This window comes from Pongo pygmaeus, chromosome 23 (assembly GCF_028885625.2).
Source record: "Pongo pygmaeus isolate AG05252 chromosome 23, NHGRI_mPonPyg2-v2.0_pri, whole genome shotgun sequence".
In the NCBI taxonomy this organism is placed as follows: Eukaryota; Metazoa; Chordata; class Mammalia; order Primates; family Hominidae; genus Pongo; species Pongo pygmaeus.
Window position 1 is genome coordinate 18,741,786 of NC_085931.1, and position 72,089 is coordinate 18,813,874.

Sequence of the window (72,089 nt, forward strand, 5' to 3'; positions counted from 1 at the left end):
TAAGATCTGGCTTTCTCCTTGACCTTTGGACATCTCATCTGTGTCATCTGCCTTATTCACTCCCCCCTCTTTGGATGTTTGGCTACTATCTCCTGTCTCCTCACACTCTGGGGCTTTTTCTTTTTCTCAATGTAGGTGATCAGGTTTAGCTTAGAGAACAGCCAAGGACTCTGTATTAGAAAATGTAATATGACTTATGCTGTGATTTTCCAATTACTACTTAGTACTGTGTTCAGTGGAAAAAAAAAGAACATTATAAAAGAGTCTAAAAATGTAATAACAAATACTATTTCCTCACAGAAACGTTATGATATTTAAAAACTTTTCTAAATTTGTGGGTCCTTAGCTCCACGACCCAGAGCTGCTGAATCAAAACTTGGTGGTGGTTGGCTGGGCATGGTGACTCACACCGCTGATCCCAGCACTTTGAGAGGCCAAGGCAGGCATATCACTTAAGTCCGGGAGTTTGAGGCCAGCCTGGGCAACATGGCGAGACCTAGTCTACGGGTTGAGGGTGGTGAGGAGGGGGACAGGTGATGGTAATGGGAGGTGGTAATGCGATTATAAGGTGTGGACAATCATATTTTGTACCTCTAAATTTGTGGAGTTACCACTAATCTAAAATTAAGGATACATATCAGCTGAAGAAAGAAAAACATTTATGTCGAGATGAAACCTCCTCGTGGGGGTCCGCAGCTGCAATACCGCCAGGAGGCAGCATCCCACCTCTTCTGCCTGGCTGCAGCCTCACCAGGAGCCCGGCTCCAGCTGGGGCGCTGTGGCAGATACTAGACCCCAAAGGCACAGGCTAGGGTTTCCTGCCCTCCGGGGTGTCTTCCCAATCCCCGGACCCCAGGCAATTCAATTCATTCCTCAAGTGCCACTGCAACTGTCCAAGCTGGGGCAGCAGGTCCCACAGTCGCCAGACAAGACCTCCACTCCAGAACATGTGGGCTGCTTTCCCCGGGGGAAGGACATTGTTTTCGCCAGCCACGAATAAATCCGTCCCTGTGCACCCTGTTTCCCATTGCCACTGACTTCGTGTAAACTCAAGTCCTGAGGACACAAGAGAGACCCAGGCCTGGCCCCGTGGACACGCTTGGTGCCATGGCTTCCACCTGATGGACGGGTGCACTCTACAAATCTCAGGGACCACCACACCTAGGAGACAGAAGGACCCTATGAAACGCACCCCCAAAGCAGCCAACCAATCCAAGAAAAAAAAAAAACCAAACACGTCTCAGGGCTCCGTTGGTTTTCCAACTTGGGCGGTCCTGACCCCCTGTTCTAGCCTGGCCCAAGCTCCCTCCACCTCACCCTGGCCTGCTCAAAGTTGCCCTGTCTACCTGAGCAGAGCCTCCTTTTCCAAGGCTCTGTCTCTCTTGCTCTACAACTCCCTCACCGTCTCCCTTTCTCTATTTCCCCCTCCACCTCTCGCTCTTCTGTCACCTTCTGTCTCTCTCCTCTTCCACCTTTCTCTCTCTCCCTACATTTCTATCTCTCCATCCCAGTCTCTGTAGCTCTCTTTCAAGCTGTGTCTCTGTCTTTGCCTGTATGTACTTGTGTGTGTGTCCGTGTGTGTGCTTGTGTGCCTGTGTGCGTGCACGCATGTGTATCTGTGTGTGTGTTGGGGTGGGTTTGCTCGTGGTGTTGGTGTGGTGTGTCTGGATGTCCGTCAGCCCCTCTTTCCCGGGATCAGGCTGCCGGGGATCTAGTGCCAGCGTGGGGCAAATCAGGGCCTACCTTTCCCATTGGCCATGGGCGGGTACTCGTCGGGACAAGCAATGATGGTGTGGGCATTGTGAGAAAAAGGGCTGGGCAGGCTGTTCGCCTCTGGGCAGCCCTGGCAGCTCTGGGTCTGTGGGGCAAGAGGGGGCCTTGCAGGAGGGGCAGCGAGGGATCCAAAACAACTTTTCCGTGGTAAGGCAGAGGACTGGAGGGGATCCCAGAACTGTGGGCCCCGGGCCCTGATGCCTCCGAGCACACCCTGTCCTGAGCCGGCGCAATGTGTTGGAAGCTCGGGAGCTCATGAGCCAGGGGAAGGCCTGGAGTGTCAGTGAAAGGGAGGCCTCCTGGTGGGCCTGGAGCCAGAGCAGGGGACTGAGGCATCACAGCCTGATGATGCATTCCTGTTTGCTGCAACATTGGCAGTCTCCAAAATAGCCTGTTTGGAAACTGCAAAGGAGAGTGAAGACACAATGCTGCTTTTCCATGCTTCGCTGGAGGTTTCTGTGTCCCCACAGAGCTCGGGAAACAAACAGTCCACATGGTCACGCTTTTGGGGGCCAGAGACAAGTGAGCAACAGGCCACCTTGCAGAGGGCAAAGGAACGTGGAATCCGGAATCATGGTTCACTCGGCTTGATTGTGACTCCTGTGTGGATGGGAGTATCTGCCTCGTGCTCTGTTGCAGGCTTAGCATGGGGATATGCCATCCGTGAACCATGTGGATGAAAAACAGACAACCATTCGAGTCTCGGCTCTGCTCTTTGGGGAATTCGCTCATTCCTTGGGAGGTAGAATTCATCTGAATCGCTCCCAGATGAATTAACCCAGGCTGAAAATCCCGAGGGCCGGTGAGGGCACCGTCGGCATACACGGCCTTTGGCCGAGCACTCAGCCTGCACTGGGCACCCAAAATTTTCCCAGAATTCGAGGTCCTGCTGGTCCTGGAGGCCGAAGACAGCTTTTCTCTTTGCCTTCCTTTCTCTGTTTCTTGCTCATTTTCTCCCTCTGTCCATCCTCCCCTCTATTCTTCCTTGTCTCCCTCTCTCCCTCCCTCTGTTCTTCTCTCCTTCCCTCTCTCCCTCCATCCATACCTCCATTTCTCCCTCCTTCCCTCCCTCCATTCTTCTCTTTTTCTTTCTCTCCCTCCCTCCATCCCTTCCAAGTTCCCTCCGTTCATCCGTCCTTTCCTCCCTCTGTCACTCCCTCTCACTTTGTCTGCATTCCTTTCCCCATCTCTGCCTGGCTTCACTCCTGCCTAGAAAGAGCAGATCCACAGTTTGAGAGATCTCGGGGTCTACATTTAGTTGCCAGGAACTCCACGTGATGCCAGGGAGTATGGCAGGGCATGGGTGCGCGAGTGATGGTGGATCGGGGAGGCAGTGGAGTTGAGCCGTGGAAAAGAGAGCAGGCCTGTCCACTGCCCCGGCCGGTGTTTCCCGGAGTGGATTTCTCCACTTACACCACTGAAGAACGCGGGGGCGGGGGGGTACAAGGCGTAGGGGGGCTGGGGAAGGGAAGAGAGCCCTGCCTGGTCTGGTCCCAAACCCTAGCCGGCTGCCCATGGACCCACGCATGGGCAGTAGACGGCCCATCTCTGAGTACCTGTGCTGGCTCTGAAATCCCTGAGATGCTCAGAAAAGAATGACAGCCCTCCTTTCTGTGGAGTCTCTTGCCGAACCTGGACTCAGGAATCCTAGACAGGTCAGCTGGAAGGGAAGACACAGGTCTCCATACCGAGCCAGAGGTTCACTGCGAAAGAAGGGCCACCCTCCTGTCCCCATCCTTTCCCAACCCTGCGTCTGAAAGCTCCTCCAACTGAGCCCAGTGTTCTTCCTGGCTGAGGAGTGGTTCCAGAAAATAGGGCTCTTCCACGTCCTTCAACTCCCCCAGTGGCTCCATTGCTAGGAAACGATGTGCCTTTTGCTGAAATTCTGGGGTCGACAGGAGTTCATATAGCAGGGTGGATGCGAGTGCAGATGTACGCTCCAGCTCCTGGAGCGGTTGGGAGGGTGTCTGGTTGGCTTACATCTGCTTCTGACACGCAGAGGCCTCCATGGGCGTGAGCTGCGGAGGTAGATGTGCCTCAGCTTCGCGTCCCCACGTGCCCTGGTGACTTGGAGACCCTGGCCCCAGCCCCAGTACGGAATCATGTGGGACGTGTGCAGTGCAAGCACACCTTGCTCCTGTGACTCAGCCTGAGCGGCTCAAGTTGTCCCACTGAGCAGGTACCTAGAAGGCCACCTTGCTGTGGGTCCTGGTCCCCCTGCCATCTGTTTGACTCAGCGTGAGCGGCCCAAGCTGTCCCATTGAGCACACACACAGAAGGCCACCGTAGTGCGGATCCTGGTCCCCCTGCCGTCTGTTTGGGTGCTGAGGTCACCCAGGTGTCTGAGGGTGGGTCAGCGCCACTTCCGAAGGAGCCAGGACAGCAAACCCAAAATCCCCGTGTTCCACGGCAGGTTGGGAGATTCTGTCTGCCTGGGAAGCCTCGCTGGGCTGCAGTAGAGGGGTGAACATTGCTGCCTGGCTAACAAAATCCCCCTGTACCCCACGCCCTGGTGGGGATGAAGGCGACCAGGGAGGGAGGGTGGCACCCTTGTGGGCTGCATTGCACAGGCCGTCTGCATGCGTGGATTCCCTGCCACCCTGGCCTGGATGCCTGAACCTTCGATTCTGACACGAAATCTGAATCCAGGACTCTAAAAGGCAGGTCTCTCTGGCCAGTTCAGGTAAGGGTTCCACTCAAAGCACGCTGGCAGGGCATCTTTTTCGTTCAGGTTACAAACGAGTCCCTTTGCTGTCCTCGTCCTCAGGCTTCCACGGGGAAAGGGCTGTCAGAAAGTGTCGGGAGAGCCATCGTGGGGGCACCTGGCCGGAATTTCATGGAGAGACAAGGGCAGAGAGTGGCCGGCAGCTCCCGTGTGCCTCAGTTGGCCTTTGTGCTGCATATAGGTCCAGTCAGGAGTCCGACCCCACCAGTGGCACTTATAAAGACCCACCAGCTTCACCCCTTCACGAATATGCATGAGTACCCAAGGGCCCTGGATAACCCGCCCTCTGAAGCCAGAGACCACAAACACAGGGCCATGTGTGGGTGATGATGAAGGTGGGGCCAGATCGGCCAGGAAAGGGTGGCTTCTGGGGCTGTCTCTCTGAGTTCTCCAGAATTCTACAGAAACTGGTAGTTTCTCTCTGGGCTCACACACGATTTCAGGGAGAAACCACCTTGGAAGGGTGGAGTGTAGAACTGAACATCCATGATAGTCTTGAGTTTTTCATGCCCTCTCTGTGGAGGCGGCAATGCCTGTGGGTGTTGCTGTTGCCGTGATAGTCTCACACACGCAGGTGTGTGGATCGCATTCATTTTCTTTTTTATTTAATTTTATTTTTTTATTTCTGCCTCTTAAAGTCAATAATAAAGTCACAAGTGTAAAATGAATGCATTTAAAAACATAAAAATACATTTCAATGACAAGAAGTATGCAATGATCATGAAAATCTACTGTACACTTTGCCAAAGTCAAAGAATGAAAGACATTATGGAAAACCCAATCTTCAAATATATCCTTAACAAAAACTCTCTCCTGCATAGTAAAAGCATCATCTAAACAGCAGTTCCAACAGAGAAAAAAAAACAAAACAGCAGGGTAGATGGGACAGACAACTTTCCCCAGGTTTTCCAGATAAAAACATTTGGTCACCAGGAATTCAAGATAACTTCAAAAGCCACATTTAATTCAGAATAAAATGAACATTTCTGACAGATGACAACAGTATGATACTGATTTTTTTCTTTCCTAGATACAAATCATATGGGGCATTTCTTAGCAGTTTAGCAATCATCTAAGAATAACTGTAGAAATAACCCCAATTCCACCATCCTAGCCACTGGTGTAATACAAATAATCTTCCATTGATACTGCCTTTCACATAACTAAAATATCCTCACTTACTTGGAACAATTTCATGCTTACACATGATCACAAACACTTGTTTTCAGATGTTTTGGAATTATTCGGGCTGAGATTTTTGAAACAATATCTTAATCTTAGCAGAGAGATAATAATCCTTTCATTATACTTTGATTGGGCTTCCTTAACCAAATCTGAGCAACTACTTTAAGAATAATCCTGGTGGTAATCCATGATACTCTCAAATTTTTCCCTTTAAGAAATATATAATCCATGTAACTCTAGCAAATATGTTACATTGCACACTTTCTTAATAAGGAATGGCTGTTTTCAGGCCTTATTAGGAAAACAAACAAGCAAACAATGGCAATTAATACCTGTTTTTTATCACTGATAAGCTACAATAAAGCTCAAATATGGACAGTTTAATTGTGTGATATTAAGTAAAAAATGAAAACCATTATAGTTTTACCAAAAGAAACACAAAAAATATGGGAAGAAGTCAAATGAGCAGGGCATGAGTCCCAAAGATTACACTATGATTCTGAACAGGATTTTCCAAACAAAAGGTATCTAGATACAATTTCTGTGAATATTTCTTGTACTAGAAAGATCCAAAGCAAGTGTAGGCTCAGCCCTACCTTGTCAAGGATAAATATTCAGGTAAACTAGAAGTTCCATCTGCTAAAGTGCATCCACTGACCAGGTCTACCACGGCCCTGCTACTTACAGACATCTAAGAAAGTGGACTCACTCATGCTCATTCACTTGTTCTGTGGCCTATCAAGAGTCACACATAATGATGATTTTGCTTTTTAAAAAAAAACAAATACTTTATACAGTGAACTATAGAAAAAACAATTCTAAATATAATTTAAAAATTCTAGAGAGTCGGCGCAGCCAAGATAGCTGAATAGGAACAGCTGCAGTCTACAGCTCCCAGTGTGACTGACACAGAAGACGGGTGATTTCTGAATTTCAATCTGAGGTACCGGGTTCATCTCACTAGAGAGTGCTAGACAGTGGGCACAGGGGAGTGAGTGCAGCGCGCCATGTGCAAGCCGAAGCAGGGCTAGGCATTGCCTCAATCAGGAAGTGCAAGGGGTCAGGGAGTTCCCTTTCCTAGTCAAAGAAAGGAGTGACAGATGGACCTGGAAAATCGGGTCACTCCCACCCTAATACTGCACTTTTCCGACGGGCTTAAAAAAGGGCAAACCAGGAGATTATATCCCGCACCTGGCTCAGAGGGTCCTACACCCACGGAGTCTCACTGATTGCTAGCACAGCAGTCTGAGATCAAACTGCAAGGCGGCAGCGAGGCTGGGGGAGGGGTGCCGCCATTGTCCAGGCTTGCCTAGGTAAACAAAGCAGCTGGGAACTTCGAACTGGGTGGAGCCCACCACAGCTCAAGGAGGCCTGCCTGCCTCTATAGGCTCCACCTATGGGGGCAGGGCACAGACAAACAAAAAGACAGCAGTAACCACTGCAGACTTAAATGTCCCTGTCTGACAGTTTGAAGAGAGGAATGGTTCTCCCAGCATGCAGCTGGAGATCTGAGAACGGGCAGACTGCCTCCTTAAGTGGGTTCCTGACCCCTGAACTCCAAGCAGCCTAAGTGGGAGGCACCCCCCAGTAGGGGCAGACTGATACCTCACACGGCCGGGTACTCCTCTGAGTCAAAACTTCCAGAGGAACGATCAGACAGCAGCATTCGTGGTTCATGAAAATCTGCTTTTCTGCAGCCACCGCTGCTGTTACAAAGGCAAACAGCGTCTGGAGTGGACCTCTAGCAAACTCCAACAGACCTGCAGCTGAGGGTCCTGTCTGTTAGAGGGAAACTAACAAACAGAAAGGACATCCACACCAAAAACCCATCTGTACATCACCATCATCAAAGACCAAAAGGAGATAAAACCACAAAGGTGGGGAAAAAACAGAGCAGAAAAACTGGAAACTCTAAAAAGCAGAGTGCCTCTCCTCCTCCAAAGGAATTCAGTTCCTCATCAACAACGGAGCAAAGCTGGAGGGAGAATGATTTTGACGAGTTGAGAGAAGTCTTCAGATGATCAAACTACTCCAAGCTACAGGAGGAAATACAAACCAAAGGCAAAGAAGTTAAAAAACTTTGAAAAAAAATTAGACGAATGTATAACTAGAATAAACAATACAGAGAAGTGCTTAAAGGAGCTGATGGAGCTGAAATCCAAGGCTTGAGAAATACGTGAAGAGTGCAAAAGTCCCAGGAGCCAATGCAATCAACTGGAAGAAAGGGTATCAGTGATGAAAGATGAAATGAATGAAATGAAGCGAGAAGGGAAGTTTAGAGAAAAAAGAATAAAAAGAAACGAACAAACCCTCCAAGAAATATGGGACTATGTGGAAAGACCAAATCTACGTCTGATTGGTGTACCTGAAAGTGACGGGGAGAATGGAACCAAGTTGGAAAACACTCTGCAGGATATTATCCAAAAGATCTTCCCCAATCTAGCAAGGCAGGCCAACATTCAGATTCAGGAAATACAGAGAACGCCACAAAGATACTCCTCGAGAAGAGCAACTCCAAGACACATAATTGTCAGATTCACCAAAGTTGAAATGAAGGAAAAAATGTTCAGGGAAGCCAGAGAGAAAGGTCGGGTTATGCACAAAGGGTAGTCCATCAGACTAACAGTGAATCTCTCAGCAGAAACTCTACAAGCCAGAAGAGAGTGGTGGCCAATATTCAACATTCTTAAAGAAAAGAATTTGGACCCAGAATGTCATATCCAGCCAAACTAAGATTCATAAGTGAAGGAGAAACAAAATACTTTACAGACAAGTAAATGCTGAGAGATTTTGTCACCACCAGACCTGCCTTAAAAGAGATCTTGAAGGAAGCACTAAACATGGAAAGGAACATCTAATACCAGCAACTGCAAAATCATGCCAAATCGTAAAGACCATCTAGGCTAGGAAGACCCTGCATCAACTAACGAGCAAAATAACCAGCTAACATCACAATGACAGGATCAAATTCACACATAACAATATTAACTTTTAATGTAAACGGACTAAATGCTCCAGTTAAAAGACACAGACTGGCAAACTGGATAAAGAGTGAAGACCCATCAGTATGCTGTATTCAGGAAACCCATCTCACGTGCAGAGACACACATAAGCTCAAAATAAAAGGATGGAGGAAGATCTACCAAGCAAATGGAAAACAAGAAAAGGCAGGGGTTGCAATCCTAGTCTCTGATAAAACAGACTTTAAACCAACAGAGATCAAAAGAGACAAAGAAGGCCATTACATAATGGTAAAGGGATCAATTCAACAAGAAGAGCTAACTATCCTAAATATATATGCACCCAATACAGGAGCACCCAGATTCATATAGCAAGTCCTGAGTTACCTACAAAGAGACTTAGACTCCCACACAATAATAATGGGAGACTTTAACACCCCACTGTCAACATTAGACAGATCAACGAGACAGAAAGTTAACAAGGATACCCAGGAATTGAAATCAGCTCTGCACCAAGTGGACCTAATAGACTTCTACAGAACTCTCCACTCCAAATCAACAGAATATACATTTTTTCAGCACCAAACCTATTCAAAAATTGACCACATAGTTGGAAGTAAAGCTCTAATCAGCAAATGTAAAAGAACAGAAATCGTAACAAACTGTGTCTCAGACCACAGTGCAATCAAACTAGGACCCAGGATGAAGAAACTCACTCAAAACTGCTCAACTACATGGAAACTGAACAACCTGCTCCTGAATAACTACTGCGTACATAACGAAATGAAGGCAGAAATAAAGATGTTCTTTGAAACCAATGACAACAAAGACACAACATACCAGAATCTCTGGGACACATTTAAAGCAGTGTAGAGGGAAATTTATAGCACTAAATGACCACAGGAGGAAGCAGAAAAGATCCAAAATTGACACCCTAACATCAGAATTAAAAGAGCTAGAAAAGCAAGAGCAAACACATTCAAAAGTTAGCAGAAGGCAAGAAATAACTAAAATCAGAGCAGAACTGAAGGAAATAGAGACACAAAAAACCCTTCAAAAAATTAATGAATCCAGGAGCTGGTTTTTTGAAAGGACCAACAAAATTGATAGACTGCTAGCAAGACTAATAAAGAAAAAAAGAGAGAAGAATCAAATAGATGCAATAAAAATGATAAAGGGGATACAATCTCCAATCCCACAGAAATACAAACTACCATCAGGGAATACTACAAAAACCTCTATGCAAATAAACTAGAAAATGTAGAAGAAATGGATAAATTCCTCGACACATACACCCTCCCAAGACTAAACCAGGAAGAAGTTGAATCTCTGAATAGACAAATAACAGGCTCTGAAATTGAGGCAATAATCAGTAGCTTACCAACCAAAAAAAGTCCAGGACCAGATGGATTCACAGCCGAATTCTACCAGGGGTACAAGGAGGAACTGGCACCATTCCTTCTGAAATTATTCCAATCAACAGGAAAAGAGGGAATCCTCCATAACTCATTTTATGAGGCCTGCATCATCCTGATACCAAAGTTGGGCAGAGACACAACAAAAAAAGAGAATTTTAGACCAATATCCTTCATTAACATTGAAGCAAAAATCCTCAATAAAATACTGGCAAACCAAATAAAGCAGCACATCAAAAAGCTTATCCACCATGATCAAGTGGGCTTCATCCCTGGGATGCAAGCCTGGTTCAATATACACAAATCAATAAATATAATCCAGCATATAAACACAATGAAAGACATAAACCACATGATTATCTCAATAGATACAGAAGAGTCCTTTGACAAAATTCAACAACCCTCCATGCTAAAAACTCTCAATAAATTAGGTATTGATGGGACATATCTCAAAATAATAAGAGCTATCTATGACAAACCCACAGCCAATATCATACTGAATGGGCAAAAACTGGAAGAATTCCCTTTGAAAACTGACACAAGACAGGGATGCCCTCTCTCACCACCCCTATTCAACATAGAGTTGGAAGTTCTGGCTAGGGCAATTAGGCAGGAGAAGGAAATAAAGGGTATTCAATTAGGAAAAGAGGAAGTCAAATTGTCCCTGTTTGCAGATGACACGATTATATATCTAGAAAACCCCACTGTCTCAGCCCAAAATCTCCTTAAGCTGATAAGAAATTTCCGCAAAGTGTCAGGATACAAAATCAATGTACAAAAATCACAAGCATTCTTATACACAAATAACAGACTAACAGAGCGAAATCATGAGTGAACTCCCATTCACAATTCCTTCAAGGAGAATAAAATATCTAGGAATCCAACTTACAAGGGACATGAAAGACCACTTCAAGGAGAACTACAATCCACTGCTCATTGAATTAAAAGAGGATAGAAACAAATGGAAGAACATTCCAAGCTCATGGGTAGGAAGAAACAATATCGTGAAAATGGCCATTCTGCCCAAGGTAATTTATAGATTCAATGCCATCCCCATCAAGCTACCAATGACTTTCTTCACAGAATTGGAAAAAACTACCTTAAAGTTCATATGGAACCAAAAAAGAGCCACATCGCCAAGTCAATCCTAAGCCAAAAGAGCAACCCTGGAGGCATCAAGCTACCTGACTTCAAACTATACTACAAGGCTACAGTAACCAAAACAGCATGGTACTGGTATCAAAAGAGAGTCATAGATCAGTGGAAGAGAACAGAACCCTCAGAAATAATGCCGCATACATACAGCTATCTGATCTTTGACAAACCTGAGAAAAGCAAGCAATGGGGAAAGGATTCCCTATTTAATAAATGGTTCTGGGAAAACTGGCTAGCCATATGTAGAAAGCTGAAACTGGATCCCTTCCTTACACCTTATACAAAAAATAATTCAATATGGATTAAAGACTTAAACATTAGACCTAAAACCATAAAAACCCCAGAAGAAAACCTAGGCATTACCATTCAGGACACAGGCATGGGCAAGGTCTTCATGTCTAAAACACCAAAAGCAATGGCAACAAAAGGCAAAATTGACAAATGGGACCTAATTAAACTAAAGAGCTTCTGTACAGCAAAATAAACTACCATCAGAGTGAGCAGGCAACCTACAAAATGGGAGAAAATTTTCGCAACCTACTAATCTGACAAAGGGCTAATATCCACAATCTACAATGAACTCAAACAAATTTACAAGAAAAAAACAAACAACCCCATCAAAAAGTGGGCGAAGGACATGAACAGACACTTCTGAAAAGAAGATATTTATGCAGCCAAAAAACACACGAAAAAAATGCTCACCATCACTGAACATCAGAGAAATGCAAATCAAAAACACAATGAGATACCATCTCACACCAGTTAGAATGGCGATCATTAAAAAGTCAGGAAACAACAGGTGCTGGAGAGGTTGTGGGGAAATAGGAACACTTTTACACTGTTGGTGGGATTGTAAACTAGTTCAACCATTTTGGAAGTCGGTGTGGTGATTCCTCAAGGATCTAGAACTAGAAATACCATTTGACCCAGCCATCCAATTACTGGGTATATACCCAAAGGACTGTAAATCATGCTGCTATAAAGACACATGCACAAGTATGTTTATTGCAGCATTATTCACAATAGCAAAGACTTGGAACCAACCCAAATGTCCAACAGTGGATTAAGAAAACGTGGCACATATACACCATGGAATACTATGCAGCCATAAAAAATGATGAGTTCATGTCCTTTTTAGGGACATGGATGAAATTGGAAATCATCATTCTCAGTAAACTATCCCAAGGACAAAAAACCGAACACTGCATGTTCTCACTCATAGGTGGGAATTGAACAATGGGAACACACGGACACAGAAAGGTGAGCATCACACTCTGGGGAATGTCGTCGGGTGGGCGGAGGGTGGAGGGTTAACTTTAGAAGATATACCTAATGCTAAATGTCGAGTGCTAAATGGGTGCAGCACACCAGCATGACACATGTATACATATGTAACTAACCTGCACATTTTGCACATGTAATCTAAAACTTAAAGTATAATAATAATAATAAAATTCTAGAGAGTTAAGATAACCTTATTTTTTAAAATACTGAAAATGTAAAGGGTCCATATAAAAAGTTGTGTTAAGTACATACTTCCTATTTTAATAATTCACTTGCTTTGCTCTTAATAACTCTATGAAAGAAGTCCATATTTTACTCATGTCTTTTGGAAAGAGATTTAAAAGCAAAAGTAGCTGTGCTGTGAAATTTCATAAAATTTGTGGGATTTATGCAAGCTGAATTATTCAGTATTTTGTATTGTTATTACAGTCATATATTGCCCAGAATATATATACAGCAACCCAGCAACAGTGATTGCAACAAAATTAAGGTAAATAGGTCTACAATCATTTGATTTCCTTATTAGATAAATGAAGTTTTCTTAGAGGAAATGCAAATTCAGATCAGGTTACATAAGTTTAACTATTATTTAAACCTTATATAAAATTAAATCTAACCCTCACAACTGCAAATCTGTAAGGAATCACTGTAAGGAATCTACAGGACTTGGCTCGTATTTTCATGTGACCCACACTTAGAAATTTCATAAATGATGAGATGCAGACCAAGGGGATTCCTCAAAGGGCTCCACCCAAAAGGAAAGGAAAGAGAGTTAAACAGAGAATTACCACTTACGTATTTGTGGGTGATCAGCTTATTCCTCAGCCTCTAGACAGTGAGGAGGATGAAAAAATGGAAGAAGATAGCAAAGAAGAGGAAGAAAAAGATCACAGTGAAGCGATGAAGCCAGAGGAGTAACCTCGAAATTTACTGAGAGAAAAAATCGTGAAACTGCCCCTCCCTGAATCTTTAAAAGCTTACTTGACATATTTTAGAGACAAATAACTTAGATCAAGAAGAAAGAATGCCTACTGATAATTCCTTTAGTCCTGAAAATGCAGCATTTGTGAGGAGTTAAAAGAATTATTTCTTTCATCAGAGCAAATTATAGTGGAAAAAATATCACTTGTTACTCTCAGTAACTTAAATTATGTATTGAGTGAATAAAAGAATCCCTTTTATAAAATCTATTTTTCTTTAAATCTTGGAAAACTGTTGTTTTAGCTCAAAGTGATTTCAAAGTGGAATGCAACAGTAGTGAAGACTTGTGTACCATAAATTCTTTTCTGATTCCTTACGAATCTCGTTCATTTTCATGTAGAAAACGAGAGCAAAACTACAGAGAAAAGAAACGCCCGGTGCATCACGGCCTGACGATGGTTTCCTGTTTCCTAAGAAATGAGGAGTCTCCACTATGACCTGTTTCCAAAGAGGAAACTGGAAAGGAGAGCGAAAACAAGATGCTGCTTTTCCACTATTCTCTTGAGGTTTCTGTGTCCCTACAGAGCTCGGGAAACATACAGTCAAAATGTTCACGCTTTCGGGGGCTAGAGACACAAGAGCAACAGGCCCCCTTGCAGAAGACAAAGGAACGTGGAACCCAAAACCATGGTTCAGTCGGCCTGAGTGGGCCGACTCCTGTGTGGGCGGGACTATCCACCTCACGCTCCGCTGCAGGCTCAACGTGGGGCTATCTCATCTGTGAACCATGTGGATGAAAAATGGACAATCATCCGAGTCTCTGCTCATTACTCTCTGGGTAATTCGCTTATTCCTTTGGAGACGAAATTCGTCTGAATCGCTCCCAGATGAGGTAACCCAGGCTGGCGATCCAGAGGGCCGGTGAGAGCCCCGCAGACCGACGGGGCTGTGAGCCGAGCACTTAGCCTGCCCTGGGCACCCAACATTTTCCCGGAGTGCAAGATCCTGCTGGTCGTGGAGGAAGAAGACCGCTTTTCTCTCTGCCTTCCCCTCTTTGTTTCTTGCTCCCACCCTCCATCCCTCTTTCCCTCCGTCCCTCCCTCAGTTCCTCCCTTACTCCCTCCCTTCCTCCTTCCCTCTCTCCCTCCTATCCCTCCAAACCTTCCAAGGTCCCTGGGTCCATCCGTTCTTTTCTCCCTCCATCGCTCCCTCCCTTTCTGTCTCCGTTCCTCTCCCCATCTTTGCCTGAGTTCCCTCTCGCGTATAAAGGGCAGCAACCCAGTTTGCGCGTGGTCTCGGGTCTGCATTTAGCTGTCAGAAACTCCACGGTGATGTCGAGAAAGCTGGCTGGGTAAGGGTAGGCGAGTGACGGTGGGGCGGGGAGACAGAGGTGGCGAGACGCGGAAAGAAGAGTAGGCTTGGCACCTGCCCTGGCCAGTGTTTCCCGGGATGGAGGTCTCCGCCCGCCCCACTGAAGAACGCGGTGGGGTCACAAGAGGGAAGGGATGAGAGCTCCGCCTGAGCTGGTTAGAAAACCTAGGCTGCTGCCTGCTAACCCGCGCATGAGCAGTAGACACTCCACCTCCCGGTACCTGGACGGGCCCTGGGATCCCCGGGATGCTCAGGAAAGAATGACAGCCCTCCTCTGAGTGGAGTCTCTCATGGGACCTGGAACTCAGAGATCCTAGGCAGGTCAGCTGGAAGGGAAGACACGCCTCTCCATACCGAGTCAGAGGTTCACCGAGAAAGAGAGGCCGCCGCCCTGCCCCCACCACGCCCCAACCTCGCGTCTTAAAGTTTCTCCAGCAGAGCCCGGTGTTCTTCCTGGCTGAGGAGTGGTTCCAGTGGAGCGGGCTCTTCCACTTCCTTCAGCTTCCCCAATGGCGCCGGATCTAGGAAAGGTTGTGCCTTTTGCTGAAACTCTGGGGTTGACAGGAGCTCATCTAACAGGCTGGAGGTGAGTGTAGATGAGCGCCCCGGCTCCTGAAGCGGTTGAGAGGTGCCTGGATGGCTTGCATCTGTGCTTGATGCGGAGGCCTCTTGGGTCAGTAGCTTCGGAGGTGGAGGTGCCCCTTCTTTGGTTTCCCACACCGCCCTGGCGACCTGGGGCTCCAGACCCACCACAGACTCCGGTGGGACATGGGTGGTGCAAACACACCTTGCCCCTGTGACTCAGCTTAAGGGGGCCCAAGCTGTCCCACTGAGCATGCGCCCAGCAGGCCGCCATGCTGCAGATCCTCATCCTCCTGGCATTTGTTGGGGTGCAGAGGCCACCAAGGTGTCTGAGGGTGGGACAGTCCTACTTCCAGAGGAGCCAGGGCAGTGAACACAAAAATTCCCACGTGCAATGGCAGGTTGAGAGATTCCTTCTGCCTGCACAGCCAGGCTGGGCTGGAGCGGGGGGACGGCCCTTGCTCCCTGGCTCACGAAAGCCCCCTGTGGGAGAGCCCCAGGCATGCAGGACGTGTGTGGTGCAGAAAGCCCCGTTCCCCATGCAGAGATGTGGGCGAACTCGATTGAGGAGTGAGGAGGATGACACCCACTGAGGGTGTTAATTAGTAACCACAGTGGCCTCAAAGAGCTCAAATGGAAGGAAGAATTGCAGTTCTCTCACTTTAAGTAAAGAGCTAGAAATGATTAAGCTTACTGAAGATGTAAAATTTTCATCGCTAGAGAGACTTCAACACTTGGCTTCAAAACTTCAAAGGATGGGCTGACTGTCTTTGAGGACCATTGCAGTTGGTGACTTTAAGTTAGAGCCAATGCTCATTGACCACTCTGAAAATCTCAGTGCTCTTAAGAATTATTCAAAATCTATTCTTTCTGTGCTCTAGAAATGGAACCTCACAGACTGAGTGACAACACAACTGTTAACAGTATGGTTTACTGAATATTTTAATCCCACTATTGAGACCTACTGCTCAGAAAAAAAAAAAGAGTCCTTTAAAGGGATTGCTGCTTGTCCTGGTGCAGTGGCTCACACCTATAATCCCTGCACTTTGGGAGGCCGAAGTGGTTGGATCGCCTGAGATCAGAAGTTGGAGACCAGCCTGGCAAAAATTATGAAACCCCATGTCTAATAAAAATACAAAAAATTAGCCGGGCATGGTGGATGTACTTGTAATTTCAGCTACTTGGGAGGCTGACACAGAAGAATGGCTTGGACCCTGGAGGCGGAAGTTGCAGTTAGCCAAGACCACGCCACTGCCCTCCATCCTGGGCAACAAGAGGGAAACTATATAAAGGAGAAAAAAAAAAAGGAAAGAAAAGAAAAAAGGAAAAAAGATTGCTGCTTATTAATAATTCTCCTTGCTACCCAGAAGCTTAGATGGAGATGTACTTGGAAATTAATGTTATGTTCATGGCTGCTAATACAATATCTATCCTTCAGCCTGTGGATCAAAGAGTGGTTTTGACTTTCAAGTGTTTTTATTAAATAATAAATGCATTTTGTAAAGGTATAGCTGTCATAGATAGTAATTTCTTTGATGAGTCTGGATAAACTGAATTGAAAACCTTTTGGAAAGGTTTCACCATTAATCCCTTCATGATATTTCAAACTCCTCCTGTGAGTCACAAATGTCCTTAATAGCAAATGCCATTAAGAACATTTGTGTTTGATGGGAGGAGGTTGAAATATCAACATAAGAGGTGTTTGGAAGAAGTTGATTCCAGCCCTCATGGATGACTTTGAGGGCTCAGGATGTCAGTGGAGGAAGTCCCCACAGATGTGGTAGAAATCGCACGACAATCAAAATTAGAATTAGGGCCTTAAGATGAGATTAAATTGCTGTAAACTCATGATGAAACTTGAACAAGTGGAGAGTTGCTTCTTATGGATGAGCAAAGAAAATATTTTCTTGAGATGGAATCTACTCCAGGTGGAGATGCTATGAACATTGTTGAAATAACAACAAAGGATTTAGAATATTCCATAAACCTAGTGGATAAAGCAGCAGCAGGGTTTGAGAGGGTTTACTCAATTTTGAAGGAAGTTCTACTGTGGATAAAATGTTATCAAACAGCATCACATGCTACAGAGAAATCTTTTGTGAAAGGAACAAACTTCATTGTTTTAAGAAATTGACACAGGTACCCAAACTTCAGCAGCCCCCATACTGATCAGTCAGCAGCCATCAACATAGAGGCAAGACCCTCACTGTAGAGAAAGGAAAGAGAGATCAGACTGTTTCTGTGTCTATATAGAAAGAAAAGACATAAGAGACTCCATTTTGAAAAAGACTTGTACTTTAAACAATTGCTTTGGTGAGATGTTGTTAATTTGTGGCTTTGCCCCAGCCGCTTTGCCCCAGCCACTTTGTCCCAGCCACTCAGACCCAACCTGGAGCTCACAAAAACATGCGTTGTATGAAATCAAGGTTTAAGGGATCTAGGGCTGTGCAGTACGTGCCTTGTTAACAAAATGTTTACAAGCAGTATACTTGGTAAAAGTCATCCCCATTCTCTAATCTTAATAAACGAGGGGCAAAATGCACTGCAGAAAGCCGCAGGGACCTCTGCCCTTGAAAGCGGGATATTGTCCAAGGTTTCTCCCCATGTGAAAGTCTGAAATATGGCCTCATGGGATGAGAAAGACGTGACTGTCCCCCAGCCCGACACCCGTTAAGGGTCTGTGCTGAGGTGGATTAGTAAAAGAGGAAAGCCTCTTGCAGTTGAGATAGAGGAAGGCCACTGTCTTCTGCCTGCCCCTGGGAACTGAATGTCTCAGTATAAAACCCAATTGTACATTTGTTCAATTCTGAGATAGGAGAAAATCCGCCCTATGATGGGAGGGCAGACATGTTTGCAGTAATGCTGCTTTGTTATTCTTTACTCCACTGAGATGTTTGGGTGGAGAGAAACATAAATCTGGCTTACGTGCACGTCCAGTCATAGTACCTTCCCTTGAACTTAATTGACATAGATTATTTTGCTCACATGTTTTTTGCTGACCTTCTCCTTATTATCACCCTGCTCTCCTACTACATTCCTTTTTGCTGAAATAATGAAAATAATAAGCAATAAAAACTTCTCCTTATTATCACCCTGCTCTCCTACTACATTCCTTTTTGCTGAAATAATGAAAATAATAAGCAATATAAACTGAGGGAACTCAGAGGCCGGTGCCTGTGCAGGTCCTTGGTATGCTGAGTGCCGGTCCCCCGGGCCTACTATTGCTTCTCTATACTTTGTCTCTGTGTCTTACTTATTTTCTCAGTCTCTCGTCCCACTTGACTAGAAATACCCACAAGTGTGGAGGAGCAGGCCACCCCTTCACTCACCAGCAAAAACATTATGACTTGGTAAGGTTCAGATATTCATTAGTATTTTTCAGCAATGAGGTATTTTAAGTTAAGGTATGTACATGGATTTTTAGACATAATGTGATTACTAATTAATTAATTAATAATTATTAAATACTCATTAGACTACAACACAGTTTATGCATAACTTTTATAAGTACTGGGAAACAAAATGTTTATGTGACTAATTTGATTGTAACATTTGCCTTATTGTGGTTGTCTGGAACCAAACCTACACTATCTCTGAGTATTCTTGAAAGTTTTTGGTTGTTCTTTGTTTTGAGAAGGGGTTTTGCTCTGTCACCCAGGCCAGAGTGCAGTGGCATGATCATAGCTCACTGCAGTCTCAAACTGCTGGGTGAAGTGATTGTTCTACCACAGCCTCCTGAGTAGCCGGGACTACAGGCATGCAGCAATATGCTTGGATTTTTTTTTTTTTTTTTTTGAGACGGAGTCTCGCTCTTTAGCCCAGGCCAGAGTGTAGTGGCTCTATCTTGGCTCACTGCAAGCTGCACTTCCCGGGTTCATACCATCCTCCTGCCTCAGCCTCCCGAGTAGCTGGGACTACAGGCGCCCACACCAGGCCCAGCTAATTTTCTGCATTTTTAGTAGAGATAGGGTTTCACCGTGTTAGCCAGGATGGTCTCGATCTCCTGACCTCGTGATCCACCCGCCTCAGCCTCCCAAAGTGCTGGGATGACAGGAATGATCCATCGCGCCCGGCCTGTCTTTTCTTTCTAGTGGCACAAGCCCCATGGAGTGTGGTGCGTCTCATCTGCGATGCTTTTGAACAGTGTAGAAAGTGTTGCTGTCTGTATTTAATTTTTTCCTACATGTATGGCCGCGATCGATCACAAGATCAATAAGCCCTTCTCCGTATTCTACTTCCCTTTCTATCAATGGAGAACTTTGATTGGATTTTTCCTGCCTACAGGCAGGAATGAGTCTGCTGTTTTGTTTTTTATACCCGAGGGGACTCAGCCTGAAGGCCTGGAGCGTGGCCACCCTCCCCCAACCCCCAACTGGTGATTGTGGTGGTGGTGGTGGTTGTTTTGTGTTCCAGCTTCTGTTCTATTGCAGTTGTTGTTGCTGCTGCTGCTGCTGGTGCTGTCATCGTTGTTTTGGTATTTTACAGACTTAGGGGGTGTACCTGCTTGTTTGTTAGATCAGCATACTACTGCCTCCGGATGTAGAAGTGGACCTCCAGTGTATCCGATACCCACGTGGCGAACGTTGTCTCTGACGGGCGATTTATTCATCCCTCGTCCCCCTGTTGTCCTCCTCCTCCCTTTTGGAGTGTCTGTTATTTCCATCTTGATGACCGTGTGCGTACCCACTGTTTACCTCCCACTTTTAAGCAGAAGGCAGTTCACTGGGTACATACTTGCTTCCAGCTCTATCCATGTTGTGGGAAAAGACGTGAAATCACTCTTTTTTGTGCCTACACCATTAGAGAATTTTAACTTTCTTGGTGATTGTTTTTCTTTTTTCTTTTCTTTTCTTTCCTCCTCCTCCCCCTTTTTTTTCATTTTTTTCAGCTGGGCTCTCCTACTTGTGTTGCTCAGTTGATCAGGTTGGTCTCCTGGCCTTGACACTTCTCCCGTCACATTCACCGCCTGGTTGTTGAAATGAGCATCTCTTGTAAAATGGAAAAGACAAAAAAAAAATAAAGAGAAAGACAAAAAGTATGGGGTGAACGTTTCTCTTGCCACCTCCCAGGGTGTACCTTGGACCCGATAGGACGGAGGGAGCTTGCCTGTGTGGGTTTTCTGTGCTAAATCCTCCCGGGGGCCTCCTTCCCTCTCCCCCTTGTCCCTGCAACTCCCCCAGCCAAGGCTCCCACCGCCGCTGTGGGATTTTCCGTGGGAGAGGTATCGGAGAGGACTGATGCACCTTCCAGATCTATATCCTGCCTGACGTCTCTGGCTCAGCATCCCCCACTGGCTACCTGGCACCTTCCAGCGAGCTCTGAGGCTGATGCGCCGTCCCCCTTCATGTCCCACCACCCTCTCCTGGCTGGCCGTTGCCTGGTGACCCCAAGGGAACTGCGATGACGTTTTCTTTTTTCTTTTTTTAAATTTTATTATTATTATACTTTAAGTTTTAGGGTACATGTGCAGAACGTACAGGTTTGTTACATATGTATACGTGTGCCATGTTGTTGTGCTGCACCCATTAACTCGTCATTTAGAATTAGGTATATCTCCTAATGCTATCCTTCCACCCTTCCCCCACCTCACAACAGTCCCCGGTGTTTGATGTTCCCCTTCCTGTGTCCATGTGTTTTCATTGTTCAATCCCCACTTATGAGTGAGAACATGCAGTGTTTGGTTTTTTGTCCTTGCGATAGTTTGCTGAGAATGATGGTTTCCAGTTTCATCCATGTCCCTACAAAGGACATGAACTCATCATTTTTTATGGCTGCATAGTATTCCATGGTGTCGAATCCTCCAGTGAAGACTTCCACCAGATACCCCGGGTGGGCCGGATGGGATGAGACTGGGCCACCCCGGACCATGCTGTTCTTGGGGGTATGTTGACATACAGGGTGGACTGGCAGCCCCAGAATTGTAAAGGATGTCCAGGTATGGAAATGTCACATAGGATGTCCTCCGTCCCGTCAGCCTGCCTTCAGCTTCCTCAGGCATGAAGACAACTTCCCATCAGAACCTCTTTTCTTTCCTTTCTCCACCACACACATGAGACGCATGAGAGGGAGAAACAGCTCAATAGATACTGCTGACCTTCATTTGTGGAATCTTCAGTCATCTACACACAGACAGGTGAATAGGCAGGTACCCAAATCAAACACCATTTCCACGTCCTCATGGTGGGATTGGTCTCTCTCTCTCTCACACACACACAATTTCCACATCTAGTTCACAAACCACACTAATTTACCCTTTTCACAGTACGCAGTCTGAGTAAAACCCACCCCACCCTCCACCGTGTGGTTGACAAAACTCCTTCTCTACAATTTATAAAAAAGATCATCTGGGCTGGGCACAGTGGCTCACGCCTGTCATTCCAGCACTTTGGGAGGCCAAGGTGGGTTGATCACTTGAGGCCGGGAATTCAAGACCAGGCTGGCCAACATAGTGAAACCCCATCTCTATGAAAAATAGAATTACCAGTTCTGGTGGCATAGGCTTGTAATCACAACTACTCAGGAGACTGAGGCAGGCGAGTTGCTTGAATTGGGGAGGCCGAGGTTGCAGTGAGCTGAGATCATGCCATGGCAATTATTGAGACAGAGCGAGACTCCCTCTCAATAATAATTATAATATTTTATAAGATTAGTTTTCCGTGGTAATACCTGCCTGTATTCGCAGCTACTCGGGAGGCTGAGATAAGGAGAAGAACACTTGAGGCCCCACAGGTCGAGGCTTCAGTCAGCTGTATCCTGGGCAGTCACCAGTCAAGGAGATATGCCCCTCCCCGTTTTCTTTTCTTTTCTTTTTCTTCTCTTTTCTTCTCTCTTCTTCTCCCTCCCTCCCTTTCTTTCTTTCTTTCTTTCTTTCTTTCTTTCTTTCTTTCTTTGTTTCTTCCTTCCTTCCTTCCTTCCTTTCCTGCCTGACTGCCTTCCTGCCTTTCTTCTTTCCTCCCTTCCTCCCTTCCTTCTTTCCTCCTGCCTCAGCCTCCCAATGTGCCGGGATTACTGGCGTGAGGCACCATGCCTGCTTGGCCTAAAGAGACACCCTTTGAAAATAAGACACAGACAGCACCTTCCAGTGATCTGATTGATTGATTGACTGATTTAGAGGCAGCATCTCACTCTGTCAACCTGGCAGTGGTGCCGTCATAACTCACTCACTGCAGTGTGGACGCTCCTGGACTCAAGCCATCCTTCCACCTCAGCCTCCAGAGTAGAGTACCTGGACCACAGGCATGTGCCACTCTGCTCAGATAATTTTTATTTATTTATTTATTTTGTTTCCCGAGACAGAGTTTCTCTCTTGTTGCCCAGACTGGAGTGCAATGGCACGATCTTGACCCACCACAACCTCTGCCTCCTGGGTTCAAGTGATTCCCCTGCATCAGCCTCCCCAGCAGCTGGGACTGCAGGCATGCGCCATCACGTCTGGCTGACTTTGTATTTTTAGTGCAGACGGGGCTTCTCCATGTTGGTCAGGCTGGTCTTGAACTCCCGACCTCAGGTGATCCGCCCTCCCTGGTCTCCCGAAGTGCTGGGATGGCAGGCATGAGCCACCGAGCCTGACTTTCATTTTTCAATGTTTTACCACAGATAGGGTTTCATCATTTTGTTGCAACCCACCTGACCCGGTGCCTCAAAGTGCTGGCGTGACAGGCGTGAGCCACTGCGCCTGGACTCTGGGGAATGATTCACGACCACGACCACTGTACTGATTCTTTCTTTCTTTTTTCTTTCTTTCTTTCTTTCTTTCTTTCTTTCTTTCTTTCTTTCTTTCTTTCTTTCTTTCTTTCTTTTCTTTCTTTCTTTCTTTCATTGATGATTTTTTTATTAGTGATTGATTGATTGATTGATTTTGAGACAGAGTCTCGCTCTGGGCGAGGTGAGGCAAGGCGAGGTGCAATGCTTTGGAAGCTGCAGCACTGCCTTCTAAAGCCCCATTCAAATGCACAAAGCCCTATTCGCTTCCTGGACTTGGAGCTGATGCCTTCCATTACCTTGGGTTTCTCTCCATTCAGAAGCTTTTACAGGCACAACCCCACACAGAGGCTGGCTACGGCTGAGGATTACGGGATGTGGTGGGGCTGGAAACTCTTTCCCCTATTGTTGCAAGCTCAGCCAAGATATCCCCCGACCCCCATCGCTTGCTCACCCTTTGAGATCCCCTCCCTCCACCACCTTGGAGGCTGACCTCTTACTTTAATTTCTGTCTTTATTCCTATCCTGCGTTTGAGGAGTGTGTGCAGGAATGAGGGTGTGTAGGGGGAGGGGGAGTGGGGTGGGGACAGAGGGGAACGTCCTAAGGGTCGATTTAGTGTCATGCCTCTTTCACCGCCACCACCGAAGATGAAAGCAACAATCAGTTAAATACCGCGTGTTCTCATCCATAAGTGGGAACTTATAGATGAGAGTTCTGCGTGGGCAGAACGAGGGACACGAGAGACGCGGGAGCCTACTTGAGGGAGGAGGGGTGGAAGGAGAGGCAGCTTCAGGAGAAACCAAAACAAAACGAAACATGAAAACTGTCGAGTACTGCGCTCAGTGTCTGGGTGATGAAATCATTTGCACACTGAATCTCCCATCAGAAATTTACCTATGTAACAATCTTGCACATGTATGCTTGAACAAGAAATGAAAGTTAGAGGAGAAAAAGAGAGAGAGGGAGAGAAGGAAAGAGAGAGAGAGAGAGAAGTGAAACGAAACACCACCTCCTTGACCTGAGTCAGGGGGTTTCCGGCCTTTTGGGGGAACATTTAGCGACAATGTAGTATTTGGGCCTGTTCTTTCTTTTTTTCTTCGTTTCTTTTTTTTTGGACTGAGTCTCTCTCGCTCTGTCACCCAGGCTGCGGTGCAGTGGCGCTGTCTTGGCTCACTGAAACCTCTGCTTTCCGGGTTCCAGTGATTCTTCTTCGGTAGCTGGGATTACAGATGCGCACCATGACAGACGGCTAATTTTTCTATTTTTAGTGGAGATGGGGTTTCTCCATGTTGGCCGCGTTGGTACTGAACTCCTGACCTGAAGTGATTTGCCCTCCTGGGCCTCCCAAAGTGCTGGGGCGACAGGCCTGAGCCGCAGGGAATTCAGCCTTTAAAAGTGCCGGCCCTGCCAACTTTCACTGCGGCCCTTACACTCAGAATGACGTGTCCTCTCTGCCATAGGTTGATTCTTTGAGTCCCCTATGCCATTGCACTGTAGCCTGGGCAGCAAGAGCGAAACTCCGTCCCCCCACCTTCCAGTGCAAAAAATAAACAAATAAATAAGTAAATAAATAAAATAACTACACGTGACTTATAAGTGCGTGTTCCCATGAGTGATTTCTAATAAATGGCACTGTACACTGAAAGCAGTGGCTCACGTCTGTCATCTGAGCACTTTGGGAGGACGAGTTGGGTGGGTCACGAGATCAGGAGTTCAAGACCAGCCTAGCCAACATGGTGAAACCCCGTCTCTACTGAAAATACGATTACAGGTGGAGCAGGCACCTGTAATCCCAGCTACTCTGGAGGTTGAGGCAGGATAATCACTTGAACCTGGCAGTCGGAGGTTGCAGTGACCCGGGATGGCGCCACTGCACTACAGCCTGGACGACGGAGTGAGATTCGGCCTCTAAATAAATAAATAGAAAGAAAGAAAGAAAAGAAAAGAAAGAAAAGAAAAGAGAAGAGAAGAAAAGAAAAAAGAAAAGAAAAGAAAACCAGAAAAGAAAGAGAAAATGAAAGAAAAGGCACTATATTGCTACTCGGCTAGGACCTTCTCTCTGTGTTTCTCTCTGTCTCTCTCTGTCTGTCTTTGTCTTTCTCTATCTGTCTCTTTCTCTGTCTGTCAGTCTCTTTCTTTCTCTCTATCTCTGTCTCTCTCTCTCTGTCTGTCTCACTGTGTCTGTCTTCTGTTTAACTCTCTTTCTCTGCCTGTCTGTCTCTCTCTGTCTCCCTCCCTGTCTGTTTCTCTCTCTCTCTGTCTCTCTCTTTCTGTCTGTTTCTCTCTGTCTCTGTCTGTCTCTGTTTCTCTCTGTCTCTCTCTGTCTGTCTCTGTTTTTCTCTGTCTGTCTCTTTCTTTTTCTGAGTCTCTCTGTCTGTCTCTCTCACTCTCTCTCTCTGTGCCTATCTTGTCTTACTGTCTTTCTCTACCCGTCTGTCTCTCTCTCTGTCTGTCCCTCTTCCTCCCTTTCTGTCTCTCTCCCTCTCTCCCTCACTTTCTGTCTGTCTGTCTCTCTTTCTGTCCGTTTCTGTTTCTCTGTCTCATCTCTGTCAGTCTCTCTTTCTGTCTGTCTCTCTCTGCCTGTCTCTCTCAATGTGTCTGTCTTCTGTCTTGCTCTCTTTCTCTGCCTGTCTGTCTCTCTCTCTGCCTGCTTTTCTGTTCTCTCTCGCTCTGTCTCTCTTTCTGTCTCTCTCTGTCTGTCTCTGTTTGTCCCTTTCTCTGTCTGTCTGTCTCTCTCTCTCTTTTTTTTTTCACATGGAGTCTCACTGTGTCGCTAAGGCTAGAGTACAGTGGCACCATCTTGGCTCACTGCAAACTCCGCCTCCCAGGTTCACGCCATTCTACTGCCTCAGCCTCCCGAGTAACTGGGACAATAGGCGCCTGCCACCAAGCCCGACTAATTTTTTGTATTTTAAGTAAAGACGGGATTTCACCAAGTTAGTCAGTATGGTCTCGATCTCCTGACCTCGTGATCCACCCGCCTCAGCCTCCCAAAGTGCTGGGATGACAGGAATGAGCCACCGCGCCCAGCCTGTCTCTCTCTTTCTTTCTTTCCTCTCTCTCTCTCTCTCTGTGTGCCTATCTTCTGTCTTACTCTCTTCTCTGCCTGTCAGTCTCTCTCTGTCTGTCTCTCTCCCTCCCTGTCTGTTTCTCTCTCTCTCACTCTCGCTCTCTCTGTCTCTCTCTCTTGCTGTTTCTCTCTGTCCGTCTCTGTCTGTCTCTTTGTCTGTCTCTCTCTTTCTTTCTCTCTGTCTCTGTCTCTCTCTCCCTCTGCCTGTCTCTCTCACTGTGTCTCTCTTCTATCTTACTCTCTTTCTCTGCCTGCCTGTCTCTCTCTCCCCCACTCTTTCTGTTTCTCTCTATATATCTCTCACTCTCTCCATCTCTCTCTGTCTGTTTCTCTCTGTCTCTGTCTTTCTCTGTCTGTCTCTGTCTCTCTCCCTCCCTGTCTGTCTGTTTCTGTCTCTTTCTCTATCTCTGTCTCTCTCTGTTTCTCTCTGTCCATCTCTGTCTTTCTCTGTCTGTCTCTTTGTCTGTCTCTCTCTTTGTCTCTGTCTCTTTCTCTCTCTCTCTGCCTGTCTCACTCACTGTGTCTGTCTTCTGTCTTACTCTCTTTCTCTGCCTGTCTGTCTGTCTCTCTCTCCCTCCCTTTCTCTCTCTCTCTCTGTCTCTCTCTTTCTGTTTCTCTCTGTCTGTCTCTGTGTGTCTGTCTGTTTCTGTCTTTCTCTGTCTCTCTCTCTGTTTCCTCTCCGTCTGTCTCTGTCTGTCTGTCTGTCTCTCTCTCTGTCTCTCTCCCTCCCCGTCTGTCTGTTTCTCTCTGTCTCTGTCTCTGTCTCTCTCTCTGTCTGTTTCTCTCTGTCTCTCTCTGTCCATCTATGTCTTTCTATGTCTGTCTCTTTCTCTGACAGTCTGTCAGACCCCCCATGACGGAGAGGGCCCTGCCCCTTCCACGAAAGTGAGAAGGACCTGCTTAGAGAGGCCGAGAGGAATCGAGACAGACAGGCCTTGCTACGCTTCACCACTCGGTGTATGATTTTGGGAGGTCGAGGCCGGGTCCCCACTTGGATGGAAGGGGCATTTTCAGACTTTTCTCTCTGTCACATGTGGCGTCCCTACTTCTCGTATTTCCCTGATAAGCTCCTCGACTCAAAAATACATGGTTAAGGCCAGGCGTGGTGGCTCATGTCTGTCATCCCAGCACTTCCGGAGGCCGAGGCGGGGGATCACTTGAGGTTGGGAGTTCGAGACCAGCCTTGCCACCATGGTAAAACCCCGTCTCTACAAGAAATACTAAACTGAGTCAGGCATGGTGGGGTATGCGCCTGTAATGCCAGCTACTCGGGAGGCTGAGGTGGGAGAATCACTTGAACCTGGGAGGCGGAGACTGCAGTGAGCCAAGATCGTGCCACTGCACTACAGCCCAGGCTGTAGAGTGAGTAGGACTCTCTCTCTAAACAAATAAATAAATAAATAAATGAATAAATAAATAAATAAATGCATTCTTTTCCATGCTGACTGACACTTGCACACATCGGTTGTCTTCGGGCATCATCTAGCGGCCACTGTTCTTGAAAGTGTAGGTGACATGGAGGGAGATCTTGCTTACTTCACTGAGCCTGGGCAACGGGTTTCTCTCTCTCCCTTCTGGAGGTCCCTCCCTCTCTCCCTGGTTGCCTAGGGAACCTCCGCCCTGGTGGGGGCCCTATTGTTCTTTGATCAGCGCTTTAGTTTTCTTTGTGTGTTGGTTTCTTTCATGCGCGTAGACTCTTCTACTTGGGTTATAGGAGGGGTCACTTTAATTTTCAAGTTGCCTCCCGGCTCCCCCCACTACCCACGTCCCTTTACCTTCATTTAGTGAGTCAGTTAGGTGGGTTCCCCCCAAACCCCCCACCCCCCGCCTCCCAACACCCTGCTTGGAAACCTTCCAGAGCCACCCTGGTGTGCCTCCGTCTTCTCTCCCCTTCCCCCACCCCTTACCGGCGATCTCATTCTTGCCAGGCTGACATTTGCAACGGTGGGCATCAGGCCTCACTCGGTGGCCACCATTTTTGAAGATGGGGGTGGCACGGTCCCACTTCCCTGGAGGGAGCTCGGGCTGATGGCATAGCCCTTGACCTGCGTGGGCAAGCGGGCGGGTCTGCTGTTGTGGGGTTTTTCCCCCCACTTCCCTCCTCAGGCCTCCCTCCCTACGAAAGCTTCACCCTGGCTGGGTCTCCATCACCTTTTATCATGATGTTTTAGTTTCTCCGCCCATCAGCCAGTAGTTTCACAATGGGAATGGCATCACAGCTCTAGTCTGGGCGTTGTTAGTATTTGCCCATAATAGAAACGTTTTCTGAAAACTAATACTTTGCTCACTTAAGATTTCCAGGGACGGTGCCTTGGCCCGTGTTTGTTGTTTTGTTTTGTTTTGTTCATGTTTTTCCTTTTTCGTATGTATTTCTTTTCAGGTGAAGTAGAAATCCCCAATTTTCAGGAAGACGTATCTTTTCCCCAAGACACGTTAGGTGCTGTTTTCTCCTGTTGTTAACTAGCACTTTTGTGAATCTCTCAACGTGTAGTGAGAGCCGGTTGATTTTTACTTCAGAACATCTTATTTTCTAGAAATCCATAAGCGAATGCTGCTGCTGCTCTTGCTGCTGCTGCTGCTGCTCTTGTTGCTGTTGTTGTTGTTTTCAAAGCACACCCCGGCCACACTTTATGGAATCAAAAGCCTTATAAAATATGTGTAATTATTTCCTGACCACGCCATTCCTCCTCCTGTCTCTGACTCTCTGTCTCTTTCTCTGTCTCTCTCTCTCTGCCTGTCTATTTTTTTCTCTCTCTCTTTGCCTGTCTCTCTCACTGTGTCTGTCTTCTGTCTTAATCCCTTTCTTTGCCTTTCTGTCTCTCTCTCTCTGCCTGTCTGTCTGTCTCTCTCTCTCCCTGTCTGTCTGTTTCTCTCTGTTCGTCTCTGTCTTTATCTCTGTCTGTCTCTTTCTTTCTCTCTGCCTCTCTGTCTCTGTGTGACTCTCTCTCTGCCTGTCTCTCTCACGGTGTTTGTCTTCTCTCTTTCTTTCTCTGCCTGCCTCTCTCTCTCTCTCTTTCTCTCTCTCTGTCTTTTTCTGTCCATCTCGCCTTTCTCTGTCTGTCTCTTTTTCTGTCTGTCTGTATCTCTCTTTCTTTCTTTGTTTCGCTGTCTCTGACTCTCTCACTGTGTCTGTCTTCTGTCTTATTCTCTTTCTCTGCCTGTCTCTCAGTATCTCTCTCTCTCTCTCCCTGTCTGTCTGTCTCTCTCTCTCCCTGTCTGTCTGTTTTTTTCTCTCTCTTTGCCTGTCTGTCTCTCTGTCTCTGTCTCTCTGTCTCTCTCTCTTTGTGTCTGTCTTCTGTCTTACTGTCTTTCTCTTCCTGTCTGTCTGTCTCTCTCTCCTTGTCTGTTTCTCTCTGTCTCTGTCTCTGTCTGTCTCTCTCTCTCTGTCTGTTTCTGTCTCTCCCTCTGTCTGTCTCTTTCTCTCTCTGTCTCGTTCCCTCTGTCTGTCTTTCTCTTTCTTTCTCTCTGTCTCTCCAACTGTCTCTGTCTCTGTGTGTGTGTGTGTCTGCTTTCTGTCTTACTCTCTTTCTCTGCCTGTCTGTCTGCCTGTCGATCTGTCTCTCTCTGTCTATCTCTCTCTCTTTCTGCCTCTGTCTCTCTTTCAGTTTCTCTCTGTCTCTTTCCATCTGTGTCTTTCTCTGTGTCTTTATCTCTCTGTCTCTCTCTGTCTTTCTCTCTTTGTGTATCTTTGTTTCTCTCTATCTGTCTCTCTGTCTCTGTCTCTGTGTCTCTCTCTCTCTCTTGCTCGCTCACTCTCTGGCTCTCTCTATCTCCCGCCCTCTCTTTCTTGGAGAAATAAGTTCAAGTACATCTAATCTAATCCATTACCACGGCCTGAATTCTTAACTTTAGACATCCCAGATGTGATCTCCGTACAAAATGCTGTACAGAACTGGAGAGTTGATTTCTGGACTTGGATACCTCATAGATAGTACATATTAATAAAGATCCAACCCTAAAATCTGGGTTTGCCTCTAGCTCGACTGTCTCAAAAAATCATACCTCTCTTCACCTAGGATGCTGGGAGGGTTTTCTCAATGTGCATCTGCTCATGTCCTTCATGACCTTTGACCAAGCCCTGTCCCTTCTGTCTGAAATATGTATCTGCAAACACTTCTCTCCATTTCCACAACTACCCACGGCCCATTGTGGAACCACTGGCTCTTTGAAAAAAAATCCCAGAAGTGGCTTTGGCTTTTTGGCTAGGAGGTCTAAACCTGCTGAGAACTTTCCTGCCCAGGATTCTGTGTGAACAAAAGTGCTTCTGATGGGAGCTGGGATCCTCAGGACCATGCTTGCTAGCTCTGGATGAGTCTCTGGAAGGACGCACGGGACTCCACAAAGCTGACCTGTCCCACCGAGGTCAAATGGATACCTCTGCATTGGCCCGAGGCCTCCAACTTACATCACTGTCACCAACCGTTACCTTCAGCATCCTTGTGAGCCTGGCCAAGGCCCCGACTCCAGGGAGACTCTTGGGAGCCTGGCCTTCATCAGCTCAAGTCCAAAGGGATGGTGACTTCCACCCACAAGGTCCCCACTGAACTGCAAAGATGTGGAGCGTAGGTCAGAGAGGGGACCAAGAGGGGAGACGTCCTGACAGGCAATGAGTTCCCTAGGCTCTGGCCACCCCACTCACGTCCCATGTACTGAGCACCCACGGGACACCACCGCTTTATCCCCTCCTCTGTCCACAGCCACCACAACGCCACCCCACAACCCAGGCACACACACTGGTGGTTACAAAACCACACGGCCTGATTAGAGCCTGACGGAGTGAGAGCTCATTTCACGAAGCGGGGGGGGTGGGTTGGGGTGGTGTGGGATGGGGGTTGGGGGTCTGTAGAGAGCCTGATTCTCCCTCGTGAGTGGCTACAGGATACAAATGAATATCACTTCTTGGGCGGAGGGGCTTCTTTAGGCCGTCACGTTTGCCTTCAACGTTTGTGGGACTGTCTCTCAAACCCTTCCTTGAGGCCACAAAATAGATTCCACCCCACCCATCAACGTTTCCCCGGCTACTGGATGTATCCTGTCAAGAGACCTGAGCCTGACACGTTGAGTTAAACACGTTTATTGGCTTTCTGTGTTTGTTTGCTTCTGAGATGGAGTCTTGTTCTGTCCCCCCATGGCTGGAGTACAGTGGCGTGATCTCAGCTCACTGCAACCTCTGTCCCCTGGGTTAGAGTGATTCTCCTGCCTCAGCACCACCACACCTGGCTCATTTATTTATTTTTAGTAGACACGCGATTTGACCCTGTTTCATTGGTTTTCACTGGAGATTCTAGATTTGAGTCACACCTCATTGTGTGCCATATAATGACTTCTTTTTTTTTAAAGCACAATATATCTGCTTTATTTGAGTGGCTTTGTATATCGTTATAATTGTGTTATAGATGAAGAAAAGGTATTAAACATGGTGCTAATGATAGTGAAAGTGAAAAGAAAAGAAAGACTACCTATTTTGTAGATAGAACAAAGTTGCTCAGTATTTAGAGTTACCTAAATACGTCAGCATTTAAACTCCTCCTACTAAAAGCTTGCCAGTCTGAATAATCCTCCTTTAAACACAATTTTGATATGGATAAGGTTTTTAAGAATGTGACTCCTGCGGAATAGCTGGACAGACAATACACATTTAAAAAAGAACAGCACAAGGATCCACCAGACTTGGGAAAAAAATCAAAAACAACACAAGCCTTATGAAGAACTGAGTTCTTAAAATATTATGGAGAACATAGCTATTGGAAGAGATGGCAATATTGGCAAGTTGATTGTTACATCGGTTAGCAATAGCTAGCACTATTTTTCTGGCAATCTTTCAGGCACTGCAACTACTACTGCAAAATGATATATAATCCATTAAACAACATAATCACAAATCAAAAAATATTTTAGTAATATAATGCTTCAGATTTAGAAGCAAATCAAGTGTTAAAACTCAACTGCTATATTAACTAACCCCAAAGATAACTGTATCTGACAAAAAAGCTTCTGCAGAGTTACTACTTCAGAATTATACTTTCTCTTGATATTTATTTTATTTTATTTTTATTTTATTTTTTTCTTGAGACAGCGTCTCACTCTGTCGCCCAGGCTGGAGTGCAATGGCATAACCTTGGCTCACTGCAACCTCCACTTCCCAGGTTCAAGCGATTATCTTTCCTCAGCCTCCTGAATAGCTGGGACTACAGACGCCTGCCACCATGCCCAGCTAATTTTTATACTTTTAATATAGGCGGGGTTTCACCATATGGTCTCGATCTCTTGACGTTGTGATCTGCCCACCTTGGCCTCCCAAAGTGCTGGGATGACAGGCATGAGCCACCATGCCTTGCCTTCTCTTGATATTTAAACTTTTAAGTCAGTCCAGAGAAATACAATAAATGTCAACCGTAAGTATGGTGTTGAGGCAGAAGTAGGACCAAACTTTTTCATATGTTATTCAGTTGATAACAATAAGACCTGGGTAGTAATTTCCTATGTGTCTACTTATACACAAATACAAAAAAGTAAAACAGAGATACTGCTAAATAAAGAATACATTAAGTTCTTAATAGTAACTCAATAAACTGGAACATTGTCAAAAAGCAACTAGTGAACTTTTTCATTGTTTTTTCTATTATCCAATAAGTGAATTATGCTATTCCTTTCCAATTTCCCAAGCACTTTTTGTCCCAATCACCATTTTTGTGTTCGAAGAAAATGTAACAAATCAAGTAACAAAACTAAACAAGCAAACAAACAAAACACAACTACAGTATCTGCAAAAGTTTTGTAGAAGACTGAAACTGTTGAGTATAAGCATCTCGTATTCTATTATCATTAGTTAACTGAAGAGTTTGTTAAAGACATACATTTCATAAAAAAAGTTAGTTTGAAGTTATTGACCAGTAGGTACCATTCGTAAGTATTAGTAACAAAATTCATGACAATAAAGAGCTATCTAACAAGAAAAATTAGTTACTACCAGCACCATCAACAAGACTTTGTCTTTACAATTCATTACCACTTACCATGCATTGTAATGTCTAGGATTGACTCTGATAGCATTTCAAAAACAAGCTAATGCTTTGTCCAATTCTTCAGTTAAGACAAACCCTCGCCCTAATAAAGTATAGGCATAAGCATAATTTGGTTCCACTTGGATAGCTCTCTGGAAGAATTTATTTGCAATATTGTGTTCCCGTTGCAGACTGAAACAGTTCCCTGCAGCACACCAGGCCTCTGGCGAATTTTTATCCATCTCTGTTAAGTCTTTTGACAGAAATGAAAGAGCGACATCTTTTTGAAGATGCCAAAGTTTTGTAGAGTAGATTTCCATGCCTTCGACTCTCTAATTCTCAATCCTTCTAACCTCTGAGAATATTCTTTCAGCTTGCATGTACTCTGAAAGTTCAAAATAGGACCTTCCAATTTGGCACAGTACCCAACCAGTATTGAAGTGGTGAGAAGGTAGATGGCTCGAAATATTTATAGCCTCTTTGCAGTGGTATGAACATAAAGCTAAATAACCTTTCCCCCTTTCACGAAGAAGGCTCATCAAGCCTTCTGCTGCTGCTTTTTGTAGATTAAAAGCCTGAATCTGAGGTGTGATTGTGGATATTTCCTCTTCTGAATTGATGGAAGAGTCCAATTTTGTAATTTCCAGGTTGTCATTTATATTAGATTGAGTTATTCCTCTTTTATTAGTTTTACTTTTTGTTTTTCTGTTTGGGATTTTAGGTGGAAACTTCATTTTTAATTTCTTCCTAATCTCCTTGGTTGTGGAACTGTCACTAGTAAAGACTCATGAACTTCTTCGATGCAGTGCATTTGGGGGAGATGTCATAGTGGGGCTCATTACCTGAGTTGTTGTAGTTATTTATGGACCAGAACTTTCTGTTAGTGAAAGAATTGGAGTGACCTCTCGGCTATTTCCACTCTGCGAGAAGACAGATTTTGCTCCAGTTTGGCCAATTCTGGCAACAGACTTTTTTGAAGGGACTCCAGTGGATGGCACATCAATTACAGAAGGTGTATTACTGTAGTTTTGTAAATAAGATCTATCTCCAGGACTTGGGGTTTCTAATGGCAAAATCCCAAAACTTGGGGTAAATGGACTAAGAGCTGCTGGTCCTGTTAATAAACTTAGACCAGTTTTTGGTTTATTTTGAACCTGTTTAGATAATATGGAAGTTCCTATTCCCAGTGGGATAGTTTCAGGTGAAATTACAGCTGAATCAATAAAAGACACTGGGGAACCTGTATTCAACGAATACTTTGAATTGGAAGATTCTAAATTGACTCTGTTTAATTCAATTGTGTCCTGGGGTATTTCCATAAGAATGGTTTCAGGCTGTCTGTGACATAAACTGTGATTAGGTACTTGTGTTGTGCAAGAGTTGGGCAGACAGTTGCTGAAGTTCTGTAAAGATGTGAATTTACATGTTTGGTCAGGATCTGGCTTTTCATCTATTTCACATAATGATTCAAAGGGATAACAGAGGAAAGGATTTAAACTAAGTCTCTTTTGGAAACATTCTTATCCTTTGGCAAGCCGATCTGTCTTGCAATATACACATCCTAACAATGGAAGGGGAAAGCAAACTGAATCACCAAACTCAGTAGCAATATCATCATGGCTTTTCTCTTTATTAAACACTCCACCAGATAAGATTTGTTCCCAGTCTGCAAGCTTACTGAGATCAACACAACATTTTGCAAGCAGGTATTTGCATTGTGGTGTAGGACAACTGTGTCTTTTCAAGAGTCTATATGCTTTATAGCCCTTTCCTGGGAGGTAAGAACAGGTCGCCATTAAAAACAAGGCTTCTTCTGAGTGTACTTCTGCATAAAGGCGTTCTGTGAGGAAAACCCCATCTCGGTAAGCATAGTGGTTTAGTGCTTGCCATATAGCAGCCTGGAAGGGTTCCTGCAGCACTGTCATCCTCGAGGCAAAGGCCCAATTTCTGCAGTGCCTCAGGAAACCCCCACCCCACCCACCCCCCCTCCCCCCTGTAGCGGCTCCGGCCTGGCCACCCTCGGCTCATTTAAATTCACCAGTTACCGGGGGATGGGGGTGGCCGACCCAGAATGACTTCTTTATCCTGCCGACTCTGGAAAGCCCGGCCCCTTGTGATCCATTGCAAAGTGAATGTCACCTCATGTTTGGGAAACAGATCCACTCCCAAATTCAGTGGAGGGATGTGGCATGTAGGACAAAGTTCTCTCTTCCTTCTGATTTGGTCTGCACAGCGGGGCCTAGGGCTGGAGTCCTCTCTGTGAGGACTGCTGACTCCCTCTACCTTGGGTTCCATTGGCCCCACCCTGGGACATGGGTCTTGGCAGATTCTGGCCCTTCCTGGCCCTTAAGTTGCTGTCAGAAACCCCATCTCGTGTTCGGATGCCCCGAATAACTGTGGCTCGTGCCTCTCTTGAAACATTGGAAATCTCTCCTCTACACATGGTCACCTAAAACCTCAGGAGCTCGGGACACACATCTGCCATCCACCTCACTGCTTTCGGGAGAGAATGCTGAGAGTCTTTTGCCAACTCTCTCTTGACTTGAGTTCTTCATGGGTGTGTGGTTAAGACGTAGTGAGACCAGATGTATCAACTCAGGCCGGGTGCTGGTGGGTCACACCTGTAACCCCAACACTTTGGCAGGCCGAGACTGTAGGATACCTTGAGGAATAGCTTAACCCTGGGGAGGTTAAGGCTGCAGTGTGTGAGCCATAATGGAGTAATTTGGATCCAGCAGTTTTCTAAACAGTCATTTTGTAGAATCTGCAAAGAGATATTTCTGAGCTCATTGAGGCCTATGGTGAAAAGGGAAATATTTTCGAATAAAAAGAAAACAGAAGCTTTCTGAGAAACTTCTTTTTGATGTGTGTATTCATCTCACAGTGTTGAAACTTTTTTATTGAGCAGTTTGGAAACAGTCTTTTTGTAAAATCTGCAAAGGGATATTTATTAGCCATTTGAGACCTAAGGTGAAAAAGAGATATCTTCACATATAAACTAGGCAGAAGCATTCTGAGAAAGTTCTTTCTGATGTGTGCATTCATCTCACAGAGTTGAACCTTTCTTTTGTTTGAGCAGTTTGGAAACAGTCTTTTTTAAAAATATGCATATGGATATTTGTGAGCCCTTCACAGCCTATGATGAAACAGGCAATACCTTGACATAAAAACTAGACAGAATCTTTCTGAGAAAATGCTTTGCAAAGTGTGCTTTCATCTCACAGAGTTTAACTTTTCTTTTGATTGAGCAGTTTCTGAACAGTCTTTTTGTAGAATCCACAAATGGATATTTGCAGCGCTTTTAGGCCTATGGTGAAAACGGAAATATTTTCACAAAAACACTAAAAAGCAGCTTTCTGAGAATCTTCTTTGTGATGCCTGGATTCATATCACAGAGCAGAACCTTTCTTTTGATTGAGCAGATTGGAAACAGTATTTTTGTACAATCTGCAAATGGATATTTCTGAGCCGTTTGATGCCTGTAGTGAAAAAGAATTATCTTCACATAAAAACTAGACAGAATCATTCCGAGAAACTTCTTCCTGATGTGTGCATTCATCTCACAGAGTTGAACCTTTCTTTTCATGGAGCAGTTTGGAAACAGTCTTTTTGTAGTATCTGCAGAGGGATAATTGTGAATGGTTTAAGGACTATGGTGAAAAAGGAAATAGCTTCACAAAAAAACTAGACAGAAGCATTCTGAGAAACTTCTTTTTTATGTGTGCATTCATCTCACACAGATGAATATTTCTTTTCATTGAGCAGTATGGAAAGAGTCTTTTGGTTCAATCTGCAAAGGGATATTTCTGAGCAGTTTGAGGCCTATGGTGAAAAAGTAATATATTCACATAAAAACTAGACAGAAGCATTCTGAGAAACTTCTTTTTTATGTGTGCATTCACCTCACAGGGTTGAAACTTTCATTTCATTGAGAAGTTCAGAAACACTCTTTTTGTAGAATCTGAAAGGGATAATTTTGAGTCCATTGAGGCCTCTGGTGAAATAGGAAATATTGTTACATAAAAACTAGACAGAAGCTTTCTGAGAAACTTCTTTGTGATGTGTGCTTTCATCTCACAGAGTTGAGCCTATCTTTTGATTTAGCAGATTGGAAACAGTCCTTTTGTTGTATCTGCAGAGGGATATTTGTGAACGGTTTGAGGCCTATGGTGAAAAAGGAAATACCTTCACATACAAAGTAGACATAAGCATTCTGGGAAACTTCTCTGTGATGTGTGCATTCAACTCACAGAGGTGAACCTTTCTTTAGATTGAGCAGTTTGGAAACAGTTCCTTTTTAGAATCTGCAAAGGGATATTTCGGAGCCCATTGAGGCCTAGGATGAAAAAGAAATATCTTCACATAAAACTGGATAGATGCATTCTGAGAAACTTCTTTGTGATGTGTCCATTCATCTCACAGAGTTGAACCTTTCTTTGGATTGGGCAGTTTGGAAACAATCTTTTGGAAGAATCTGCAAAAAATATTTGTGAGCTCTTTATTGCCTACGGTGAAATAGGAAATATCTTCACATAAAACTAGACAGAAGCTTTCTGAGAAACTACTTTGTGATATGTGCTTTCACCTCACAGAGTTGAACCTTTCTTTTGAATGAGCAGTTTGGAAACACTCTTTTTGTAGAGTCTGTAAATGGATATTTGGAGCACTTTGAGACCCATGGTGAAAAAGGAAATATCTTCATATAAAAACCAGACAGGAGCATTCTGAGAAACTTCTTTGTGATGGGTGTATTCATCTCACAGATTTGAACATTTCTTTGGATGCAGCAGTTTGGAAACAGTCTTTTTGTAGTATCTGCAGAGGGATATTCATGAGCAGTCTATGACCTATGGTTAAAAAGGTTATATCTTCACAAAAAAAACTCGACAGATCTGTTGTGAGAAACTTCTTTGAGATGTATGCATTCAACTCACAGAGTTGAACATTTCTTTGGATTAAGCAGTTTTCTAAACAGTCCTTTTGTACAATCTGCAAAGGGATATTTCTGAGCCCATTGAGGCCTATGGTGAAAAAGGATATATCTTCACATGAATGCTAAACAGAAGCTTTCTGAGAAACTTCTTTGTGATGTGTGCATTCATCTCACAGTGTTGAAACTTTCTTTTGATTGAGCAGTTTGGAAACAGTCTTTTTGTACAAGCTGCAAAGGGATATTTCTGAGCCATTTGAGGCCTATGGTGAAAGAGAAATATCTTCACATAAAAACTAGACAGAAACATTCTGAGAAATTTCTTTGTGATGTGTGCATTCATCACACATATTTGAACCTCTCTTTTGATTGAGCAGTTTGGAAACCGTCTTTTTTTAGAATATGCAAAAGGATATTTGTGAGCCTTTTCAGGCCTATGGTGAAATAGGGAAAATCTTCAAATAAAAACTGGACAGAAGCTTTCTGAGAAACTTATTTGTCATGTGTGCCTTCATCTCACAGAGTTGAACTTTTCTTTTGATTGAGCAGGTTGGAAACAGTCTTTTTGTAGAATCTGCAAATGGATATTTGCAACGTTTTATGCCTATGGTGAACAGGAAATATTTTCACATAAAAACTAGACAGAAGCATTCTGAGAAACTTCTTTGTGATGTGTGCATTCATGTCACAGTGTTGAAACTTTCCTTGGATTAAGCAGTTTGGAAAGAGTCCTTTTGTAGCATCTGCAAAGGGATATTTGTGAGCCCATTGAGGCCTACGGTGAAATAGGAAATGTCTTCACATAAAAACTAGACAAAAGTTTTCTGAAAATCTTCTTTGTACTGTGTGCTTTCATCTCAAAGAGTTGAACCTCTCTTTTGATTGAGCAGTTTGGAAACACTCTTTTTGTAGAATCTGCAAAGGGATATTTGGAATGCTTTGAGGCCTATGGTGAAAAAGGAAATATCTGCACATAAAAACTAGACAGAAACTTCTGAGAAACTTCTTTGTGATGCGTGCTTTCATCTCAGATTTGGACCTTCCTTTTCATTGAGCAGTTTGGCAACAAGTCATTTTGTAGAATCTGCAAAGGGATATTTGTGAGCAGTTTGAGGCCTATGGTGAGAAAGTAAATACCTTCACATAATACCTAAACAGAAGTATTTTGAGAAAACTCTTTGTGATGTTTGCATTCATCTCACTGAGTTGAAACATTCTGTTCATTGAGCAGTGTGGAAACATACTTTTTGTGCAATCTTCAAAGGAATATCTGTTTGCGGTTTGAGACCTATGGTGAAAAAGTAATATCTTCACATAAAAACAAGACAGAAGCATTCTGAGAAACTAGTTTTTTATGTGTGTATTCATCTCACAGAATTGAACCTTTCCTTTGATGAAGCAGTTCAGAAAGAGTTTTTTGTAGAATCTGAAAAGGGATAGTTGTGATCCCTTTGAGGCCTAAGGTGAAATAGGAAATATCTTCACATAAAAACTAGAGATAAACTTTCTGAGAAACTTCTTTGTGACGTGGGCTTTCATCTCAAAGATTTGAACGTTTATTTTGATTAAGCAGTTTGGAAAGACTCTTTTTCTAGTATCTGCAGAGGGCTATTAATGATCAGACTGAGGCCTATAGTGAAAAAGGAAATGGCTTCTCAAAAAACTAGACAGAAGCATCATGAGAGACTTCTATGTAATGTGTGCATTCATCTCACCAAGTTAAATCTTTCTTTTCATTGAGCTGTTTGGAAACACTCTTTTTTGTAGCATCTGCAAGGGTATAATTCTGAGCCCTTTGAGGCCTATTTTGAAATATGAAATATCTTCACATATAAACTAGACAGAAGGTTTCTAAGAAACTTCTTTGTGACGTGTGCTTTCATCTCACAGAGTTGAACCTTTCTTTTGATTGAGCAGATTGGAAACACTCTTTTTGTAGAATCTGCAAGTAGATATTTGGAGCGCTTTGAGGCCCATGGTGAAAAAGGAAATATCTTCACAAAAAACTAAACAGAAGTTTTCTGAGAAACTTCTTTGGGATGTGTGCATTCATCCCACACATTTGAACCGTTCTTTTGATTGCTATGGTGAAAAAGGAAACTTCTTCACATAAAACTATACAAAAGCATTCTGAGAAACTTCTTTGTGATGTGTGCTTTCATCTCACAGAGTTTAACCTTTCTTTTCATTGTGCACTTTGGAAACAGTCTTTTTGTAGAATCTGCAAAGGGATTTTTGTGAGCAGTTTGAGGCCTATGGTGAAAAAGGAAATACCTTCACATAAAAACCAGACAGAAGCTTTTTGAGAAACTTCTTTGTGAAGTTTGCATTCATCTCCCAGAGTTGAATCTTCCTTTTCATTGAGCTGTTTAGAAACAGTCTTTTTGCACAATCTGTAAAGGGATATTTCTGAGTGGTTTGAGGCCTATGGTGAGAAAGAAATGTCTTCACATAAAAATCAGACAGAAGCATTCCGGGAAACTTCTCTGTGATGTGTGCATTCATCCCACAGATTTGAAACTTTCATTTCATTCAGTATTTCAGAAAGAGTCTTTTCATAGAATCTGCAAAGGGATATTTCTGAGCCCTTTGAGACCTATGATGAAATAGGAAATATCTTCACATAAAAACTAGACAGAAGATTTTTGAGAAACTTCTTTGTGATGCTTGTGAACCTTCTTTTTGATTGAGCAGTTTGGAAACAGTCCTTTTGTAGAATCTGCAAAGGGATATTTCTGAGCCCTTTGAGTCCTATAGTGAAAAAGAAAATGTCTTCACATAATAACTAGACAGAAGCATTCTGAGAAACTTCTTTGTGATGTGTGCTTTCATTTCACAGAGTTGAAAGTTTCCTTTGATTGAGCAGTTTGGAAACACTCTTTTTGTAGAATCGGTAAATGGATATTTGGAGCGCTTTGAGGCATAAGGTGAAAAAGGAAGTATCTGTACATAAAAACTAGACAGAAACTTTCTGAGAAACTTCTTTGTGATGCATGCTTTCATCTCACAGATTTGAACATTTCTTTTCATTGAGCAGTTTGGGAACAAGTTATTGTATAGAATCTGCAAATGTATATTTGTGAGCGGTGTGATGCCTATGCTGAAAAAGTAAATATTCACCTAAAAACCAGACAGAAGCTTTTAGAGATAACTTTTTGTGATGTTTGCATTCATATCAAAGAGTTGAACCTTTCTGTTCATTGAAGAGTTTGGAAACATTCTTTTTGTGCAATCTGCAAAGGAATATTTCTGAGTGGTTTCAGGCCTGTGGTGAAAAAGAAATATCTTCACATAAAAACTAGACAGAAGCATTCTGAGAAATTTCTTTTTTATCTGTGCATTCACCTCACAGAGTTGATCCTTTCTTTTCATTAAGCAGTTTGGAAACAGTCTTCTTGTAGTATCTGTAAAGGGATATTTGTGATCCCCTTTAGGCCTATGGAGAAATAGGAAATATCTTCACATAAATACTAGAGAGAATCTTTCTGAGAAACTTCTTTGTGATGTGTGCTTTCATCCTACACAGCTGAACCTTTCTTTTGATTGATCACTTTGGAAACAGTCTTTTTGAAGAGTCTACAAATGGATATTTGGGGAGCTTTGAGGCCTAAGGTCAAAAAGGAAATTTATTCACATAAAAACTAGACAGAAGCATTTTGAGAAACTTCTTTGTGATGTGAGCTTTCATTTCAGAGAGTTGAATCTTTCTTTTGTTTGAGCAATTTGGAAATAGTCTTTTTGTAAAATCTGCAACGGGATATTTCTGAGCCATTTGAGGTCTATGGTGAAAACGAAATATCTGTACATAAAAAAGTAGACAGAAGCATTCTGAAAAACTTCTTTGTGATGTGTCCATTCATGTCACAGAGTTGAACCTTTCTTTTGATTGAGCAGTTTGGAAACAGTTGTTTTGTAGAATCTGCAAAGAGATATTTGTGAGCTCTTTATGGCCTGTGATGAAATATGAAATATCTCCACATGAAAACTAGACAGAAGATTTCTGAGAAACTTCTTTGTGATGTGTGCTTTCTTCTCACAGTACTGAACTTTTCTTTTGATTGAGCAGTTTGGAAAGTCTTTTTGTGGAATCTGCCAATGGATATTTGGAGCTATTTGAGGCCAATGGTGAAAAAGGAAGAATCTTCACATAAAAACTAGAGAGAAGATTTCTGAGAAACTTCTTTGTGATGTGTCAATTCATGTCACAGAATTCAACCTTTCTTTCGATTGAGCAGTTTGGAAACAGTCTTTTGTAGAAGCTGCAAAGGGAAATTTCTTAGCCTTTTGTGGCTTATGGTGAAAAAGAAATATCATCACATAAAAACTAGGCAGAAGCTTTCTGAGAAACTTCTTTGTGATGTGCCCACTCATCTCACAGAGTTAAACCTTTCTTTTGATTTAGCAGTTTGGAACATGTATTTTCTTAGAATCTGCAAATGGATATTTTTGAGCCCCTTATGGCCTATGTTGAAATATGAAATATCTTCACATAAAAACTAGATAGAAGCTTTCTGAGAAACTTCTTTGTGATGTGCACTTTCCTCTCACATAGTTGAACCTTTCTTTTTATGGGGCGGTTTGGAAACACTCTTTTTGTAGAATCTGCAAATGGATATTTGGAGCGTTTTGAGGCCTATAGTGGAAAAGGAAATATCTTCACATAAAAACTAGACAGTAGCTTTTTGAGAAAACTATTTGTGACATTCCCATTCATCTCTAATAGTTGACAATTTCTTTTCATTGAGCAGTTTGGAAACACTCTTTTTGTACAAACTGCAAAGGGATATTTCAGAGTGGTTTGAGGCCAATGGTGAAAAATAAATATCTTCACATGAAAACTAGACAGAAGCATTTTGAGAAACTTCTTTGTGATGTGTGCATTCATCTCACAAATTTGAACGTTTCTTTTGATATAGCAATTTGGAGAAAGTCTCTTGGAAGTATAAGCGGAGTTATATTTGTGAGCAGTTTAAGGCCTATTGTGCAAAAGGAAATACCTTCATATAAAAAGTAAACAGAAGCTTTCTGAGAAACTTCTTTGTGATGTGTGCTTTTGTCTCACAAAGTTTCACCTTTCTTTTGATTGAGAAGTTTGGAAACTTTCTTTTTGTAGAATCTGCAAATGGATATTTGGAACAATTTGAGTCCTATGGTGAAGAAGGGAATATGTTCACATAAAAACTAGACAGAAGAATTCTGAGAAACTTCTTTGTGATGAGTCCATTCATCTCACAGAGTTGAAACTTTCTTTGATGGATCAGTTTGGAAACAGTCTTCTTGTAGAAGCTTCAAAGGAATATTTGTGAGCCCTTTATGGCCTCAGGTGAAATGGAAATATCTTCACATACAAACTAGAGAAAAGCTGTCTGAGTAACTTCTTTGTTATGTGTGCTTTCATCTCAGAGAGTTAAAAATTTATTTTGATTGATCAGTTTGGAAACAGTCATTTTGTAGAATCTGCAAATGGATATTTGGATCACTTTGAGGCCTATGTTGAGAAAGTAAATATCTTCACATGAAAACAAGACAGAATATTTCTGAGAAACTTCTTTGTTATATGTGCATTCATCTCACAGGGTTGAACCTTTCTTTTGATTGAGCAGTTTGGAAACAGTCTTTTTGTAGAATCTACAAAGGGATATTTCTGAACGGTTTTATGCCTATGGTGAAAAAGAAATATCTTCACATAAAAACTAGACAGAAGCATTATGAGAAATTAATTTATTATTTGTGCATTCATCTCACAGAGTTGAAACTTTCTTTTCATGGAGCAGTTCGAAAACTGTCTTTTTGTAGAGTCTGCAAAGGGATATTTGTGAGCCTTCTGAGGCTTATATTGAAATAGAAAATATCTTCACAAAACAAGTAGACAGAAGCATTATGGGAAACTTCTTTGTGATGTGTGCTTTCATCTCTCAGATTTGAATCTTTCTTTTCATTGAACAGTGTGGAAACTCTCTTTTTGTAGATTCTGCAAAAGGATATTTGGAGGGCTTTGAGGCCTATGGTGAAAAAGGAAATATTTTCACTTAAAAACTAAACAGAAGCTTTCTGAAAAACTTCTTTATGATGTGCATATTCATGTCACAGAGTTGAACCTTTCTTTTCATTGGGCAGTTTGGAAACCATCTTTTCATACAATCTGCAAAGGGATATTTCTGAGTGGTTTGAGGTCTATGGTGAAAAAGAAATATCTTAGCATAAAAACTACACAGAGGCATTCTGAGAAACTTCTTTTTCATGTGTGCATTCATCTCCCAGAGTTGAACATTTCTTTTCATTGAGAAGTTCAGAAACAGTCTTTCTGTAGAATCTGCAAAAGGATATATGTGAGCCCAATGAGGGCCATGGTGAAATAGGAAATATCTTCACAGAAAAACTAGACAGAAGCATTCTGAGAAACTTCTTTGTGATGTTTACATTCATCTCACAGAGTTGAACCTTTCTTTTGATTGATCCGTTTGGAAACAGTCTTTTTGAAGAATCTGCAAATGGATATTTGGAGCGCTTTGTGGCTTGTGGTGAAAAACTAAATATCTTCACATAAAATCTAGTGAGAAACTTTCTGAAGAACGTCTTTGTGATGTGTGCTTTTATCCCACAGAGTTGAACTTTCTTTTCATTGAGCAGTTTGGAAGCAGTCTTTTTGTATTATATGCAGAGGGATAATTGGGAGCGGTTTAAGGCCTATGGTGAAAAAGTGAATATCTTCACATAAAAACTAGACAGAAGCATTCTGAGAAAGTTCTTTGTGCTGTGTACATTCATCACACGGAGTTGAAAATTTCTTTTGATTGAGAAGTTTGGAAACAGTCTTTATGTCCAATCTGCAAAGGGATATTTCTTAGACGTTTGAGGCCTATGGTGAAAAAGAAATATCTTCACATAAAAAGTAGACAGAAGCTTTCTGAGAAACTGCTTTGTGATGCATCCATTAATCTCATACAGTTGAAATTTTCTTTTGATGGAGCAGTTTGGAAAGAGTCTTTTTGCAGATTCTGTAAAGGGATATTTGTTATCCCTTTATGGCCTAAGGTGAAATAGGAAATATCCTCCCATGAAAACTAGACAGAATCTTTCTGAGAAACTTATTTGTGATGTGTGATTTCCCCTCACAGAGTTGAAACTTTCCTTTGTTAGAGCAGTTTGGAAAGAGGCCTTTTGTAAGATCTGCAAAGAGATATTTTTGAGCCCACTGAAGCGTATGGTGAAAAAGGAAATATCTTCACATTAAAACTAGAAAGAAACCATCTGAGAAACTTGTTTGTGATGTGCACTTTCATTTCACATGTTGAACGTTTCCTTTGATTGAGCAGTTTGGAAAGAGTCTCTTTGGACAATCTGCAAAGGCATATTTCTAAGCCCATTGAGGCCTATGTTGAAATATGAAATATCTTCACATAAAAACTAGACAGAAGCTTTCTGAGAAACTACTTTTTGATGAGTGCTTTCATCTTGCAGAGTTGAACCTTTCTTTTGATTGAGCAGTTTGGAAGCAGTCTTTTTGTAGTATCTGCAGAGGGATATTTCTGAGCAGTTTAAGGCCTATGATGAAAAAGGAAATATCTTCACATAAAAACTAGACAGAAGCATTCTGAGAAACTACTTTGTGATGTTTGCATTCATCTCACAGAGTTTAATCTTTCTTTTGATTGAGCAGTTTGGAAACACTCTTTTTGTAGAATCTGCAAATGGATATTTGGAGTGCTTTGAGATCTATGGTGAAAAAGGAAATATCTTCACATAAAAACTAAACAGAAGCGTTCTGAGAAACGTCTTTGTGATGTGTGCATTCATCTCAGTGCTGAACCTTTGTTTTGACTGAGCAGTTTGGAAACTGTCTTTTTGTACAATCTGCAACGGGATATTTCTGAGTGGTTTCAGGCCTACGTTGAAAAAGAAATGTCTTCACATAATAACTAAACAGATGAACTTTGAGAAACTTCTTTGTGATGTGTCCATTCCTTGCACAGAGTTGAAACTTTCTTTTCATTGATCAGTTTGGAAACCATCTTACTGTAGAATCTGCAAAGGGATATTTGTCAGCCCTTTGAGGCCTAAGGTGAAATAGGAAATATCTTCACTTAAAAACTAGACAGAACATTCTGAGAAAATTCCTTATGATGTGTGCTTTCTTGTCACAGAATAGAAGCTTTCTTTTTATTGAGCAGATTGCAAACAGTCTTTTTGTAGTATCTGCAGTGGGATATATCTGAGCGTTTTGAGGCCTATGGAGATAAAGAAATATCTTCACATAAAAAATAGACAGAAGCATTCTGAGAAACTTATTTCTGACGTGTGTATTAATCTCACAGAGTAGAACCTTATGAATGCACAATTCAGAAACAGTCTTTTTGTACTATCTGCAGAGGGATATTTGTATGCAGTTTGCAGCCTATGGTGAAAAAGTAAATATCTTCACAGAAAACTAGACAGAAGCATTCTGAAAAACTTCCTTATGACGTGTGCTTTCTTCTCACAGAGTAGAAGCTTTCTTTTGATTGATCAGTTTGGAAGCAGTCTTTTTGTAGAATGTGCAAAGGGATATTTTTGAGCCCTTTGAGGCCTATGGTGAAATAGGAAGCATCCTCATATGAAAACTAGACAGAAACTTTTTGAGAAGCTTCTTTGTGATTTTTTCCATTCATTTGATAGAGTTGAACCTTACTATTCATAAAGCAGTTTGGAAATGGTACTTTTGTGGAATCTGCAAAGGGATAGTTTTGAGCCCTTTGAGGACTATGGTGAAATAGGGAATATCTTCACATAAAAACTATACAGGAGCATTCCGAGAAAGTTTTTTGTGATGTGTGCATTTATCCCAAAGAGCTTAACCTTTCTTTTGATTGAGCAATTGGAAACAGTATTTTTTTGGAATCTGCAAAGGGATATTTGTGAGCCCTTTGAGGCCTACGGTGGAATAGGAAATATCTTCACATAAAAACTAGACAGAAGTTTTATGCGAAACAACTTTGGGATGTGTGCTTTCATCTCACAGAGTTGAACTTTTCTTTTGACTGAGCAGTTGGGAAACAGTCTGTTTGTAGAATCTGCAAAGGGATATTTTTTTCTTATTTTTAATTTATTTTTACATTTATTTTTATTTTATTATTATTATAATTTAAGTTTTAGGGTACATGCGCACAACGTGCAGGTTAGCTACATATGTATACATGTGCCATTCTGAGGTGTTGCACTCATTAACTTGTCATTTAGCATTAGGTATATCTCCTAATGTTATCCCTCTTCCCTCCCCACATCCCACAGCAGTCCCCAGAGGGTGATGTTCCCCTTCCTGTGTCCACGTGTACTCACTTTTCAATTCCCACCTATGAGTGAGAATATGCGGTGTTTGGTTTTTTGTTCTTGTGATAGTTTACTGAGAAAGATGATTTCCAATTTCATCCATGTCCCTACAAAGACATGAACTCATCATTTTTTATGGCTGCATAGCTTCAAGGAGAATAAAATACCTAGGAATCCAACTTACAAAGGACGTGAAGGACCTCTTCAAGGAGAAATACAAACCACTGCTCCATGACATAAAAAAGGATACAAAGAAATGTAAGAACATTCCTTGCTTATGGGTAGGAAGAATCAATATCATGAAAATGGCCATACTGCCGAATGTAATTTATAGATTCAATGCCATCCCCATCAAGCTACCAATGACTTTCTTCACAGAATTTTAAAGGGATATTTGAGAGCGCTTTGAAGCCTATGGTGAAACAGGAAATATCTTCATATAAAAACTAGACAGAGGCTTTCTGAGAAACTCCTTTGTGGTGTGTTCTTTCATTTCAGGAGTTGAACCATTCTTTGGATTGAGCAGTTTGGAAACAGTCTTTTCGTATAATCTGCAAATGGATATTTCGTGGGCTTTGAGGCCTATGGTGAAAAAGGAAATATCTTCACATGAAAACTAGACAGACGCTTTCTGAGAAACTTTTTTGTGATGTTTGCATTCACCTCACAGAGTTGAAACTTTCTTTTCATTGAGTAGTTAGGAAATAGTGTTTTTGTTCAATATGCAAAGGGATATTTCTGAGCGGTTTGAGCCCTATGGTGAAAAAGAAATATCTTCACATGAAACCTAGATAGAAGCATTCTGAGAAACGTATTTGTGATGTGTTCATTTATCTCACAGTGTTGAAACTTTCTTTAGACAGAGGAGCTTGGAAAAAGTCTTTTTATAAAATGTGCAAAGGGACATTTGTGAGCACTTTGAGGCCTATGGTGAAATAGGAAATATCTTCACATAAAAACTAGACAGAAGCATTCTCAAAAACTTCTTTGTGATGTGTGTGCTCATCTCATGGAGTTAAAACTTTCTTTTGACTGAGCAGTTTGGAAACAGTCTTTTTTTAGAATATGCATAGGGATATTTGTGAACCCATTGAGGCTTATGGTGAAATAGGAAATATCTTCACATAAAAACTAGATAGAAGCTTTCTGAGAAACTTATTTGGGATGTGTGCATTCCCCTCACAGAGTTGAAACTTTCTTTTGATTGACCAGTTGGGAAACTGTTTTTTGTAGAATCCAGAAAGGGATATTTGTGAGCCCTTTGTGGTTTATGGTGAAACAGGAAATATCTTCACATAAAAACTAGACAGAAGCTTTCTGAGAAACTTCTTTGTGATGTGTGCATTCATCTCACACAGTTGAACTTTCCTTTGATTTAGCAGTTTAGAAGCAGTATTTTTGTAGAATCTGCAAGTGGATATTTGCAGCTCTTTGAGGCCTATGGTGAAAAAGAAATATCTTCCCATAAAAATTAGACAAAAGATTTCTAAGAAAATTTTTGTGATGTGTGCATTCATATCACGGAGTTGAACATTTGTTTTGATTTTGAGCAGTTTGGAAACAGTCTATTCATAGAATATGCAAATGGATATTTGTAGCACTTTGAAGCAAGTGGTGAAAAAATTCCTCTCACAGAGTTTAACCTTTCTTTTGATTGAGCAGTTTTGAAACAGTCTTTTTGTAGAATCTGCAAGGGGTAATTCTGAGCACTTTGAGGCCTATTCTGAAAAAGAAAATAGCTACACATAAAATTAGACAGAAGCTTTCTAAGAAATTTTTGTGATGTGGGCTTTCATATCACAGAGTTGAGCCTTTCTTTTGATTGAGTAGTTTGGAAACAATCTTTTTGTGGAATCTGCAAATGGATATTTGGAAGGATTTGAGGCCTATGGAGAAAAAGGAAATATCTTCACATAAAAACAAGACTGAAACATTCTGAGAAACTTCTAGGGATGTGTGCTTTCGTCTCACACAGTTGAAGGTTTCTTTTCATTGAGCAGTTTGCAAACAGTCTTTTTGTAGAATCTGCAAAGGGATATTTGTGAGCAGTTTGAGGCCTATGGTGAAAAAGGTAATATCTTCACATAAAAACTAGACCAAGGCATTCTGAGAAACTTCTTTGGAATGTTTTCATTCACGTCACAGAATTGAAGTTTCTTTTCATTGAGCAGTTTGGAAACAGTCTCTTTGTGCGATCTGCAAAGGGATATTTCTGAGTGGTTTGAAGCCTATGCTGAAAAAGAAATATCTTCACATAAAAAGCAGACAGAAGCATTCTGAGAGTCTCCTTTGTGATGTGTGCATTCATCTTACAGATTTAAACATTTCTTTTTATTGAGGAGTTTGGAAAATGTCTTTTTGTATAATCTGCAAAGGGATGTTTTTGAGCCATTTGAGGCCTATGGTGAAAAAGGAACTATCTTCACATAAAAACTAGACACATATTTCTGAGAAACTTCTTTGTAATGTGCACTTTCATCTTATAGAGTTGAACCTTTCTTTTGATTGAGCAGTTTGGAAAAAGTCTTTTAGTAGAATGTGCAATTGGATATTTGGAGCGCTTTGAGGCCTATGGTGAACAAGGAAATATCTTCACATAAAAACTAGACAGAATCTTTCTGAGAACCTTGTTTGTGATGTGTGCATTCATCACACAGAGCTGAATCTTTCTTTTGATTGAGCAGTTTGTAAACAGTCTTTTTAAAGATTCTGCCAAAGGATATTTGTGAGCCCTTTCAGGCTTATGGTGAAAAAGGAAATATCCACTAATAAAATCTGGACAGAATCTTTCTGTGACACTTCTTTGTGATGAGCACATTCAACTGACAGAGTTGAACCATTATTTTCATTGAGCAGCTTGGAAACAGTCTTTTTGTAGAATCTTCAAAGGGATATTTTAAGTGATTTATGGCTTAAAGTGAAAAAGGGAATATCAACAAATAAAATCTACACAGAAGCTTACTGAGACACTTTTTTTGTGATGTGAGCATTCATCTCACAGAGTTGAAACTTTCTTTTGATTGAGGAGTTTGTAAATTGTCTTTCTGTAGAATCTGCAAAGGGATATTTTTAAGCAGCTTATGGCTTATGGTGAAAAAGGAAATATCTACAAATAAAATCTAGACAGAAGATTTCTGAGACACTTATTTTTTTGATGTGAGCATTCATATCACAGTGTTGAAACTTTCTTTTGATTGAGCAGTTTGTAAAGTGTCTTTTTGGAAAACCTGCAAAGGGATATTTGTGAGCAGTTTGAGGCCTAAGGTGAGAAAATAAATATATTCAGGTAAAAACTAGACAGAATCTTTCTGAGAAACTTCTTTGTGATGTCAGCATGCATCTCACAGTTTGGAACTGATCTTTTGATTGAGCAGTTAGGAAACAGTCTTTTTGTAAAATCTGCAAAGGGACATTTGTGAAAGCTTTGAGGCTAATGGTGAAAAAGGAAATACATTCACATAAAAACTAGACAAGTTTTCTGAGAAACCTCTATTTGATGTGTGCATTCATCTCAAGAGTTGAACCTTTCTTTTAATTGAGCTGTTTGGAAAGAGTCTTTTGTAGATCTATAAATGGATATTTGTGAGCAGTTTGAGCCCTATGGTGAGAAGGGAAATGTCTACAAATACATACTAGAAATAATCTTCCTGAGAAACTTCTTTGTGATGTCTGCATTCATCACACGGAGTTGAACCTTTCTTTTGATTGAGCAGCTTGGAAACAGTCTTTTTGTAGAATCTTCAAAATGATATTTGTGAACGATTTGAGGCTTATGTTGAAAAAGGAAATATGTTCACATAAAAAATAGACAGAACCTTTCTGAGAAGCTTTTTTGTGATGCGTGCATTCATCTCACAGATTTAAACATTCCTGTTGATTGAGCAGTTTGGAAACGGTCTTTTTGTAGATTCTGCAAGGGGATATTTGTGAGCAGTTTGAGGCTTATGGTGAAAAAGGAAATATCTACACATAAAATCTACACAGAAACTTTCTGAGAAACTTCTTTGTCATGTGTGCATTCATTTCACAGAGTTGAACTTTTCTTTTGATTGAGCAGTTTGGAAACCATCTTTTTGGAGCATCTCCAAAGAGATATTTGAGAGTGTCTTAAGGCATATGGTGAGAAAGTAAATATATTCACATAAAAACTAGACAGAATATTTCTGAGAAACTTCTTTGTGATGTGTGCCTTCATGTCACAGAGTTGAACCATTCTCTTGATTGAGCAGTTTGGAAACAGTCTTTTTGTAGAATCTGCAAAGGGATATTTGTGAGTGATAGGAGGCCTATGGTGACAAACGAAATATCTTCACATAAAAACCAGACAGAAGATTTCTGAGAAACCTCTTTGTGATGTGTGCATTCATCTCTCAGAGTTGAAACTTTCTTTTCATTGAGCAGTTTGGAAACACACTTTTTGTAGAATCTGAAAACTGATATTTCTGAAGGCTTTGAAGCTTATGGTGAAAAAGGAAATATCATCCCATAACAACTAGATAGAAGCTTTCTGAGAAACTTCTTTGTGATGTGTGCATTTACGTCACAGATATGAACCTGTCTTTTGATTGAGAAGTTTGGAAACCGTCTTCTTGTAGAATCTGCAAAGAGACATTTGAGAGAGCTTTGAGGTCTATGGTGAAAAAGGAAATATCTTCATATAAAAACTAGATAGAAGCTTTCTGAGAAACTTTTTTGTGATGTGTGCATTTGTCTCACAGAGTTGAACCTTTATTTTGATTGAGAAGTTTCGAATCAATCTTTTTGTAGGATCTGCAAAGGGATATTTGAGATCCATTTTTGGCCTACAGTGAAAAAGGAAATGTCTTCACATAAAAACTAGACAAAACTATTCTAAGAAACTTCTTTGTAACGTGTACATTCATCTCACAGAGTGGAACCTTTCTTCTGATTGAGCAGTTTGGAAGCAGGCTTTTTGAATAATCTGCAGAGGTATATATGAAGGAGGTTTGACATCTATGGTGAAAAATGAAATGTCTTCACATAAAAAACAGACAGAATCTTTCTGAGATTCTTCTTTGTGATGTGTGCGTTCATCACACAGAGTTGAAACTTCCTTTTGATGGAGAAGTTTGTAAACAGTCTTTTTGTAAATACTGCCAAAGGATTTTTGTGAGCCCTTTCAGGCTTATTGTGAAAAAGGAAATATCCACTAATAAAATCTGGACAGAATCTTTCCGTGAAACTTCTTTGTGATGGGTGCATTCATCTCATGGGTTTGAACCTTTCTTTTGATTGAGCATTTTGGTAGAATTTTGGTAGTCTTTTGGTAGTCTTTTGGTAGAATCTGCAAAGTGATATTTCTGGGCGCTTTGAGGCATATGGTGAAAAAGGAAATATATGCACATGAAAACTAAACAGAATCTTTCTGAGAAACTTCTTTGGTGTGTATGCATTCATCTCACGGATTTGAAGCTTCCTTTTGATTCAGAATTTTGGGAGCAGTCTTTTTATAGAATCTGCATAGGGATATTTGTGAAAATGTTGGGGCATATGGTGAAAAAGGTAATGTATTCACAAAAAAAACTGTAGAGAATCATTCTGAGAAACTTCTTTGTGATGTGTGCATTCATCTCACAGAGTTGAACCTGTCTTTTGATTGAGCTGTTTGGAAACGTCTCTTTGGAGAATCTGCAAAAATATATTTGTGTGCAGTTTGAGGCCTAAGGTGAAAAAGGAAATATCCACAAATAAAAGCTAGAAAGAAGCTTTCTGTGAAACTTCTTTGTGCTGTGTGCATTCATCTCACAGGGTTGAACATTTGTTTTGATTGAGCAGTTTGGGAGCTTTTTGTATAATCTGCAAAGTTGTATTTGTGAACAATTTGAGGTTTATGGTGAAAAAAGAAACATCCTCACAAAAAAGCTAGACAGAAATTTTCTGAGAAACTTCTTTGTGATGTGTGCATTCATCTCACAGTGGTGAAGCTTCCTTTTGATTGATCCATTTGGAAGCATTCTTTTTGTAGAATCTGCATAGTGATATTTGTGAACCCTTTGAGGCCTATGGTGAAAAAGTAAATATCTTCATACAAAAACTAGACAGAAGCATTCTGAGAAACTTCGTCATGTTGTGTGCTTTCATCTCACCGAGTTGAACCTTTCTTTTCATTGAGCAGTTTTAAAACGTCTTTATGTAGAATCTGCATAGGGACATTTGTGAGCGATTTGAGGCCTATGGTGAAAAAGGAAATATCTTCACATAAAAACTAGACAGAAGCATTCTGAGAAACTTCTTTGGGATGTGTGCTTTCAGCTCACAGTGTTGAACCCCTCTTTAGATTGAGCAGGTTGGAAACAGTGTTTCTATAGAATCTGCAAAGGGATATCTGTGAGCCCTTTGAGGCCTATGGTGAAAAAGGAAATAGCCACAAATAATATCTAGACAGAAGCTCTCTGAGAAACTTCTTTGTGATGTGTGCATTCATCTCACAGAGTTGAATCTTCCTTTTGATTGAGGAGTTTGTAAACAGTCTTTTTGTAGAATCTGCATAGGGATATTTGTGAGCCCATTGAGTCCTATGTTGAAAAAGGAGTTATCTTCACATGAAAACTAGACAGAAGGTTTTTGAGAAACTTCTTTGTGATGTGTGTGTTCATCTCACAGAGTTGAAACTCTCCTTTGATTGAGTAGTTTGGAAACAGTCTTTTTTAGAAACTGCAAGGAATATTTGTGAGCAATTTGAAACCTATGGTGAAAAAGGAATTATCTACAAATAAAATCTAAACAGAAGCTTTCTGAGAAACTTCTTTGTGATGTGTGCATTCACCTCACATAGTTGACCTTTTGTTTTGATTGAGAAGTTTTTAAATAGTCTTTTTGTACAATCTGCAAAGAGATATCTGTGAATGCTTTCAGGCTTATGGTGGAAAAGGAAATATCTTCACCTGAACCTATTAAAAAGCTTTCTGAGAAACTTCCTTAGGATTTGTGCATTCATCTCACAGAGTTGAACATTTGTTTTGATTCACCAGTTCAAAAACAGTATTTTTGTAGAATCTGTAAGGAGACATTTTTGAGCTCTTTGAGGCCTATAGTTTAAAAGGAAATATCCTTACATAAAAACTATACAGAAGCTTTCAAAGAAACTTCTCTGAGATGTGTGCATTCATCTCACAGATTTGAACCTTTGTTTTGATTGAGCAGTTTGGGAAGAGTCTTTTTGTATAATCTGTAAAGGGATATTTGAAGGCGTTTTGAGGCATATGGTGAAAAAGGAAATACCTTCACATAAAAAAGTAGACAGAAGCAATCTGAGAAACTTTCTTGTGATGTGTGCATTCATCTCACAGAGTTGAAACTTTCTTTTGACTTATCAGGTTGGAAACAGTATTTTTGTAGAATGTGCAGAGGGATATTTATGAGTGGTTTGAGGTCTGCAGTGAAAAAGGAAATATTTTCACATAAAACCTAGAGAGAAGCATTCTGAGAAACTTCTTCATGATGTGCACATTCGTCTCAGAGAGTTGAACCTTTCTTTTCATTGGGCAGTTTGGAAACCGTCTTTTTGTAGAATCTGCAAAGTGATATGTTTCAGAGGTTTGAGTCCTATGGTGAAAACGGAAATATCGAAAAATGAAACGTAGACAGCAGCTTTCTGAAAAACTTCTTTGTGATGCGTGCATTCATCTCACAGGGTTGAAACTTTCTTTTGGTTGAGCAGTTTGGAAACAGTCTTTTCATAGAACCTGCAAAGTGATATTTGTGAAGGCTTTGAGGCTTATAGTGAAAAAGGAAATATCTTCACATAAAAACTAGACTCATGTTTTCTGGGAAACTTCTTTGTGATGGGTGTATGCATCTCAAAGAGTTGAATCTTTCTTTTGATTGAGCAGTTTGGAAACAGTCTTCTTGGAGAATCTGCAAAGGGATGTTTTTGAGTGGTTTGAGGCATGTGGTGAAAAAGGAAATATCTTCATATAAAAACTAGACAGAAGTATTCTGGGCAACCACTTTGTGATGTGTGCATTCATCTCACAGAGTTGAATTTTCTTTCATTGAGTAGTTTGGAAGCAGTCTTTTTGTAGAATATGCAAAGGGATATTTGTGAGCTTTTTGAGGCCTGTTGTGAAAAAGGAAATATCCACAAATAAAATCTAGACAGAAGACTTCTGAGAAAATTCTTTGTGATGTGTGCATTCATCACACAGAGTTGAACTTTTCTTTTGATTGAGCAGTTTGGAAACCGTCCTTTTGTAGAATCTACAAAGGGTTATTTATGAGCAGTTTGAGGCCTATGGTGAAAAAAGGAGTATCGACAACCATAACTAGATAGAAACTTTCTGAGAAACTTCTCTGTGATGTGTGCATTCATCTCACAGAGTAGAAAGCTTTATTTGATTGAGCAGTTTGGAAACAATCTTTTTGTAGAATCTGCAAAGGGACGTATGTAGGTGATTTCAGGTCTATGGTGAAAATGGAAATATCTTCACATAAAAACGAGACAGAAGCTTTCTGAGAAAATTCTTTGTGATGTGCTCATTCATTTCACAGATTTGAAGTGTTCTTTTCATTGACCAGTTTGGATAGAGTCTTTTTGTAGAACCTGCTTTGTGATATTTGTGAGCTCTTTGAAGCCTATGGTGAAAAAAGAAATATCTTCACACAAAAACTAGACAGAAGCTTTCTGAGATACTTCGTTGTGATGTGTGCATTCATCCCAAAGAGTTGAAACTGTCTTTGGATTGAGCAGTTTTGAAACAGTCCTTTTGTAGAATGTACAAAGGGATATTTGGGATCCCTTTTTGGCCTATGGTGAAAAAGGAAATGTCTACATATAAAAACTAGACAGAAGCATTCTATGAAACTTCTTTTTGATGTGTGCTTTCTTCTCACAGCTCTGAACCTTTCTTTAGATAGAGCAGGTTGGAAAATGTTTTTGTAGAATATGCAAAGTGATAATTTGAATGCTTTGAGACTTATGGTGCAAAACGAAATACCTTCAAATAAAAACTGGACAGAAGCTTTCTGAGAAACTTCTTTGTGATGTGTGCATTCATCTCAAAGAGTTGAAGCTTTGTTTTGGTTGGGCAGTTTGGGAACAGTCTTTTTGTAAATTCTGTAAAGGGACACTTGTGAGCACTTTGAGGCCTATATTGAAAAAGGAAACATCGTCAAATTAAAACTAGACATAAGCTTTCTGAGAAACTTCTTTGTGATGTGTGCATTCACCTCACAGAGTTGAACCTTTCTTTTGATTGAATAGTTTGGAAACAGTCTTTTTGTAGAATCTGCAAAGGGTTATTTATGAGTGGTTTGAGGCCTATGGTGAAAAAGGGACTATCAACAAATAAAAAGTAGACAGAAACTTTCTGAGAAACTTCTCTGTGATGTGTGCATTCATCTTGCAGAGTGGAAACTTTCTTTGAGCCATTTGGAAACAGTCTTTTTGTAGAATCTGCAAAGGGATATATATAGGCAGTTTGAGGTCTATTGTGAAAACGGAAACATCTTCACATAAAAACTAACTGCTCAATGGGCGGAAACTTTTACTTCTGTGTGATGAATGCACATGTCAGAAAGGAGTTACTCAGAAAATTTCTTCATACTTTTTATGTGAAGATATTTCCTTTTTCACCATATGCCTCAACGTGCTCCCAGATATCCCTTTGCAAATTCTATGAAAAGAATGTTTCCAAACTTCTCAATAAACAGAGTGGTTCAACACTGTGAGATGAATGTGCACATCACAAAGAAGTTTCTCAGAAAACCTCCTTCTCGTTTTTATGTGAAGATATTCCCTTTTTGAACATAGTCCTCAATGCACTCCCAAATATACCTTTGCAGAATCTACAAAAAGACTTTCCAAACTGCTCAATCAAAAGAAAGTTTCAACTCTGTTAGATGAATGCACACATCAGAAAGTAGTTTCTCAGCAAGCTTCTCACTAGTTTTTATGTGAAGAGGGTCCCTTTTTCAATGTGGGCCTCAAAGCACTCAAAAATATCCCTTTGTAGATTCTAGAATAACAGAGTTTACAAACTGCTCAATGAAAAGAAATATTTACCTCTGTGAGATGAATACACATATCTTAAAGCAGCTTCTCAGAATGCTTCTTTCTAGTTTTTATGTGAAGATATTTCTTTTTTCACCATAGGCCTCAATGTGCTCCTAAATATCCCTTTGCAGTTTGTACCAAAAGGACTGTTTTCAAACTGCTAAATGTGAAGAATGTTTCAACTCTATGAGATGAATGCACACATCATGAAGAAGTTTCTCAGAAACTTTCTTTATAGTTTTTCTGTGAAGATATTTCCTTTTTCACCATAGGCCTCACCTCAAAGCCCTCACAAATGTCCCTTTGCAGATTCTACAAAAAGACTGTTTCCAAACCGCTCAATACAAATAATTATTGAACACAGTGAGATGAGTGCACACATCTCAAAGAAGTTTCTCAGAAACCTTCAGTCTAGTTTTTATGTGAATATATTTCCTTTTTCACCATAGGCCTCACAGCACTCCAAATATCCATTTGCAGATTCTACAAAAAGACGGTTTCCAAACTGCTCAACAAAAACAAAGGTTTAACTCTGTGTGATGAATGCATACATCACAAGGAAGTTTCTCAGAATTCTTCTGTCTAGATTTTAAGTGAAGATACTTGCTTTTTCACCCCTAGCCTCAAAGTGCTCACAAATATCCCTTTACAGATTCTACAAAAATACTTTTACCAAATTGCTTAATCAAAAGAAAGGTTCAATTCTGTGAGATTTATGCACACCACAACGAGGTTTCTCAGAAAGCTTCTCTCTAGTTTTTATGTGAAGATATTTCCTTTTTCACCATAGGCCTCAAAAGGTTCACAAATATCCCTTTGCAGATTCTACAAAAAGACTCTTCACACACTGCTCAATCAAAAGAATGTTTCAACTCTGTGAGATGAATGCTCACATCCCCAGAATGTTTCTCAGAAAGCTTCTGTGTAGTTTTTTTGTGAAGATATTTCCTTTTTCACCATATGCTTCAAAGGGCTCATAAATATCACTTTGGAGATTTTACAAGAAAAGAGTTTCAAATCTTCTCAATGAAAAGAAACAGAAACATCTGGGAGATGAGTGCACATATCACAAAGAAGTTTCTCAGAAACATTCTGTCTAGTTTTCATGTGAAGGTATTTCCTTTTTCACCACTGGATGCAAAGTGCTCAAAATTGTTCCTTTTCAGATTCTACAAAAAGTCTGTTTCCATACTGCTCATCAAAAGAAAGTTTCAACTCTGTGAGATGAATGCACATGTCAAAAAGAAGTTTCTCAGAAAGCTTCTATTAAGTTTTTATGTGAATGTTTCCTTTTTAACCATAGGCCTCAATGCCCTCACAAATATCTCTTTGCAGATTCTGCAAAAAGACTGTTTCCAAACTGCTCAATAAAAATAATTATTGAACCTTGTGAGATGAATGCACACACCTCAAAGAAGTTTCTCAGAAACCTTCAGTCTAGTTTTTATGTGAATATATTTCCTTTTTCACCATAGGCCTCAAAGTGCTCCAAATAGCCTTTTGCAGGTTCTACAAAAAGACTGCTTCCAAACGGCTCAAAGAAAAGAAAGTTTCAAATCTGTGAGATGAATGCACACATCACTAAGTAGTTTTGCAGGAGGCTTCTGTCTAATTTTTTTATGAAGACATTTCCTTTTTCACCATAGGCCTCCTTCTGCTCACAAATATCCCTTAGCAGATTTTACAAGAACAGAATTTCCAGACTGATCAAAGAAAACAAATGTTTTCCTCTGTGAGATGAATGCACACGTCACAAAATTCTTTCTCAGAAACCTTCTTTATACTTTTTATGTGATGATATTTCTTTTTTCTCCCTAGGACTCAAAGTGCTCAAAAATATCCCTTTGCAGATTCTACAAAAAGATTGTTTCCAAACTGCTCAATCAAAAAAATAGTTCAACTCCATGAGATGAATGCATACATCACAAAGAATTTTATCAGAAACCTTCTTTATAGTTTTTATGTGAAGGTATTTCCTTTTTCACCATAAGCCTCAAAGTGCTCAGCAATATCCCTTTGCAGATTCTGCAAAAAGACGTCTTCCCAACTGCTCAACTAAATAAATGTTTGAACTCTGTGAGATGAATGCACACATCACAAAGAGGTTTCTCAGAAATCTTCTGTCCATTGTTTGTGTGAAGATATTTCCTTTTTCACCATAGCACTCAAAGTCCTGAAAATTATCCCTTGCAGATTCTACAAAAAGGCAGTTTCCAGACTGCTCAATCAAAATAATGATTGAACTCTGTGAGATGATTGCACACATCACAAAGAAGCCACTAAGAAAGCTTCTGTCTAGTTTTTATGTGAAGATATTTTCTTTTTCACCATAGGCCTCCAAGCACTCACAAATATCCCTTTGCAGATTCTACAAGAACAGAGTTTCCAGACTAATCAGAGAAAATAAACATTTACCTCTGTGAGATCAATGCACACATCACAAAGCTGTTTCTAAGAAACCTTCCTTATACCTTTTATATGAATACATTTCCTTTTTTACCATTGGCCTCAAAATGCCCATAAATATCCCTTTGCAGATTCCACAAAGAGATAGTTTCCATACTGCTCAGTCAAAAGTAAGTTTCATTTTTGTGAGATGAATTCCCACATCACAAAGACGTTTCTCAGAAAGCCTCTCTCTAATTTTTATGTGAAGATATTTCTTTTTTCACCATAGGCCTCAAAGGACTCATAAATATCCCTTTGCAGACTCTACAAGAACAGTTTCCAGACTGACCAGAGAAAAGAAAAGTTTACCTCTGTGAGATGAATGCTTACATCACAAAGCTGTTTCTGAGAAACCTTGTTTATACTTTTTATGTGAATATGTTTCCTTTTTCACCATAGGCCTCAAAGCACTCATAAATATCCCTTTGCAGATTCTACAAAAAGACTGTTTTCAAACTGTTCAATCAAAAGAATGGTTGAGCTCTATGAGATGAATGCACACATCACAAAGAAGTTTCTTGGGAAGCTTCTGTCTAGTTTTTATGTGAAGATATTTCCTATTTCATCATAAGCCTCAAAGCTCTCAAAAATATGCCTTTACAGATTCTACAAAAATACTATATCCAAATTGCTCAATCCATTGTAAGGTTCTAATCTGTGAGATGGATGCGCACCTCACAAGGGGGTTTCTCAGAAAGCCTCTCTCTAATTTTTATGTGAAAATATTTCTTTTTTCAACATAGGCTTCAAAGGACTCATAAATATCCCTTTGCTGACTCTGCAAGAACAGTTTCCAGACTGACCAGAGAAAAGAAAATTTTACCTCTGTGAGATGAATGCTTACATCACAAAGCTGTTTGTGAGAAACCGTGTTTATACTTTTTATGTGAATATATTTCCTTTTTCACCATAGGCCTCAAAGCACTCATAAATATCCCTTTGCAGATTCTACAAAAATACTGTTTCCAAACTGTTCAATCAAAAAAAATGGTTGAGTTCTATGAGATGAATGCACACATCACAAAGAAATTTCTTGGGAAGCTTCTGTCTAGTTTTTATGTGAAGATATTTCCTATTTCATCATAAGCCTCAAAGCTCTCAAAAATATGCCTTAACAGATTCTGCAAAAATACTGTATCCAAATTGTTCAATCCAATGAAAGTTTCAAATCTGTGAGATGAATGCACACATCACAAGGAGTTTTCTCAGAAAGCTTCTCTCTAGTTTTCTTGTGAAAATATTTCCTTTTTCACCATAGGCATCAAAGCATCACAAATATCCCTTTGCAGATTCTACCAAAATACTGTTTACAAACTGCTCAATCAAAAGGATGTTTCAATTCTGTGAGATGAATTCTCGCATCTCCAAGATGTTTCACAGAAAGCTTCTGTCCAGTTTTTACATGAAGATAATTCCTTTTTCACCATAGGCCTCAAAGCGCTGACAAATATCCCTTTGCAGATTTTACAAGAACAGAATTTCCAATCTGCTCAATGAAGAGAAATCATTAACTCTGTGGGTTGAAATCGCACATCACAAAGCAGTTTCTCTGAAATATTCTGTCTAGTATTTATGTAAAGATAATTCCTTTTTCAACGTAGGACACAAAGTGCTAACTAATAACCATTTGGAAATTCTACAAAATACTGTTTCCAAACTGCTCATCAAAAGAAAGGTTCACCTCTCTGGGATGAATATATATATCAAAAAGTTGTTTCTCAGAAAGCTTCTATCTTGTTTTTATGTGAACGTGTTTCCTTTTTCACCATGGGCCTCAAATTGCTCAAAAGTATCCCTTTGCAGATCCTAAAAAAAGACTGTTTCCAAACTGCTGAGTCAAAGGAATGGTTCAACTCTGTGAGATGAAAGGACACATCACAAAGAGGTTGTTCACAAACCTTCTTTATAGTTTTTATGTGAAGATATTTCCTTTTAACCATAGACCTCAAAGCACTCACAAATATACCTTTGCAGATTCTACAAACAGACGGTTTCCCAACTGCTCAATCAAAAGAATTGTTGAAATCTGTGAGATGAATGCATACATCCCAAGGCAGTTTCTCAGAATTCTTTAGTCTAGTTTTTATGTGGACATATTTTCTCTTTCACCATAGGCCTCAAAGTGCTCAGAAATATCCCTTTGCAGATTCCACAAAAAGATGTTTCCAAACTGCTCAATCAAAAGAAAGTTTCAATTCTGTGAGATGAATGCACACATCACTAAGAAGTTTCTCTGTAGGCTTCTGTCTAGTTTTTATGTGAAGACAATTCCTTTTTCACCATGAGGCTCTATGCACTCACAAATATCCCTTAGCAGATTCTAAAAAAACAGAGTTTCCCAACTGATCAAAGAAAAGAATCATTTACCTCTGTGAGATGAACGAAGACATCACAAAACAGTTCCTCAGAAACCTTCTTTATAGTTTTCTTTGAAGATACTTATTTTTCTGCCTAGGCTTCAAAGTGCTCAAAAATATCCATTTGCAGATTCTGTAAAAATGCCATTTCCAAACTGCTCAATCAAAAAAGAGGTTCAACTCTGTGAGATGAATGCACATATCTCAAAGAAGTATCTGAGAAACTTTTTTTTACTTTGTATGTGAAGATATTTCCTTTGTCAACATAGGCCTCAAAGGGCTCAAAAATACCCCTTTTCAGATTGTACAAGAACAGATTTTCCAGACTGAACAGAGAAAATAAACCCTTACCTCTGTGAGATGAATGCACACATCACAAGGCTGTTTTTAGGAAACCTGCTTTACAGTTCTAATGTGAAGATATGTCCTTTTCCACCATAGGCCTCACAGCACTCCAAATATCCACTTGCAGATTCTACAAAAAGAGTGTTTCAAAAACGTTCAATCAAAGGAAAGGTTCAACTCTGTGAGATGAATGCAAACAACAGAAAGAAGTTTCTCAGAATCCTTCTTTCTAATTTCAATGTTGAGATATTTCCTTTTCCACCATATGCATCAAAGTGCTCTAAATATCCACATGCAGATACTACAAAAAGTCTGTTTCCAAACTGCTCAATCAAAAGTGTGGTTTAACTCTGTGAGATGAATACACACATCACTAAGAAGTTTATCAGAATGCTTCTGTCTAGTTTTTATATGAAGATATTTCCTTTTTCAAAAAAGGCCTTTAATAACAACAAATATCCACTTACAGATCCAACAAAAAGAGTATTTCAAAACTGGTCAATAAAAAGAAAGTTTGAACTCGGTGTGATGAATGCACACATCACAAAGCAGTTTCTCAGAATGCTTCTGTCGAGTTTTTATGTGAAGATATTTCCTTTTCCACTGGAATCTGCAAAGCACTCAAAATATCCAATTTCAGATACCACAAAAAGAGTGTTTCAAAACTGCTAAATCAAAAGAAATGTTCAAATCTGTGAGGGAAATGCACACATCACAAAGAAGTTTCTCAGAATGCTTTTGTCCAATTTTTACGTGAAGATATTTCCTTTTCCACCACAGGCCTTAAAGCACTCCAAATATCGATTTGCAGATACTACAAAATGACTATTTTCAAATTGCTCAAACAAAACAGTTGTTAAACTCTGTGAGTTGAATGAACACATCAGAAAGAAGTTTCTCAGAATGCTTCTGTCTAGTTTTTATGTGAAGATATTTCCTTTTCCATCGTAGGCCACAAATCATTCCAAATATCCACTTGCAGATTCTACAAAAAGAACGTTTCAAAACTGCTTAATCAAAAGAAAGGTTCAACTCTGTGAGATGAATGCAAACATCACAAAGAAGTTTCTCAGAATGCTTCTGTCTAATTTTTACGTTAAGGTACTTCCTTTTCCACCATAGGCCTCAAAGCGCTCCAAATGTCCACCTGCAGATTCTACAAAAAGAGTGTTTCAAAACTACTCAATCAAAAGAATACTTCACGTCTTTGAGAAAAATGTATCCATCACAATGAAGTTTCTCAGAATGCTTCTGTCTAGTTTTTATGTGAAGATATTTCCTTTTGAACGTAGGCCTCAAAGCACTGCAAAATCCAATGGCAGATTCTACAAAAAGAGTGTTTCAAAATTGCTGAATCAAAAGAACCGTTCAACTTGGCGAGATGAACGCACCCATCAAAAAGAAGGTTCTCAGAATGTTTCTGTCTAATTTTTATGTGAAGATATTTCACTTTCCAGAAGAGGCTGCAAATCTCTCCAAATATCCACTTGAAGATTCTACAGAAAGAGTGTTTCGAAACTGTTCAATGAAAAGAAAAGTCCAACTCTGTGGGATGAATGCACACATCACACAGAAGTTTCTCAGAATGCTTCAGTCTAGATTTTGTGTGAAGATAATTCCTTTTCCACCATTGGCCATAAAGCGCTCCAAATATCCACATGCAGATACTACAAAAAGATTGTTTCCAAACTGCTCAATCAAAAGAGTCTTTCAACTCCCCCAGATGAATGCATACATCACTAAGAAGTTTCTCAGAATGCTTCTGCCTAGTTTTTATGTGAAGATATTTCCTTTTCAAATATAGTCCTCTAAGCGTTCCAAACATACATTTGTAGATGCTACAAAAAGAAAGTTTCCAACTGCTCAATCAAAAGATAGGTTCAACTCTGTGAGTTGAATGCACACATCTCAAAGAGGTTTCTCAGAATGCTTCTCTCTAGTTTTTATGTAAAGATATTTCCTTTTCCACCAGAGGCTGCAAAGCACTCAAAATATCCATTTGCCAATTCTGCAAAAAACTGTTTCCAAACTGCTCAATCAAAAGTAAGTTTCAGCTCTGTAAGAAGAAGGTACACATCACAAAGAAATTTCTCAGAAAGTTTCTGTCTATTTTTTATGTGAAATTATTTTCGGTTTCCCTAGAGGCCACAAAGGGCTCCAAAATATCCCTTTGCAGATTCTAGAAAACGACTTATTCAAAACTTTTCAAAACAAAGAAAGGTTCAGCTCTGTGAGATGAATGCACACATCACAAAGAAGTTTATCTGAATGCTTCTGTCTAGTTTTTACGTGAAGATATTTCCTTTTCAACTATAGGCTGCAAAGCACTCCAACTATCCACTTGCAGATTATATAAAAAGAGTGTTTTGAAACTTCTCAATCAAAAGAAAGTTTCAACTCTGTGAGATGAACACCTACAACACAAGGAGGTTTCTCAGAAAGTTTCTGTCTAGTTTTTATGTGAAGATATTTCCTATTGTCCCAGAGGCCTCAATAGGTTCACAAATGTCCCTTTGCAGATTGTACAAAACGACTGTTTCCAAACTGCTCCATCAAACGAAAGGTTTACCTCTGTGATATGAATGCACACATCACAAAGAAGTTTCTCAGAATGCTTCTGTCTAATTTTAATGTGAAGATATTTCCCTTTCCACTGTAGTCTGCAAAGCCCTCCAAATATCCAATTGCAAATTCTACAAAAGGAATGTTTCCAAACTGCTCAATCAAAAGAAAGATTCAATTCTGTGAGATGAACACACAAGTCACAAGAAGTTACTCAGAATGCTTCTGTCTAGTTTTTACATGAAGTTATTTCTTTTCCACTATAGGCTACAAAGCACTCCAAATATACACGTGCAGATTCTATAAAAAGAGGGTTTCCAAACTGCTCAATCAAAAAAAAGGTTGAACTCGGTGAGATTAATGCAAAAATCACAGAGAAGTTCCTCAGAATGCTTCTGTCTAGGTTTTAGGTGAACATATATCCTTTCCTCTATAGGTCCCAAACACTACAAATACCCACGTGTAGATACTACAAGAAGAGTGTTTCAAAACTATTCAATCAAAAGAAAGGTTCAACACTGCGAAATGAATGCACACATAAAAAATAAGTTCCTCAGAATGCTTCTGTCAAGTTTTTATGTGAATATATTTCCTTTTTCAACGTATGTCTCAAAGCATTCCAAATATCCATTTGCAGATAGTACAGAAAGACAGTTTCCAAACTGCTCAATCAAAAGAAAGGTTCAACTCTGTGAGATGAATGCACACATAGGAAGGCAGTTTCTCAGAATGTTTCTGTCTAGTTCTTATCTGAAGATATTTCCTATTTCCCCAGAGGCTTCAGTGGTCTGAAAAATATCCCCCTACAGAGTCTACAAAACGACTGTTTCCAAACTGCTCAATCAATACAAAGGTTCAAGTCTGTTAAATGAATGCACACTTCAAAAAGAAGTTTCTCAGAATGCTTCCATCTATTTTTTATGTGAAGATATTTCTTTTTCACCATAGGTCTCAAAGCGCTCCAAATATCCACTTGCAGATTCTACGAAAAGACTGATTACAAAGTGCCCAATCAAAAGAAAGTTTCAACACTGTGAGATTAAAGCACACATCAGAAATAGTTTTCTCAGAAATTTTCTGTTTAGTTTTTATGTGAAGATATTTCCTATTACCCCACAGGCCTCAAAGGGCTCACAAACACCCCTTCACAGATTCTACAAAACGACTGGTTCCAAACAGTTCAATCAAAAGAAAGTTCAACTCTGGAGATGAATGCACACATCATAAAGAAGTTTCTTAGAATGCTTCTGTCTAGTTTCTATGTGAAGATATCACCTTTTCGACTACAGGTCACAAAGCGCTCCAAATATCCACTTGCAGATTCTACAAAAAGAGTTTTTCAAAGCTGCTCTATCAAAAGAAAGGGTCAACTCTGTGAGATGAATGCACACATCACAAAGAAGTTTCTCAGAATGCTTCTTTCTAGATTTATGTGAAGATATTTCCTTTTCCACTGTAAGAAGCAAAGGGCTCCAAATACCCACTTACATATTCTACAAAAAGAGTATGTCCAAACTGCTCAATTGACAGTAAGGTTCAACTCTGAGATATGAATGCACATGTCACAAAGTAGTTTCTCAGAATGCTTCTGTCTAGTTTTTATGTAAAGATATATTCCTTTCCACCACAGGTGGCAAAGCACTCAAAATATCCACTTGCAGAATCTACAAAAAGAGTGTTTCAAAACTGCTCTGTCAAAAGAAAGCTTCAACTCTGTTAGTAGAATGCAGACATCAAAAAGAAGTTTCTCAGAATGCTTCTGTGTAGTTTTTATGGGAAAATATTTCCTTTTCCACCATAGGCCTCAAAGCGCTCTAAAAATCCCCTTGCAGGTTTTATAAAAAGAGTGTTGCAAAACTGCTCAATAAAAAGAAAGGTTCAACTCTGTGAGATGACTGCACACATCACAAAGAATTTTCTCAGAATGCTTCTTTCTAGTTTTTACGTGAATATATTTCTTTTCCACCATAAGCTGCAAAGCGCTCCAAATATCCACTTGCACATTCTACAAAAAGAGTGTTTCTAAACTGATCAATCAAAAGATAAATTCAACTCTGTGAGATGAATGCACACATCACAAAGAAGTTTGTCAGAATTCTTCTGTCTCTTTTTTATGTGAAGATATTAACTTTTTCCAACATAGGTCTCAAAGTACTCCAAATATCCAATTGCAGTTTCTACAAAAACAGTGTTTCACAACTGCTCAATCAAAAGAAAGGTTCAACACTGTGAGGTGAATGCACACATCACAAAGAAGTTTCTCAGAGTACTTCTGTGTACTTCGTATGTGAAGATATGTCTTTTCCACCATAGGACTCAAAGCGCTCCAAGTATTCACGTGCAGATTGTAAAAAAACAGTGTTTCAACAATGGTCAATTAAAAGAAAGATTCAACTCTGTGAGATGAATGCAAACATCACAAAGAAGTTTCTAAGAATGCTCCTGCTTAGTTTTTATGTGAAGATGTTTCCTTTTCCACCAAAGGCCCCAAGGCTCACCAAACATCCCCTTGCAGATCCTACAAAAGGACTGTTTCAAAACTGCTCAATCAAAAGAAGGGTTCAGCTCTGTGAGATGAATGCACACATCAAAAAGAAGTTTCTCAGAATGCTTCTGTCAAGTTTTTATATGAAGATACTTCCTTTTCCATCATAGGCCTCAAAGCACTCCAAATATCCATCTGCAGATTCTACAAGAAAAGTGCTTCAAAACTGCTTAATCAAAAGATAGTTTCAACCCTGTGAGTTAAATACACACATCACAAATAAGTTTCTGAGAATGCTTCTTTCCGGTATTTATGTGAAGATATGTCGTTTTTCACTATAGGCCTCAATCTCCTCCAAATATCCATTGGCAGATACTACAAAAAGAGTGTTTCAAAACTCCTCAATCAAAAGAAATGTTCAACTCTGTGAATTGAATGCACACATCAAAAGGGAGTTTTTCAGAATGCTTCTGTTTAGTTTTTCTGAAGATATTTCCTTTTCCACCGTAGGCCCCAAAGATCTGCAAACATCCACAGGCAGATTCTGCAAAAGAGTGTTTCAAAACTGCTCAATCAAAAGAAAGTTTTAACTCTGTGAGTTGAATACACTCATCACAAATAAGTTTCTCAGAATGCTTCTGTCTAGTATTTATGTGATGATATGTCCTTTTCCACCGTATGCCTGAATCCGCACCAAATATCCATTTGAAGATGCTACAAAAAGAGTGTTTCAAAACTGATCAATCAAAGGAAAGGTTCCATTCTGTGAGTTGAATGCACACATCACAAAGAAGTTTCTCAGATTATTTCTGAGTAGTTTTTATGTGAAGATATTTCCTTTTCCATCATAGGCCCCAAAGCGCTCCAAACATCCAAAGGCAGATTCAACAAAAAGAGTGTTTCAAAACTGTTCTACCAAAAGAAATCTTCAACTCTGTGAGATGAACACACACATCAGTAAGAAGTTTCTCAAAATGCTTCTGTCTAATTTTTATATGAAGATATATCCTTTTCCACCATTGACCTCAAGGTGCTCCAAATATCCACTTGCAGATTCTACAAATAGAGTGTTTAAAAACTGCTCAGTCAAAAGGAAGGTTAAATTCTGTGAGATGAATGCACACATCACAAACAAATTTCTTAGAATACTTCTGTCTAGTTTTTATGTGAAGATAATTGCTTTTCCTCCATGGGCGTGAAATGTTCCAAATATCCAATTGCAGATTCTACAAAAAGAGTGTTTTAAAACTGGTCAATCAAAAGAAAGGTTCAACACTATGAGATCAATGAACACACCACAAAGAAGTTTCTCAGAATGCTTCTGTCTTGTTTTTATGTGAAGATATTTCCTTTTCCACTGCAGGACTCAAAGTGATCCATATATGCACTTGCAGATTCTACAAAACGAGTGTTTCAAAACTGCTCAATCAAAAGAAAGTTTCAACTCTGTGAGATGAATGGACACATCACAAAGAACTTTCTCAGAATGCTTTTGTCTAGTTTTTACGTGAAGATATTTCCTTTTGCAACATAGGCCTCAAAGTGCTCCAATCACCACTTGCAGATTCTACAAAAAGAGTGCTTCAAAACTGTTTAATTAATAGAAAGGTTCAGCTGCTGAGATGAATGCACACATCACAAAGTAGTTTCTCTGAATGCTCCTGTCAAGTTTTTATGTGAAGATATTTCCTTTTCCAGTAAATGTTGCATATCATGCAAAATATCCACTTTCAGATTCAACAAAAACTGTGTTTTAAAACTGCTCAATCAAAATAAATGTTCAAACTTGTGGGTTGAATGCACAAATCACAAAGAACTTTCTCAGAAATCTTCAGTCTAGTTTTCATGTGAAGATATTTCATTTCCCAGCATAGGCCTCAAAGCGCTCCAAATATCCAATTGCAGATTGTAGAGAAAGACTGTTTCAACAATGATCAATTAAAAAAAAGATTCAACACTGAGAGATGAATGCAAATATCACAAAGAAGTTTCTCAGAATTCTCATGTTTAGTTTTTATGGGAAGATATTTCCTTTTTCACCATAGGCCCTAAGGCGCTCCAAACATCCACTTGTGGGTTGTACAAAAGGACTGTTTCAAAACTGCTCAATCAAAAGAAGGTTTCAACTCTGTGAGATGAATGCACACATCCCAAAAACTTTCTCACAATGCTTCTGTCAAGTTTTTACGTGAAAATATTTCCTTTTCCACCATAGGCCTCAATCTACTTCAAATATCCATTTGCAGATATTATAAAAAGACTGTTTCTAAACTGCTCAATCAAAAGAAAGTTTCCACTCTGTGAGTTGAATGCAAACAGCACAAAGAAGTTTCTCAGATTACTACTGTGTAGTTTTTATTTGAAGATGTTTCCTTTTCCACCATAGGCCCCAATGTGCTCCAAATATCCACCTGCAGATTCTACAAAAAGAGTGTTTCAAAACTGCTCTATCAGAAGAAAGGTTCAACTCTGTGAGATGAACACAAACATCACAAAGAAGTTTCTCAGAATGCTTCTGTCTAATTTTTATGTGAAGATATTTCCTTTTCCACCAAAGGGCTCAAAGTGCTCCAAATATCCACTTGCAGATTCTAAAAAAACAGTGTTTCAAAACTGCTCAATAAATAGAAATGGTCAACTCTTTGGGATGAATGCACACAAGAAAAAGAAGTTTCCCAGACTGCTTCTTTCTGATCTTTATATGAAGATATTTCCTTTTTCAGCATTGACCTCAGAGATCTTCAAATATCCACTTGCAGATTCGTCAAATAGATTGTTTAAAAACTGCTCAATCAAAAGAATGGTTCGACTCTGTGAGATGAAGGCAAATATCACATAGATGTTTGTCCGAATGCTTTTGTCTAGTTTTTATGTGAAGATATTTCCGTTTCCAACATAGGTCCGAAAGCTCTACAAATATCCACTTGCAGATTGTACAAAAAGAATGTTTCAAAAATGCTGAATAAAAATAAATTTTCAAGTTGGTGAGATGAATGCACACATCAAAAAGAAGTTTCTCAGAATGCTTCTGTCCAGTTTTTATGTGAAGATATTTCTTTTTCCACCTTAGGCCACAAAGTGCTCCTCATTACTACTTGCAGAGTCTACAAAAAATGTGTTTCAAAACTGCTCAAACAAAAGAAAGTTTCAACTCTGTGAGTTGAAACCAGACATCACAAAGTAGTTTCTCAGAATGCTTCTGTCTTTTTTTTATGAGAAGATTTTTCCTTTTCCACAATAGTACGTAAAGTGCTCCAAATATCCACTTGCAGATTCTACAAAAGGAGTGATTCAAAACTGCTAAATCAAAAGAAAGATTCAACTCTGAGAGATGAATGCACACATAGCAAAGTAGTTTCTCAGAATGATTCTGTCTAGTTTATTGGGAAGATATTTCCTTTTCCACCATAGGCCCCAAAGGGCTCCAAATATCCACTTTCAGATTGCACAAAAAGTGTGTTTCAAAACTGCTCAATCAAAAGAAAGGTTGAACTCTGTGAGATGAATGCACGCATCACAAAGAAGCTACTCAGAATGCTTCTGTCTTGCTTTTATGTGATGGTATCTCCTTTTCCACCATAGGCCAGAAATCACTCAAAATATCTGCTTGCAGGTACTACGAAAAGAGTGTTTCAAAGCTCCTCAAACAAAAGAAAGGTTCAACTCTGTGAGATGAATGCACACATCACAAAAAAGTTTATGAGAATGATTCTGTCTGGTTTTTACGTGAAGGTGTTCCCTTTTCCACCATAGGCCTCAAAGGGCTCCAAATATCCAATTGCAGATTCTACACAAAGATAGTTTAACAACTGTTCTATCAAAAGAAAAGTTCAACTCTGTGAGTTGAATGCACACATCACAAAGAAGTTTCTGAGAATGTTTCTGTCTAGTTTTTATGTGAAGATATTTCCTTCTCCACCATAGGCCTCAAAGCACTCCAAATATCCACTTGCAGATTCAACAAAAAGAGTGTTTGAAAACTTCTCAATCAAAAGAGAGGTTGAAATCTGTGAGATGAATGCATACATCACAAAGAAGTTTCACAGAGTGCTTCTGTCTACCTTTTATTTGAAGAAATTTCCTTTTCCAACATAGGCCACAAAACGCTCCAAATATACAGTTGCAGACTCTACAGAAAGAGTGTTTCAAGCTCCTCAATCTAAAGAAAGGTTCAACTATGTGAGTTGAATGCACTCATCAGAAAGATATTTCTTATAATGCTTCTGTGTCATTTTTAAGTGAAGATATTTCCTTTTCTACCATAGGTCTCAAAGCACTCCAAATATCCACTTGCAGATTCTACAAAAAGAGTGTTTCAAAACTGCTCAATCAAAAGAAAGGTTCAACACTGTAAGATGAATGCACACATCACAAAGGAGTATCTCAGAATACTTCTGTGTAGTTTTTATGTGAAGACATTTCCTTTTCCACCATATGACTCAAAGAACTCTGAATCTCCAATTGCTGATTCTACAAATAGAGTGTTTAAAAGCT

At 40.7% G+C, this 72,089-nt stretch overlaps 1 pseudogene; it reads right to left on the minus strand.

The window, feature by feature from the left end:
- Positions 1-33,155: 33,155 nt before the first annotated feature.
- On the minus strand, positions 33,156-35,072 carry LOC129027382 (cell division cycle protein 27 homolog; annotated as a pseudogene).
- Positions 35,073-72,089: the final 37,017 nt, after the last annotated feature.